This window comes from Canis lupus, chromosome 1 (genome assembly GCF_048164855.1).
Source record: "Canis lupus baileyi chromosome 1, mCanLup2.hap1, whole genome shotgun sequence".
In the NCBI taxonomy this organism is placed as follows: Eukaryota; Metazoa; Chordata; class Mammalia; order Carnivora; family Canidae; genus Canis; species Canis lupus.
The window spans coordinates 97,558,355-97,628,624 of record NC_132838.1 but is presented as its reverse complement, the minus strand read 5'-3'; the positions used below and the strand labels follow the sequence as shown (position 1 = coordinate 97,628,624).

Here is a 70,270-nt window from a genome sequence, read left to right as displayed (position 1 = left end):
TAGGCAGGGGCCGGCCATAAGACCACCTGTCCAAGGCCTGGGTCTCATACTCATGCTCTTAAGTTTACTGTAACAATTCCCTTTCCTCTTGCAGTGTCAATTTTCCCATTTCCTGAGTCATTCCCATCGGCATAGAAACATTCAGGGGTAAGTCTTCAAAGAAAACCTTTTAGCTGCTGCCTCCTTTCTCTACTCCCTTTATAGCAAAACTCCCTGAATGATTCTCTGCTTTAGCAGCTCTTCCTGTCCTCCCTTGAATCCATTCCAGTCAGATCCCTTTGTCCCCTCCAAGGTCGTTATTGACTTGGACATGGCTAAATCCATCAACCAGTCTTCTGTCCTGGCTCCAGTGACCTATAGCTGCATAACAATGCATCCCCATATTTAAACACCTTGGTGGCATCCGTTAGTTGATTGGCGTGGTTCTAGATGGGCTTTTCCTGTGGCTGCAGTCATCTGAATGTGAGACTGGGCTGTACTTCCAAGATGGCACACTCATGGGGCCAACAGCCAGGGCTGCCTGTGCTCTGGAAGCTCACGGTGGATTGTTGACCAGAGAACCTGTATGTGGCCTCTCTCTGGGGCTTGGGCTTCTCATCTTGTGGGGTTGGGCCTCATGGAACAGACAGTGTTTCAAAGGTGAGGGTTCCAGGAAATAAGCAGTAGAAGCTGCCAGGCCACTTACAGGCTCTGCCCAGAGCAGACGCAGGCTCCTTGTGCTGTATTCTCTGGGTCAGAGCAGTCATAGGACCTGTTCTGATTCAAGGGGGTGTGGGTGAGAAATGAACTCTGCCCACTGCAGAAGGAGTGGCAAGGGTACATGGCATTAGAACATTGGCCCAGTGGGTTCCTCCCTCCCCCTGGAACCTCCTTCACAGCCTTCCCAGAGGCACCGTCTGTCCCTCCCACCTGCTTCACTGGGTGCTCTTTGATCTCAGTGCTTTTCCTGGATCCTTCTACCTGTGCAAGTGCTGCTTGGTGCTGCTTCCAGAGCTCTGTTCATGCCTCCCTGAGAGAATGGTGCCTCTTGGCTCCTTGACTTTACTGTGGCCTGTGAACCCAGAGTGCAAGTGACATGTCCCTCCTGGCCCAAAAAGTGCTTATTCACAGATGCCGGCCTCTCCCTCCCCTTCTTCTGCTCCCCGGAGGCCAACGGCAGCGCGTGCTCTGGAGAGAAAAGTATTTAACGGCATTCAAAACATGTTCACAATGCAAACATCAATTGAGCGCACTGGGTAAAAATAGAGGAGAAAGTCTCACCTCTTTATAAGAGTCTCAAAAGTCACATAGTGTTATTTCATATCTTCAAATATTTAAACAGAGTTTAGAGACTTAAATGCATGTTTTCTTTTCCGTAGAGCGTCCAGGATCTGCTAGTTCCTGCTCAGTGCAGGTGGAGTTATTCTCTTGAAATGTTTTTTTCCTCCTCTGACTTCCTGAAATGGGTTTACTTAAGAAAATCTGTTTGGAGAGCTTAGCATTTATCCGTGATGAGCTTGTGAGAACCCCACTGGGGATGCGGCATATCCTGTGAGCACCTGCGCTGCAGGCTGATCCCTGACCTGGGATGCTGCCCCTCTATGTGATCCCCTGGCCCTGGGACCATGCCTGCCCAGCTCTTGGGACAGGCACCCATAGCTGCACCCAGGCCCTGTGCAAGGATGGGGCAGGCATCCAAGATCTCAGAGCAAAAGAATAATTTGAAAAGGATATATTCACCGGAGATCGGTTCCCAATTTCTGAGGCTTTGGCTCTCTGTGGCTCTCCATTTCAAATTGGATTTTTCTTTGAGGATGTGGAATTGAAGGACAAATCTTCTGCAGAGGCCCACAGGAGCCTCATGGTGAAATCAGACCAGAGAAATGAAGGAAGGAGCAGATGGGCCATTTTCTAATTTGGGCTCAAGTGGGTCTCAGGGAGATGTACAATACAGTTAGAAATCATCTAAAATGTCATCTCCAGAGTATGTGCTCAAGTGGTTTCCATGCATCCTTGGTAACGTGCCCTGTGGTGAAATGGAGCCACTGGTGGGCTGCCCTTTGCTTGACTGCATTGAGGAAAGCTAGTGAGGGCACCCCTTGTGGTGCTATGGACTGAGTACTGCTCCTCAAATTGATAAGAGGCCTGCAGCCACCATGTTCTCTGCCTTCATGGCTTTGGGGATTCATGGCTTCCTTCTGCACGAGAAGCATTTCCACTCATTCATTCCCCACTGTCTCACTTACTTATGAAGCCACACACGCCACTGGTGCATTTGCTCCAAGCCGCCATGTTGATTGTCCCAGGAGCCAGGGCCTGCTCTCAGGGAGCTCATGGTTGGCTGTTGGGTTGGCATGAGGAGTGGGCAGTGAGAAATATTTCACAGGATCAAATTCTCAAGTACTTGAGAAATAAGACAAAAAGATAACGAATATCGCCATTAGGATATGAACATGATAAGTGATACACCCAAGCAATATCTGCTACAATGGTTGCTGGTTTGCACACCCAGGAGATGGACTAAACTACCCTGTGGTGAGGCCTCACTGTTCACTAGAGTCCTTGGAACACTCTGGAAAGGGCAGGGGCAGATGGTGAGACCTTCATGTGAAGCACTCCCAGCTCCTCTTATAACAGAAGTTCCTCCTTCTTCCAGGGAAAGAGTGAGATGGGAGAGAAGGAGGGTGGCCAGGAATGCTGCCCACCACAGAGCTCCCTTTCACATGGAAGGAAACTCAGCAAGGAAACCCAGCATCCCTCTGGTTAAGGAATGAAACTGTGCAAGAGCAAACTAATCAAGGAGGCCACTGCAGCCTGGGATGAACAGCCTGAAGGGAAGTACAGCACCAGCCAAGGAGGAGTGAAGGCTGGGGAGTGTGAGCTCTTTCACTGGAGACACTTAGGTGGACACGTTGGTAGCTGTCATTGCTGACAGCCAGGGGAAATGTGTCAGGTGCAGGAAACAGTATGTGCAGGAGGCCTCAAGTGTGCAAGAGAGCAGATGTCCTGGGACCAGCGATTACAGTTTAGTGAACGGGAGGAAGGATGGAGGAGAAGAGGCAGGTGAGGCAGGGCTGAGTTAGCCCAAACAGGCTGATGGGGAGGAAACTGGCCAAGGTGGGAAGCCAGTCGGGGTCCCACAGCGTGGTCCACTGGCAATGACAATGGAGAGTAGGGGTCAAGTTTGAGATGTGGTTCGGAGGTGGAGTTGGCCAGCTTTGCTGATCCACTTTGCACCTGGTGTTAGAAAGACACACATTTGATTCTGGGTGGTTCTTCTTGGGAGCCATGTCCACCGCATTGTGAGGATGACAACCAGTGCTCAGAAAGTCACTGAAATAATGATTTCAGGGGTTTCTTTTGAGGTTCAGAGAGCCTAAGGAAACCTAAGGATTTTCCTGAAAATCCTGAAACCTAAGGATTTTCAAGTCCTTGGAATGGATGCTAACAGTGAGTGGTGGGAAGGTCAAATTAAAGGAGAAAATGGAATCTCAGTGTTGACTTCATCTTTCTGGTGCTTCTCTGTGGTTCTGTGTGGATGTCCTAGGGCTATCATAAAGTATTAATAGACACATACTTTTTTTGCCATTTTTCTTTTCTGGAAATATCACAGGGCAGGTGCCTCCAAGCAGCTGCAGAGGACGGGAGTCTCTATGGGGCCCACCAGCCGCTCATCCAGAAGGTGAGCTCTCTGTGGATACTGAATAATGGCTCCCCAAGGATAAACATATCCCAGTTCTTGGCACCTGTGAATATGCTACATTATTCAGCAAGATTTCCCTTGAAGATGGAATTAATGTAGGGATCTTGAGATGGAGAGAGTATTCTGGATTATTGGATCACCAGGGTCGTCAGCAGAGGGGGAATGGACCCAGAGCTGGGGCTGGAGAGAAAAGATGTAAGGGGAGGCAGAGGGCGAGATTGTGCTTCAGAGATGGAGGAGGAGCCAGGGGCCAAGGACCCTGCAAGAGACAAGGACACAGAAGAGGCCTCCCGAAGGTAGGCAGGCCTGATGGCATCTTGATCTTTGCTCAGTGAAATGGAGCTAGGTCTTCTGACCTCCAGAATTTGCGATAACAAATCCACAACGTTTGAAGCCACTGAGTTTGTGGTAATTTGCTCCAGAGGTGAGAGGAAATAAGACACTTAGCACATAGGGCCTATGGTGACCCAACCACGTGGATGAGCACTGGACCATGTGTACTCACAGAATGCACTGCTCTGCGCCACCCTGAATCTCCTTGCTTCATCTCAGCTAACTTCGATTCTTAATCAGGTATTATGCATTGTTGTCCTTTTCCCCCAACAGAATGAGATCATCTTGGCCGATTTCTGTTGTTTGGGATGGGTGTGAAGTTAGGATCTAAAATTGTCTTGTCATCCAGGTATATAGAGGTCATAAAGTCTGGAAATAATGGTAATACTGTTATTACCTGTGGAAACACCACTCCATGCTCCCAGCGTGTGAGATATGGGCCCCTGGGACAGCCTCCAGCAGACAATGTACACAAGCGGGAAAGACTCAGCAAATCCATTCATTGGTCACAGGAATCGACTAGACATTGGTGGCTTCTATTGCTTTTGTTAACTGATTGGATGACATTACACTAAATTCATTTATTCCTTCTCCATATATTCACTTAATACCCAGCACAGGTCAGTTATGGTGTGTGGACCCTGGAGTATGGAGAGTGAGCAAAGTAGACAAGGTGCCTGATGTTACAGGTTTTGGTCTGATGGATGCTGCTCACAGCTGGGTGGGGGACATGAAGGAGAGAGGCACAAGGTGGCCTGGAATAGGGCTCAAAGCTTCCCTGCCAGGTGGGGATGGAGCTGGGATGTGACAAGGAGGCAGAAGGAAGGCATAGGAGGAGAGGGAGAGGCTGTAAGGGAGCCCCACACAGGCCCATGAGACAAGCCAGGCACCCAGTGGAGGGGGTAGAGCTCCATTGTACAGCTCTGGCAGGTGTCTCTGCTCCATCTACAAGGCCAGCAGAGTGTTGGGCTATAGGGCCTAGACATGGGGGTGCCAGGAAAGGTGTGCTCCCGAGGAACGTGGCCCCTGGCAGCAGGCTGGATGAATGACACCAGAATTGCCCACTTTGAGTGAGGAGGGTTGGCTTCCTCTGACCACACATCAGTTGGACATTGCTATGGAGAGGCCCTGAGGAGGGCCACATAACCTTCTGGGCTTCCAAGGCCAGGTGGTGCACTTGGCCAGAGGACTCCTCTTTGGGGAAGGACCCAGATGTGGGCCCGTAGCAGCTGGGCGATGAGGGGACCTGGGGAGCGCCAGCAGTGTTTACTGTGGGAAGAGTCTGGGGTTCGGGTGGGTGGTGGACCATCTGTAATGTGAAGGAGCCCTCTGGCTGGAGTGGAAAGGCTGGAGCAGCCAGGTATGACAGGAGACTTCAGACGGGGCCTGACAGGTGCTTGCTCTGCATGGGGGAGGCCCAGGTTGGGGAGGTGGGTGGATGTCAGAGGCTTCGAGAAGATCAAATCTCTGGGCCTCATGAGACAGACTGGCTGTTGGGCTGGGGCAGAGTGAGGAAGACTCCTGGTGTCTGGACTCTGGGTGGACAGACAGAATGGACCAGGGGCAAGTCTTGGAAGACACCGCACGTATGATGGACAGCTCGGACCTCCAGGTGTTACTGTGTTGCGTTTGGAGTGTGGCTCTGTTCTAGGCAGCTGTCAGCTGTATCTTCAGGACGTGTGTAAGCTCCCAACCCACCCCCACCTGCATGCCTGCCATCCTGGGCTGAGGGACCCAGGATGAGCGTGTGTGCATGTGACTGTGAGCGTGAGTTAGTGCATATGAGTGTGATGTGTCCATGGGTATGTGGTTGTGCATTAGCGTAGGTGCATGTGAGTGTGTGCACGTGACAGTGAGTGTGAATTACTGCATGTGAGTGCGACGTGTCTGTGGGTGTGCATTAGTGCAGGTGAGCATGGTGAGTGTGTGTGCATGTGACTGGGAGTTGCCTGGTTCACCTCAGTGGAGTATTCCTTCCCTGACAGCAGGAATTCCTTGTCTCTTGGCCACAGCTGCTCCTGGACCCCAGGACCCTGGCTGGGACATCAAGGCCAGGACTCAGCACTGTAGGATGGATGACCCAGGGGACAGGAGGGGAGCCTCAGTCTCATTGTTAGTGTGACGGGTTTGCATGCTCTGCTCTTTAGGGCTGTGTTGACACCTTGTCACTGGACGGCTTCCCTCCATGCATCTGTCTGGCATCGGGGCTCCCCCTATGGCCCTGCGAGGGTCTCCTCTGGGCTCTGCACATGGTGGTCACCTGCACCTGCACCTGTCCACTCCCACTGTTCTCCCAGGGCCCAGGGGGTCCCCCAAAACCCAACCTAATTCTGGACCCCCCAGGCACTTTCACAGCAGATGGCACTCAGCCCCCTGAGGACGACCACCAGGCTGTGACATCCTCAGACCTTAGACTCTGAGTGACGAGGCCTCCCCATGGGACCAAGTGCTGCTGGAGGTTGCAGACACCATGTATTTGCTGCTGTTTCCCCAGCACACAGTGCAAGTCCCGTCCTCTTGCTTACACCCTCGAGAGGACCAAGGTTTTTACTGATGAACAAATACTTGTTGAACGAGCACACATGATAGGAGCTGAGAAATGTGGCTTTTTTCTATAGGAAGTTTTTCGAGTAGGGGGTCCATCAACGGAAGGACATCGGGGTCTGTCTGCGTACTCATACAGACGTACGTACGCTGAATGTGCCGACGGACAGTAAGCAGACGTCTGGCCGGCAGCCCCTGCGGCAGCCAGCCCCGCCCAGCAGGACGTGGTGGTTGAAGACCTCCAGGTTCCCATCCGCTCGCTGGCCTCAGGACCAACCGGAGAACACCGGCCAATGGGCTCCCCAGGCAATCCCACAGGACACCCCTTCCAGCGGCCTCCTGCACCCACAGCTCTGCTCAGCACACCCACTCCTGCCCTTGTCCCTCTTTCTGGCCTCTCTACCCTGCCCACCTGTGAGTCTCTGTCAAAGGCAAGTGATGGAGGCTGACTCTCTGGCTATGACAAGCTCCAAACAATCCCTTTGGTTGTCCTTACTTGGGGGTATGTCATTTATTCTGCACACACACATGCACACACAGTCATTTTGGGCTTCGGTTCTTGAAAATCACGGGGGATCCTTCCCAAGACCCACAGTGGATGCCTGCAACCGTGGAGAGGACTGAACCCACGTATAGTAGGTTTAACTTGTACATTAGGCACAGTAAGACATTAGCAACAGCAACTAATCATAAACTAGAGCAACTGTGACAATATACTACCATGGAAGCTACGGGACTGTGCTCTCTCTCTTTGACATGATCTCTCATTAGGCTGAATGTGCCCTTCCTGCGGCGACGGAAGGTGATGTGAGACCAAGGAGGTGAGTGGCATTGCATCAGGTCACTGTTGGCCTCCTGCCATCACCCGAAGGAAGGGTCATCTGTCTGTTTCTGGACTCTAGCTGACCATGGGTAACTGGGCCACGGAAAGCAGGACAGGGGGTTGGGAGGCACCACCGAATAAGCAGATGAGGATGACCTAGACGTCCATCATGTGCACGTGCACTGTGAAGCCTGGATCCTGCTTGCATGTTGGCTGCGGCGTTGCTCCCACTGAGGGATGGCCTGAAGGCCAAGGGGACCCGTAGTGGCTCCTCACAGGGGGCATGTGGTGCAGGCATGCTCTCAGGGGCCTGCTGTACCATGGAGGGGGGTCCATGCTGTGTCTGCTTCCGCCTCCCTGGTGCATGGTGAGGATGTGAGGGGCCGGCCCCTCGAAGTCACGCCTTGCAGGGGTTCCCCTGCCTGCCCATCACAACAATCCTGTTTGATTTTACACGAGTGCAAAGTAAACTTTAATCATAGCTTGCTGAGCCACGGGATTTGAGGGCTTTATCTGTTATAGCAGCTTGCCTTACCAAAGCTAATCCTCCAAGCAAACAAAGATGGGAAATCGTGGAGGGTGCCGGGGGCTGGGATCTGCCCCCGATCTGCCCGGAGCTCCCACCTCGGAGGCAGCTTGGAGCTGACGGAGTCTGCACGGGGACCGGGCCCGCAAGAGGCCAGGGCGTGGGGAGTCCTGAGATGCAGAGAGGAGGCCAGGGCTGTGGGGTGTCAGCCAAGGGGAGCAGAGCCCACGTGGAGGCGGTGACATGCAGAGCGGGGTGGGCAGCAGACAGGAGAGTGGATTGTGCTAGACATTCAGCGGGAGCCCTGTGCGGGGCCAGGGCACGTGGACTTTGGTTTATTGGCTCAGGAGCAGTTGGACAGCAGGGGGTGGGCAGTCCCGGGGGAGGTAGGAGACTGGTTGGCAGACGGGGTGGTGGTCCAGCCAGAGGGACAGAGGGCACATGCAATTTGGAGAGAGAGCTCTGTCACACTCACCCGGGGTTCAACAAGGCAGAGAGGAATCAAGGATGTTGCCTCGGTTGTTGACTGATGGCCTGAAAGACAAGCGGGCCTGGGCCATCCGGACACCAGACCAGGCCTTGCAGTTCCTCATCTCCTGGAACAGTGTCGCCGTGGGACAGGCGCTCCCCGCATCTGTTTTATTGAAATGAAAACCCTAAGACATGATCCATAAAACAGGGCCCGAGGCGACAGCGTCCGGCTCTCAACCCAATATTGGCAAATTAGTTTCTGCAAAACAACATTGCCTGTCACATTAACGTAATGGGACCTGTCGTATTTTATTGGGTCTGCAGTTTTTATAGTACTTGATGTGAAAATTATTTGGCTTTATAGTTACATAAAAGCCGTAAGGCACAAAACATTTATGCTTGATTTTACGTTGTCACATATTTAAGCCATATTACAATGAGAATAATTAAGTCAAGGCAGGAGATCCATGATCAATTTTCTTATCCTTTAAAGGGGATTTATATTCTTTTTTTTTTAATTAATTTATTTATTCATGACAGACATACAGAGAGAGGCAGAGACATAGGCAGAGGGAGAAGCAGGCTCCATGCAGGGAGCCCTATGCGGAACTCGATCCCAGGACCCCGGGATCATGACCTAAGCCAAAGGCAGACGCTTAACCCCTGAGCCACCCAGGCATCCTAAAGGGGATTTCTATTCTGTTTGGGTTTAGACAAATGCTGCTTTGGTGCTCTGCTGGAAAATGCTGTGTGGATCTGTTGGCCTCATGTGCATCGAGGGGATGGGATCCTGCTCAGTGATGTCCCTGTGGGGACCCAATGCACACATTTGTAGGATGGTGACTGTCACTGGGTAAGAACAGTGGCTTCTGGCCTTCTGCACGCGGTGGCCACTCGGGAAGGTACAGAAGGAATGCTAAACCCATCGACGTGGGTTTAAGTCACGTAGCATAAGGCCTGGGTTGTGGAGACTTAAAATCCTGCCCAGGAGATTGGAATGTGCAGTCAAGTTGGGACTCGGGTGAATAGAACAAAAGCACCCCGGGCTGTGAACCTGCCTGCGATGTCCGTTTCTTGGGAAGAGGTGGACAGACGAGTCACCAGGAGGCCACCTCCAGAGGGAAGCTGGACACCCTTGTGGTAACAGCCTCGTACAACAGAGACGTCTCCATCAGCTCTCCATGGCAGGTGCCTCAAAGGAGGGGAAAGCAAGAGAAATGGAATATAGGAATTCTCAAACAGACAAGAAATAGGAAATTCACCTTCGTGGCTTAAAGAAAAAAATACTTTTTTATTAAATCCCTATGTGGAACAGGCACCTTGGAGTGAAGCCTATGCACTTCTGAGAAGCCGGCAAAAGAATCAGACCCCTGCGGCCGGTGGGGACCAGGTAGGGGCTGAGCCACTGCCGGGCCGACCCCAGATGTTTCTCGAGGTGTCCGGGTGGTGCTGGACGTTGGGCTGTCCAAAGCGTCCTTTTATTTCACCTCTTTATGGAGTCAAACAGAAATTTCCTGGTCGCGTCTTGCTTCCTCCCTTCCCAGGTGATGCTCATATTCTCTGAGCATGTTTCTTACCTTGTCCCTCCCTCTCCAGGGCTTAATCCTGGTCTGGGGCCTGTAAGCAGTCGGCACCCAGCAGAAGCCTGTGAGTCACACACGATGCTGATCCAGGCTCTAGTTTGAATCCTGGGGGGCTCAGGGCCTCTGCTTCCATCTCGGTTCCTCCAGGTGAGGGCGGTGAGTGTAGGTGGAGGCTGTCGCTACCCGCCCCCCCCGGAGGACAGCAATGAGAAGTGGCTGCCATGGTGAAGGGGGCCATCAGGACGCTGGACTGTGTGCAGGGTCCTTGTCCTGCATGAGGAGACCGAGCTTTCTGGAGCTGACCATAGCCACTGCGCCCAAAACGGGAGGCGGGCGGACAGAAAGGATGTTAGGAAGCTTCCTTAACTCTCATGCCTTCCTCATTGGTGTCCGTCACACGTGTGGCCAGGGGCGGAGCATCGTCAGAGCGGGGCTGTCAAGGTGAGGTGCTAGGTCGTAGCAGCAGCCTGTGGCCACGTGGGACCTCCCGAGACACGAATCTGCCTTTTCACAAGCTCCCCGGCGGCTCCTGCTGCATCCTTGTTTGAGAACCACTGACCTAGGATATCTTCCATCGTTGCCATTCTATTATCTGCATTTACCCCTTGTTGCCTGTTTATTTGGCATCAACTGTGCGAACAGCACCCCCAGGGACTCCAGAAGATCAGGCGTGAGGCAGGATCCCCATCTTCCAAGCTCACCCGGCCTTGGGGAGGCTTATGGTGCAGGGTCAGGGCTGTGAGGGAGGAATGCGGGGACCAGTGGGGCAGATGGAGAGGGAGCCGTGTCTCCTGGAGCATCACGGATGCAGGTTCCTACGGTTCCCAGCAGGCCCCTGTCGCCCCGACTCCCCGCCTTAGTGGAGGGGCCATGAGGCCGTGTTGGGAAGAAGCAGCACCTGAGCAGAAGATTGGAGGGTGAAGAGAAGTCATCCAGGAGATTGGGGTGGGGGGTGCAGACTGGGGCTGAGGGGTGCGGGGTGGGGCCTGGCCGCTCTGGCCCAGCTGAGCCCCCAGATGAGAAACAGCTGCAGATGTTGTGAGGATGTGAAACCAGCCTCTACTGCATCTCTGCAGGCTGAGCCGGGCCTTGGGTGGTAGAGAAGTAATACCTTTACCCTGATCCATCGTGAGGTATCCATCTGTGTGGCAAGACTGGCTCTGGGAGCCCCAAGACCCCAAGCAGGTGTGGTTGGGCACCTGGGTGGGGAGGCGGGCAGGAGGCAGAAGTGGAGGCGACCCTCGGTGTGGGAGGGGAGGCTCACCCGGAGAGGCTAGAGGCAATGCAGGGCGGCCAGCAGGGTGATGTCCTTGCTCATCTCCAGAGTCTGGACTCCCCGTCTAGTCTGTTTACACTCGCACTGCAAGGTTTACAAGAAGCCACCTGAGCGGGATTTGCTGCCCACTTGCATGAGCAGCATCGTGGCATAAACAACCCCTGATGATCCATTTCCTGAACATCCCCTCCTCGCATGCCCCAGGTTCAGCAAAACTGCAGCCACCAGCCTCCCCAGGGAACAGCTTCCTGGTACCTTATTACCCCCTTTTATGGGCCCAGTGATATGGGTTCTGACCTCATGGACTGCATTCTTGTCTATCACGTGGCCTGGAAGAGTGCAGTCTGCAGGCTCTGGGCTCCGTGCTTCGATGCTCCTGGAGGCTGAGTGCAAACCCCTGCCTTGAAAAAACAAAAGCAAAAAACACAGAGTTAATAATTCTCCAAGCTGGGAGCCAGGATTTGCACCCCCGGGGAGGGTCAACTTTGTGTTGGGACGTCTGCTGTGACATCTGGCCCTTGGCAAGTTTTCTGGGACGTGCAGGCTGCGGCTTCTTTGTTTCCATTCTGGAAAAATGCTGGGATTCTGACAACCTCCGCAGCTTGGGGACGACAGCGCACTGTGTGCCGGGGTCCTCCACCCTCGGGGCTCGCTCCGGACCAGGTCTCGGGGCTGGGGTTCTGGGGCCAGGCCCACTCCGCCTCGGATCTGGCACCCCCCGACCGCGTCGGTCCCCTATGTGGGCATCTGTCAGCCTCCAGGCCCCTGGCACTGGGGTGATGGCAGATTTAACCATGTTCCCCAACAAGGCCATCTTGTCAGTGACACATCATGGCCCCACCCCCTTCTTTGCACACACTTTCCCTTAGGAGCCGTCGGGCCACCGCGAAGCAGGGAAGTGGTGTCCAATATTTGTTGAGAGGTCACAGCCCTCAGTGGGCCAGCAGGTTTGTCTTGTCCTTCACGGCTGGAAGAGGCTTTCCTCACAGCTTGCCCTTCCCGGGAGAGGGTCGGGGGTTGCCGTTGCCGCTGTACATTTGAGCGGCACAGTCTGGGCCTCGCCTGCACCCGTTTTCCTCGGGCTCCCCTTCTGAGGGAGGTTGGCACCGGTTGGAGGGCCCGCGCTGCTCCATCTCATCTATCCTGGAGCGAGCTCATGGGGGTCAGCAGGGACATGGGGCAGCCGAGGGACGGGCAGCAGGTGCCGGGGACCTGCTCACGCAGACCCCTGAGCAGGTGCACAGGCTTCTGGGCCCTTCCTCTCCATCGTCGGCAACCTTGTCAGGGCTCTGAGGTGCAGGGGAAGGGGAGAGGCCTGTGTTGGTCCAGGCTGAACCCTGGGGGAAGGGGCCCCTGGGAGAGACTCTCCCTCTAGGGCCACACACATGAAGTGGGCAAAGTGGGTACGGGTCTGGGTGCAGACAGGACACATGTCTCCTCAAGCCTGCATTTGAAGGGCTTATGGCCCTCCTGGTGTTCAAGCTCGGGTGGGATCAGAGGCAGCTGCTGGCTGGCGAAGTCAGGACATCCGAGGGCACAGGTTCTCAAGCAGAAGCAGCTTTGTCCGCTGGAGATACTTGGCAGGGTCTGGAGACACCTTTGATTGTCTTGGAGAACCACAGCCAAGAGTCCCACAGTACACAGGGCAGCACCTGCCACATCCCCGGCCCCAAATGTCCTCGGTGGTGAGTTTGAGAACCTCCGTCCTACATGGCTGCCTGGAGGGCTGGTTCCCCTCAGGCACTCAGGGCATTTCCATGTGGCCAGGCCTGCAGCCCAAGGTCCCCCAGGGGAGAGGATGAGAGCTCTTGATGTGGCACCAGGGGTCCTGGGGTTGGCTTATCGGCCAGGGCAGCTGTGCATCCCAACATCCTTAGACACAGGACCCCATGCCCCCAATCACCAGAGCTCTATGAAAGCTGATCATGTCCTGTCTCATCTGCCACACATTATTGGTTAAAGTAGACCCAGAACCACATGGATTTGGGGGGCAGGAGGACGCAGTTCAAGGCAATGGAAGCTGTCTTCAACCCCTTGAATTCCAGCTTCAGCCTGGATTGAAGGAGCAGCGAGCCAAGGGTGGGAAAGTCTGGGGGCTGGGCCAGAGGCTCTTACCCCCTCTTCTGGGGCGGCTGCATCCAGAGGAAAGTAGCACCAGGACAGACCTTTCTCATGATGGGTGGACCCACCACTCAGTACATCACACTCCCCGGGAGTGTGGTTCCCTGGCCCAAGCTGTGCCTGCCGGGTGCCCACACAGGAAGAACGGGTCCGCCCGAGCCCCCGGTGGGTGGCGTGCAGGAAGGGAGCAAGTCGAAGAACAGGCCAGCCCTGCATCTGCTTCCTTGTGGGCAGCAGGGCTGCAGAGAAGACCATGGGGACTTGGTGATGGCCCAGGGGCCAGCCAGCTGGAATGCAGAGGGGCCAGCCGGCCGGCAGTATCACGATTGTCACCGTCTCCGTGTGGATGCAGATGGGTGCCTGTTGAGCCTCCCGTGTCAAGTATGTGCAACAGAGTTAGAAGTACATTGGCGCTGGCTGCCCTTCCTGGAGCCCATGGCCCTGGGGCTTCTCCCTCACAGGGTCCAGTGACCACAGTCTCCACAATGGGGCTCTGCTCCCATCCCCTGGGGTCCATGCAGCAGCCTAGCTCCCATCCCCACACAAGCTGCACCCTAGACCTGTCTTGGGTGTAGACCCCTTCCCGGTCATTTTGATCACTACAGTTATGCCAACGTGTGCCCGGCTCACAGGGAGAGTCCGGGCAGAGGCGGCCCAGGCACACAGACGCCTGCTGAGCTGGCTGTGGCTTCGAGTTGTTTGCACGAAGGAGGTGCTGGGAGGTATGAGGATGGCAGTGGAAAACGGGCCTCCCGCTGTCAATGACCTTGAAAACCACCCTATGTCCTGTGGTGCTTGCTTGCTGCCCACAACCCACTAGTTCCTCCTCGGGTGTCGCTGATAAAGGGCTGTGGCCTGGCGGAGAACTGTGCCCGGGGCGCGGCTACGCTGAGTCCCATGGCAGGTCTCTATTTACATGAGCTGTCTCCTCCCCTCCGTGGAAGTACAGCGGAGACGGCGGGTTTATTCACATTAGGGCCCTTGGTGCAGGGAACACCTTGCATTATACAAGGTCTTGTGTACTTTGTCTGTTTCCCTGGAATACATGTTCTACCGAAAAGGAAATCTGAGAACTGGACCGTCGGAGTTGTACTGGGAAGGGGCAGCCGCATGTACCTTCCGGAGCCTGCAGGACGGGAGGGGTGCTGCTTCTGTGGAACCTGCTCCATGGGGCACCTCCCAGGGTCTGCGTGCGTGCCAGGTCTCCGCCGCCCGTGGTGGGGGGGGGGGCGCAGAGAGCCACACACACAACAGGGCAATGCATGGGGCAGTAGGACTTTCTGTCCAGCCTTGGGGGGCACCTTTGGATCCCCTTCTCCCTGCAAATGGCCTCCTGCTAAAGGCTCAATGATATAGGACAGTGGTGCAGGGGCTGAAGGGGTTAATGCAGGGCGCTCTTAGGATCCGCCAGGGCCAGAGCCAGGGGGTGAGTTGGCCATTCTAAGCCCTTAGCACACGTTGAATTCACTCCCCATCTCTGGGCTGGAGCCCAAGTACCTCCTTTTTTTAAAAATTTTATTTATTTGAGACAGAGGGAGAGGGAGAAGCAGACCCCCACTGAGCCTGGAGCCTGATGCAGGACTCGATCCCACAACCCCGGGATTACAACCTGAGCTAAAGGCAGACACTCAACCGAGTCACCCAGGCGCCTGGTTTTTAGATTTTCAGGGCCATCCCCAGGCGTCCTCCAGCTCGAGGACCAGCACCTGCTGGCTTCCAGCAGACCCAGGGGTTGCGTGTACACCCTGCCCTGTGAGACCTCAGGCCAGCCCTGCCTAGACGCCTCCTGGGGATTTGGTGAGCTGGGTTCCGATGGGCCACAGAGGGCCCCCAAGGGTGACCGGGTGGTGGGATGGTCTGTGTGCATGTTCATTGGGCTTTGTTCTCATTCAGTTCCCATGAGAAAATATAACAAAGCATAGAACAATTCAGCAAACCTGGAGAGACGGCCAGGCCTTTGTGAACCTTGGTCTCTGGAGGCTTGTGTTCCTGAGCCCCAGAACGGGCCTGCTTTAAGTTTTACCTGGTAAAGTCTGAACTCACTGTGGGGTCTGTGAATTCATCCTGAGGGAGTGGGTGAGACCCCAGACCCCTCTGCTGGGGGGCAGGCTGGAGCATTCTCTTGGGGGGGGCAGAGGTGACAGGGAGAGAGCCTGGGGCAGGGCAGGGCCTTTACAAGGGGCTCTGCAAAGGGCAGGCTTTCCTGAGGCCCAGGAGCTTGTCCTGGCTGTCCCCAAGCATGCTTGGGCAGTGGAGCGGGGTGTCCATTCACCCCGACCCCTGGAGCCAACTGGTGCTAATGTTCCCAACTGTGTAGGACTCCAGGGACTGAGCATGCCTTGGGGCAAAGCGGTTTGGTCGTGTCCAGTAAGGCTAACCGAACACCTCCTACAAAGGCTCCGTGACCCAGGCCTCCCGTTCCTTGATGCGTTCGAGAGAGATTAGCACACGTACTGACCAGAAATTCATGAACAGAAGGGTCTGCAGAACAAACCGGTTGTGCTCCACCCCAGTGGGACAGTGTTCAGCCATAAGGATGGGTGGCACGCTGGCACCTGCTACGACGTGGATGAGCCTCGAAAGTGCGGTGCACGGGGAAAGAAGCCAGAGTCAGGGCTGCATGTCCTGTGACTCCGTTCACGTGGACCCGCTAGAGCAGGTGAGGTCACAGCGCACAGACGGGTGGTTGCCGGGGCTGCAGGTGGGCGGCGGGGGCAGGGGGAGCGGGACGATAGGCCCACCTGGAGATGCTGGGTGCTTGACATCGGGAAGGTACCAAACGGCGTGGGAATCTCCACTTTAAGACGACTGGTTTTGTGTCGCGTGAATTTTACCTAAATGCATCATGCAAACGATTTTTGGAAAGAAAAAAAGACTTGCACGTAGCTGCTTTACCCAGACGAGAAATGACCCAAATGTCCAGCAGTCTCAGAACAAAGTGTGCTGTATCGGCCCGCTGGTGTCCCAGCCAGAGAGGAGGACAGCGCGTGGTGGCCTGGTCTCGGTGGGTTCTCGCAAACCTGGAGCCGGGATGTGGAGCGCTTGCACCCGCGCCCGTGAAGGTCCAGAACACGCAGGAGAGACCTATGGCAGTGAAATCAAAGTCTGGAGGGACATCTCTGTGTGTTGACATGGGGGCTGGGACGCGAGTGTATACAGTTGTCAGGACAGATCCAGCGGCGTCCTTACCATGAGGGCTCTGTGCTGTGTGTAAATGATATGTCGATCATGATAACAATCCAAAGAAGGGGAAAGATGGATTTAGGGAAACGGAAGCGTTGACCGTGGTACGTGGACTGGCTGTTTCCAGGCCGGCCAGACCCTCACCGGGCTGCTCCCCTGGTCACTCCTTCTCTGTGGGCAGCAAAACCCGCACCCAGGTCGTCCTTTGCTGCTTCCGTACAGCTTTGTCGTTACCTGCTTTGTGCATCTGTCCCCAGTAGGTTTGAAGCCCCTGGGGGCTGGGTCTCCTTCCCTGGGGGGGGGGTCCCTGGCCTGGGGGTGCAGAGGACATGGATGCTGTGGGGGTTCCCTTGTTCCATGTGACTTCGAGTGTCCCAGCCAGAAGAGACAGGCTACCACGGCACTGCTTGGCCTCAGCCCATGTACCTACTGGAGCCTGGAGGAGGTGTCTGGACCCAACCCTCAGTGTCCTCTGTCCACGAGCAGTGACTTCCTGGCCTCACTTATGCAAGTGCCACCAATTCTTGGCTACAGGAAGCGTCTTCGCCTACAGCAGCCCCGTGTGCTGAGACCTTGACCCCAGGAGGACTCCTGTGGGACCCTTGGCCCCATCCCAGGCATTGGGGCAGGTCTCTGGAAGCCCAGACAAGCGCTTCCCAGGCTTTCCTGGACACCCGGCCCTGGGAGCATGCAGACTGTGACTCAGAGGGCCTGGGGGCGGCGGTAGTGCTGATGCTCTGCACTCTGGGTTTGAGCCTCTGGAAGGTCTGGCAGGAAATGACACATCTCGGTAACAAAATGAGGAACATGCATGTTACATATGTGGCGAGCCAGCTCCTGCACCCAGGAGGTACTGAAACCCAGCAAACAGGGTCTCTGGGGGACATAAACGAGGTGGCTCTCATCTTCTGGGCTCTGAGCACTCTCCCCATCAAACCCCCTGCCCCCCCGCTCTACTCCTGCATCTCACTGAGCCCGCAGGGGGTCCACGCAGCTTCCCCCACCCCCAGCTGGAGACAGCATGGGAAGCAGCCAGCCCAGAGGGCCCGGAACGTTCCCACCACTCCACCCCATAGCTTCCGGTGGGCTATTCTTAGAATCCTATTCTGGCCCCGTTTGAAGCTCACGCTGACCTAACGACCTAGTTGGAAAGGGCACCTCCCTGGGCCTGGCTGCCTGTCCGTGCTCCACCCTGCGAACTGCACAGCACAGAGGAGAGTAAACGTCTCCAGTCTCCAGCCGGGGCCTCATGCTGGCCTCTGTCCCCTGCAGGCCCTGGCAGGTGTCCGCCGAACCCAGCCCCAGGCCAGGTCTGCTGTGGGCGGAGGCTGGGTTTTCTCTTTCACCTGCCACAGGTGTGCCAGCCTGCTGGGGCCTGCAGTGGACCCAGGGCCCCCTGCATCCTGTCTGTACCCACGTGAGCCTCAGGAAGGGGTCTGTGCAGGGCTGCATGGATGCTCCACAGGCTGACTCTCCCTCCCGGTTCCTGCCCTTCTTGCCTGGGGCGGGGTGGGGGGTGGGCAGGGGTGTCACAGCCTCTGGAGGGCTTGTGGCCATACAGACTGCTGGGCATTGCCCTGGGGTCTCAGGATTCAGTAAGTTTGGGGTTGAGCATGGGATTTACCCATCTCTCCTCGTGCTGTAGGCCTGGGCCATGCACTCTGAGAACCACTGGTTTGTGCCAAAAGGTCTCAGAATCTGTTGGGGGAAATGCCAGGTCTCCTGGCAGCATGTAGGCCACAGCCAAGACCTGCAGAGGGTGGGCTGTGCTCCCTCCCCGAGAGGCCTGGGCACCAGTTTCTTGTCCATTGTTTCCTGAAAGATGACAGCAGGCTGCTCACCCACCAAACCTCAGTCTCCCAATCTGCAAAATGTGTTAACATTTCCACCTCTAGGCAGGTGACTGTGTAGAGACCACGGGGCTCTTTTTTTTTTTTTTTTAAGATTTTATTTATTTATTCATGAGAGACATAGAGAGAGGCAGACACACAGGCAGAGGGAGAAGGAGGCTCCACGCAGGGACCCCGATGTGAGACTCAATCCTGGGACTCCATGATCATGCCCTGAGCCAAAGGCAGACACTGAATGGCTGAGCCAATAAGTTCCTGAGGCTTGGCCCTGACCCCAGTGTCAGCCGACAGCAGCTTGTCCGGGAAGAGGTATTATGGGCACCACGTGTAAGCCCTCTGGCAGTGTGCCCCCAGCTTTGCCCGGACTCCCTGGGCTTCAGTTTGGTGTTTCTCCTGCTGCTCTGAGGCCCCTTGAGCAGGTAAATTGGGAGATCGCCAGGGTGCACAGAGTTGCCTGGGACCCCAGGACTCCCCTGGGCTCATGAGGTCCGAAGCCTCCTTCCAAGGCCTGAACTGGGTGAGCTCAGGGCACCCCGGCTCTTCGTGGGAGCTGTGAGACCTCTGGGAGTGAATTCTGCAGAATTCCTTGGCAAGAGGGCTGAGCGGGAGGTGCCGGTTTGTTTTGGCATGCGAGCCAGCTCGGTTTGTTTTCCCCGCCCCGAGTCCGACTCCCCACGGTCGGCTGACACCCTGTTTCTTGGGAACAAGGCATCTCCGGCCGGGCTCCCTCCCCTCCCACAGCCAGGACTGCTGCGACTCCCATGCTCCATCCCGCAGGGTCTGACGGCCTCGTCCACACTGTCCATAATTCAGCTAGTGCAGGAGGCACAGCGGCCGTTGCAGGGCCGGGTCCCGGGGCTCAGCAGCCCCATGTCCTGCAGAGGGCTCCCCGGGAGGCCTCCCCTCCCTGCGCCCCGTGTCCTGCAGAGGGCTCCCCGGGAGGCCTCCCCGCCAGGCGCCGGCTCAGGAGGGTTGGGCGGCGAGGCGCCTGGGACAGCCTACCTTGAGTCATGCAGATGTCGGGGAGCAGAGGCCAGAGGGCAGGAGGCCGGTGGCTCACGGTGGGGAAGCGAGATGAAGGAAGTGAAGCCAGGAAGGGGATGGTCTCTTGCCTCAGAGCTGGCGCCCCGGGAGGGAGGGGGTGGGCTTTGGGCCTTCTGGGCTGAGGCCTGACTTCCACAAATGGAAACACTCCTCCACGAAGGGACGCAGCAGCCAGCTTGGGGCCCTTGCCCCGTTCCTGTGGTGTGAGCGCCTGGCGCCCAGACTTCTGGATGCCAAGGCTCTATCAGGACTTACACGTGACCCCTCAACCCCAGGCATGTTTGGGTTTGCTTTGTGGTTGGAGTCCAGGGCCCTTGGTGACGGGGCCCCCCTGGCGCCCCCTGTGTCTGGAAAGACGTGAGCAGCTCTGCGTCCACCCCCAGCTGTGTGAGGCAGAGACACAGGCAGAGGGAGAAGTAGGCTCCCTGCAGGGAGCCCAATGTGGGACTCGATCCCAGGACCCGGGGATCATGACCTGAGCCGAAGGCAAATGCTTAACCACTGAGCCACCCAGGCATCCCTTGAAATCCCGTTTCTAACAGAAGCTCTTTCCTCTTTACCTTCTGCAAATGGAGAAAAAGCACCCAGTGGCTTCTGCACCTGGTCTGTCCTCTCTTCTGCTTTCTCTCTGTGAGGCACTGACAGCAGCCACGAGAGTCATGCCACCTGCAAGGCCCTCCCTACGTCCCCAGATGCTCAGGCTCTGTTTGGGAAGCTCTGTCACCTGTAGGTCCCATCCACGTTGGCCACACGCATGGCCCACCAGGAGATCAGTCCCGGGGCCCCGATGTGGAAGCAGCCACTGCCCCCATGCAGGAAAGCCAAGGCCCTTCAGGCTTATGTTCTGTGGTCCCTGGGGGGCGGCAATCGGGTCACGGGACTTCCCAGCAGCAAACATCCCTGGGGGGGGGCGCGTCTCCCTCTGGTGTCATCGAGTACGGAAGGTGTGTTTGGTTGGAGAAACAGGCCTTTAGAGGTCCAGGCCCAGCTGCCGGGTGACAGTGCTGCGCTGACAGGTTTGGTGGGACAGCAGAGCTGTGGCCAAGGCTGGGCCAGAGGGGGACAGGGGGACGAAGTGACCAAGGAGCCAGTGGGGGCACACATGTTCTGATGGCAGCTGCCGGTCATGTGGGGGAGGAGGTCCTCCCTACCTGGCTGCAGTCACAGGATCCACCACTACCCTCTTCTGCCTCAGTCTCCCCCACCTTTAAAATGGAGACCATCGGGGGTCCCCAGGGGCACCAGATGACCCCTCTGAGTGTCTAGCACATCTTGGTGCCCAGCTATTGACACCTGACTATGGGTGGGCAGGGGATGATCCCTCCAGGGTCCCACTGGGGGACTCACAGGCTGTCTGCCCCCCGTCTTCTCCTGCCAGCGAGCGCCAAGTGGGACTGCCCTCCCTCGTGGGCCTCGTCATGTAAGAGGATGAACTTTACCCTCAAAATTGAGTCGCAAGCACCTCCTAGGCACATGAGGCCGATCTAAACTCAGAGGGAACTAGATGGCTTTTAGTGTGGTTTTGTCACCACATATGAACCTCCTCCCTGCAGCCGGCATGGGGTCTGCATGTGTGACACCTGCCATAGGCTCCACAGGACATCCAGGGGGAGCTGGCAGGGGAGGGGGTGTCCACGTTGGCCCTCATGCCTCCAGCAGGTACCAATGAGGAGACGGGAGTCGTGGGGTCCCGAGAACGGAAGGGCTCGGGCACCTCGGGGTTTACTCTGGAGAGGAGGTCAGGGCGACATACAGTGAAGGTGGGGCTTAAGAAGAATTGATGCCAGGTGACGCCAGGGCCGGAGCCGGGGCCCAGCTGCTCCCTGCAGCCTCACAGGGCCTGTCCCCAGCAGCGCGATGGACTGGAGCACACACCCAGGAGCGGAGCAGCCAAGTGTGCTGCACTCCTGCAGGGAGCGCGGGGAGGGCCCGCAACGGGGCATTGACACAGCCCACGACGTCGGATTGAGAAAACCCCACGGCGAGCCAGAGAAGCAGACACCAAGGGACAAATGTCAAATGATTCTACTTGTGGGCAATGTCCACAGCAGGCAGATGCGCAGAGACGGGAGGGAGGGGCTGGGAACATGGAGCTTTGCTCTGGGATGATGAAAATGGTCCAAAATTCGATAGCAGTGAAGGTTTCGCTTCTCCGTGAATACACTGCCAACCACGGCGTTGTATGCTTCAAAAAGGTAAATTGCACGGTCCCTGAGGTAGATCTCAATAAAGTTGCCTTCCAGAAGCGAGGAGACTGAGAGGAGACAGATCGTGCGGGGCCGGGGGCCCGGGGACGCTCACCCCGCTGGCTGGTGCTCCGTACAAAAGGCTCCAGGCAGCCCAGGGCAGCCCAGCACACTGGGGCCTCAGCCTTCTGAGATTCGGGGCCGTGCACAAACTGGTTTCTTTGCTTCAACCCGAGTCCTCAAACTTCAAAGACCTTCATTAGGGTGATACCTGGACACACCAGACTGAGGCCTGCAGGCCCATGCCACCTGCCCTGGGGCTCTAGGGACACTCAACTTCTTGCCCAGCTGCCCTGGTACCTGACCAGTGCCACCCGTCTGCAGCTGGGGGGTCAGGGGTGGTTGGCAGGGAGTCGGTGGGCGATACTGGGAGGGACCCAAGACCCCTTCTGAGATCCGAGGGTCCTTCTCTGCTCTATCCCTGTGTCTTCCCACCTGCATGGTCCCCCTCTGAGCTCCTTGGTGGCAGGAATGGTGCTTGGGCAGCCATGCACCATTCCCCAGGAGAGAAGCAGAGGTCTTCAAGGCTCAGAAACCAGCATGGTGGGTGTCATGGGAGGCCTCCGAAGCCCACCCCAGTCCAGGCAGGGGCCTCACTCAGTGGGACAGGCAGGTGCACACACACCCTTGCCTGCCCAACCTGCCCATGTGATCTGTGGTCCAGCGGCCCAGCTGTTGGGTGGGAGGGGGACAGAGCGCTGAGTCAGGGCCGACTGTAAGGCTGGGCAGGGGGTCTGTCCTCCCGCCCACGTGTGGGGAAACCCCAGACCTTCCAGGGCTTCTTCCCTATGAGCCTCCTTTGCTTTCCTTTCTGACACTCTGGTCACCGGGTGTGGCGGTCTCTCTCCACACCAAGCAGTCCTCGGATGCCAGTGGGCTGTCCTGCAGCTCAGCTCAGCTCTGCCACCAGCTACCTGGAGACAGTGTCAGATCCTGCAGGCCGAGGGCTCAGCCCCAGGAGACCCCCTCCCTGACCCCAGAGGCCAGCGCGAGTCCAGGATGTCACCTGAGCTTCTGACCCACAGATTCCAGATCAGAGTTTCCCAAGACCTCCTCTGTGGGTTCACAGGGGGGCTGGGGGGGCTCACAGAGCTCAGGGAAACCTCTCACTCACTAGATCAGCAGCTGATTATTAAAGGATGTACCTCAGGACAGATGTAAGACTGCACAGAGGCCAGTCTGCAGAAGGGGTTCAGGGCTGCCCGGCCTCCTCGGCCCCCTGTATAGAGATCCTCTGGTCCTACCACTCAACTCCCTTTGCTTTTCCCTCTCTTCCTTCCTCAGTTGCCAGGAACACGGGCATTTCTCACACTTCTCAACACTTTGCTTTAAGTCAAAAACAGGGTTTGCCCAGGGCAGCAGGAGCTGGGCTTCTGCCCCCCCATGCATCACCTGGGGAGGAGCTTCTGCATCTCCCCAGAACCACCTGTGGGTCTCACATGTGGACACATAGCGAGCTGGCACATAGGTAGACAAGTCACCCTCAAATTGCAGGTTGTGGATGGTGTTACGGGCTGTGTTGTGTCCCCTCTAAATTCATAGGTTAGGGTTCTAACCCCCCACACCTCAGAATGCAACTGTGTTTGGCAACAGGATCACTGCAGATGTAATGAGTTGAGCTCAGTAGGCTGGAGCCTCATGCAATTCCATTGTTCTTATGAGAGGAGATGAGGACACAGATGGGCAGAGGGAGGGACGACTGGTGAGGACACAGGGGAGGACAGCGTCTGCACGCCCAGGGGAGGGCATGGGGGAAACCAGCCCTGCTCAGGCCGACCTCGGACTTCCCACCTCCAGGCCTGGGAGACGATGAAGGCCCCACGTCTGTGCTGCTTGGTACGGATGGACCGGTTCCCTCCGCGGGAGGGTGCTGAGAAGCTGGAGAAGGAGCAGGGAGTCCCTCCCAGCATGAGCCTCCCATGCAGAGGCCCCGATGTGGCGGCTGGGACCCCAGCGAGCTGGCTCTGACCGGAGGTGGGCCTCCTCACGGTTCCTGCTGAGACTCGGGTCACGTGCTCTGTGTCTTCACATCACCTTTCCGTGGGCATGTCTGCCTCTGAGCCCAACTCTTGCCTTCTGGTCAGGACACCAATCATATTGGGTCAGGGCCCTGTCTTGAAATAAGGCTGCAATTTGGGTCCCTGGGGGTTAGGACATATCTTTTTAGGGGAGACATAGGTCAACCCAAAAGAGTTCCCTTGGGTCCTGCCCCCACTGGAGGCCGGGCCTGGGCGTGGTCCCCTGCAGACGCCACAATGGGGTGTCCTCCAGCCCTCACTCCTCGGAGGATGGGGACAACTGGGTGTCTCACACTGTTTCTGGTGCCTCGGCAGCAGGCGCACCTCCCTGAGCAGAGGCCGGGCTCTGGAAGACTACAGCAGGACCCTGCTGGGGTTGTCCACAAACATGCAAACGAGAGGTGCTACCGCACCGCTCAGCCATCTAGGAAGCCATGGTGGAGACATTGCAGAGCACTCGGGGAGTTGCTGGGCTGCGAATGGCGGGGCGGGGGGCCTGCAGATGGCCACCTTCTCACTGTGTCCTCATGCAGCGGAGAGAGCTCTGATGGCCCCTCCTCCTCTAGGGACACTCATCCCATCATGGGGCCCCACTCTCATGACCTCTTCTGAGGCCACTAACCTCCCAAAGGTCCTCTGGTTGGTTGCCCTCCACGTATCACATGAGGAGCTAAGGCTCCACTGTGCAAATTTGGGAGGAGGCATAAACGTGGCCTTCACCGTGGCCTGGACGCCAAGATGCTTCTGGGCTCCTCAGATCCCTTGGTCATCCTGCTGGACAATGACACCATTGTCTAGATCCTTGCCTTGGGTCTGACCTCTGCCCTTTCACCTCAGCTTGGTCCCTTATCGTGGGGGACCTTAGGGGCCTGTCCAAACTCTGGAAACACCCCTGGAAACAGCTGCCTCTTGACCCCCAAGCGGGTCTCCAGTCATGCACACCAAGGCACCTGTGAATGGGCCAGGAGGCAGCCCAGGAGTGTTGATGTGGGGAATGATGTGCCATCCTGGAAGGGTGGGCCCCAGAGTGGGGCCCCCCTAGGCACGTGGCCCAGGCAAAGTTTTCTCTCACTCAGGTTTGAGGCAAGCGAGAAACAGCACTGGCCCTCATGTCTGTGATTCCATCAGCTTCCCAGGGGATGATTCTGACCTTTGCCTCTGGGTCCAGAATGGGACTCTGTGCTCGGGCGGTGTCACCAAGAATCGCTAAGAGTCTCTGTGAGCTCAGACTCAGGGCCCAGCCCACTGGGATTCTGGTTTGGAGTGGGGCGGAGGGCTGCTGGGGCAGCAGCTCGGGTCAGAGGGCTTCCATGGGGGTGCAAGGGTGCAAAATCTTGCAGGCTTTGACTTCACTACATTACACAGGGGATCAGAGATGTGTCTAGAAAGGTCAACTCCATGATGGTCTGATCATTTGGGGTGCTCAGAAAGGAGGCCTCGTGGTTCACTGACCAGCACAGCCACATGACACCCTCCTCGGGGCTCACAGGAGGTCTGCCTGGGACAGGCCTTGGGACCCAGGGGCCAGAGCACACTATCTCTCCTGCCTTGCACGTGTGTGAGTGCAGGGAGCTGTCATAGATGCACGCTGAGTGGCTATCCTGGCCTGTTGTGTTTGCACACATGTGCATGATATACTCACACACAGACACTGCAAACCCCATCCATACCACTTGTGTGAGACGTGGACATTTTGAAATTTGACTGAGAAACTCCTGCGGGCTGACTAACCAAAAACCTGCTAAATAAGCAGGAAGAAAATCTGAAAACTCAAGTATTCTTAGAAAAGAACCTGGTGAGCCCTGACCCACATCACCATAGGAAAGTGGAAGGAAGGCCCCGCAGAGGAACAGGGGTGCCTGAGCCCCCAAGGGGACCCGCCTCTTGCCCCAATCCCTCTGCTGTGACAAGTGGGCCACGTGGCTGCACTCCTTGCTCAGAGCCTTGGCTGCTGACCTGTCCCTCCTCACATTGCCATCCAGGTGTCAGGAAGCTGCCGTGGGGCTGCAGATAGAACATGGCGAGGACAGAAGCTGGCCCCAGGGAGCACCCCACAACTGCCCGGCAGCAGCTCGCAACCCAGGGGCCCTCGAGGGGCACAGGCCAGATTGTCACAGGGAGTCCAGTGGCAGGAGCGTGGATGCATGGAGTGTTCTGGTTGCTGGCTGGCCAAGGAGGTGATCTGAGTGCACAGAGGGGCTGATGGGGTGGGGGGCAAAGGAAGCCCAGGTGTATGCGGGTGATTCCTGATGAAAGTTGGGGCCAGGTGGGGCACCCAGGGCACCCAGGTGGACGAGCTGTTCCCAGGCTGTGCTGAGGCCGGCAGGCCCCCCAGCCCGATGTAGGGATAGCTCAAGAACCCGGAGAAGAGATTGTCCTGCCAGTAGCCTGCCCCCCTGGCTTTCCCCCAGCACTGTCACCCCCAGGGCAAGGGTGGGCGCTGATGACAATTTGAAAGTGACATTGAAGACTCCAGGCTCCGAGGAGGACCTGCCGTGGGCACCTGCCAGCTCGGCGTGCGCCTTGGGGCTGGACTCTGTGGGTCTCTGCGGCCTGCCTGGAAGCCCTCCGTGTTGCTGGTGAGGGGGAACGAGAGGCGTGATTTTTTTCTGGAAGGGGAAGAGAGGCGGCTGGTGACTGGCAGATTTTCAAAAGTGGGAATGCATCCGGTGGGAAGTAGCTGAACCAGCTTGTGTTCCTAGAAAGGATCTTATGATAGTGTGGGAGACACCAGACGGGGGTCTCGATGGGGGCTGCGTGCTCCTGTCCGGTGACCTGCGTCTGCATGTGCCTGTCATGGGGAGTTTACGTGTGATCCCGATTAACAGCCTGGGGACCTGGGATGTGACTTCTCACGTTCTTTTAATACCCTGGAATTCTGGGATTAGAAGGCACACATAAGGATGCCAACTTGAGATAAGAGCCGCCGCAAACCCAACCAGAATTGGAGATGTCCAACGCCAGGAAGCCCTCCTCCCTGTGACAGCAGCTGTAGATCCGAATGCTTCTGCCCTGCTCTTGCGGGCTGGTGCCAACAGATGCCCGGTGTGGCCGATGTGGTGCTGACAGGGGCACTGGAGCCCGCAGTCAGCTGCCTTCCGGGGACGGGCTGGGTGGATCTGACAGCCGACCGCCTAGTGAGGAATCTGGCAGCCCCATGCTGCCACCGTGGGCCAAGTTTGGGCCACACAGACCTCCCTACTTGCAAGAGAACACACATGAGAGGTACAGAGGGGTTGCTATTTGGCTCCATTGGCAACACTCGCTTTGCAGCGAATTCTTATTTATTTATCTAAAATATTTTATTTATTTATTCCTGAGAGACACACAGAGAGAGGCAGAGACAAAGCAGAGGGAGAAGCAGGCTCCCCACAGGGAGACTCGATCCCGGGACCCCAGAGTCATGACCTGAGCTGAAGGCAGACACTCAACCGCTGAGCCACCCAGGCGTCCCTGCAGTGAATTCTTCTGACCGTGTGCATCAGACTTGCCAGGGTTCTTTTCTAACATCTATATCATGCTGTGGATAATTAAGAAGCCAGGCTTTCTCCCCAGAGAACTGTGTTAAGGCTGGGAAGTCAACGTCACGTGATTAATGGTTGCTTAAAAAGTGAACTAGGATGGAGGTGGGTGAGTGGATGGGGTCACTGGGCGACGGGCACAAAGAGGGTCATGGGATTGAATCAGCACTGGGTGTTGTAGGCAACTGATGAATTACTAAATTCTATCCCAAAATTAATAGCACACTCTGTGTTAACTACCTTGAATTTAAATAAAACAAACAAAAAGCGTGAAATAGGATGAGAGAGAGGATACCAGGTTGCAGTAACGCCTCTTTCCTACTCCCCACCCCCCCAGGCCTGCCCCTGGCCAACATAAAACCCCGAAACGCTGTGATGCTCAGGCCCTGCCCGCCTCTGATGGGAGAGGGACGCCCTGCCCTTCACTCCCTACCCCCGGCCCAGCTCCTTGCTCCATCTCCTGGGCAGAGGGCTTACCTCACATTGCAAGTGGCCACCCTCTTCACTTACAAGTTCCCAGATGTCACCTTTTCCTAGAGTCGCTCCTGACCCTGCTCCCTTCATCTGGACCCTTAACCTGACTTCATTTTTGAGATTCTCATCTCCACCTTGTGTGTTGTTACAGCTCTCACTTTTGCTGTGGTCTGTCTCCATCCTTAGGTTATCAGCTCAGCCTGGGAAGGGACGTCGTCTTCTCTGCTATTTTCCCAGCAGTCAGAACAGCATTTGGCACAGAGTAGATGCTTAACAAATATTTGTTTTTATGGAAAGATGACATTGGTAGCCATCCTTACATCACCAGGTTGTGGGTTAGATCAAATAAAATAAATAAAATAATAAAATAAAATAAATCAAATAAAATATTCCAAGCCCAATGCCCAGAACATAGCACTTAGGAACGACCAGTGCACTATAAATGTTTTAGCTTCTCTGAATTTCCAGGGTGTTCATTACTTTAAAAAATTTCAAATATGTCTTCCTGGGAAAGAAATACATCCCACGTTCTCCAGTGAGCTAGAGTTTTGGGGATGGAGTCAGGGTACTTTGAAAAGCTGAAACTGAAACTGAGAGCACCCAGAGAAGATGCAGACTGATCGGAGGCTCCAATGCAGTTTCCAAATGCTCCCACCACGGGAGTCTGGCGGGGATGTCAGTGCGGTCATGCTTCTGCACTTTCTGTGGTCAGGAGAGCTTCATATTTCTAAGGCAGAAGGTATTTCCAGTATGCATTGAATATTTTCAAATCCACAAATTCCTTGGGGTCTCCTTGGCTCATTTCTAAAGTGCTGCAAATTCCCTATTTGGAAGGATTTGGGGGGAAAGGAGTCCTAGATGCCAGGAGCTGCTACACATCACCAGAGAAATATTCATCTCTCTCATGTCCACTTAATAATAGAAGCACTTCACATTCACACATTCACAGCAAACTTGACTACACAGCCATGGCTTGGTGTTGGAAAGTGCATTTTACCCAGGAAGGAGCCAGGGCAGAAACTAAAGTACCCAGAGAATGTGCTAGAGGTGCCCCAGCACACTCATGGAGGGAAACTGGTTTCACACATTGCCCCGTCAAAACTTGCCTTAAAATAAGTGTACCTGTGGCACTCCTAACTCCGGTTGGCCTCTTTGGCATGTGGGATGGTTAGCGCTCACATCGGAGTACCAGAGTCGAACGCATCCCAACAGGAGCATGTCTGCACCCTGCTGCGGGGAGCAGCATCCAACTACCTGGGTCTCTGCATATTTATGTGTGTGTGCATGCAAGTGTCCGCCTGGGGGACACCATGCAGCTTCTGCTTCCACTCTGTCCTGCTAAAATTTTGTGGAAAAAAAAATTCCTCAGACATTTAGAAAAACACACCTCCTTTTCCTTCCTGTAATGCTTCCCTATTTTGTTGATGTTTTTTGCCTCCTGCTCTCATTCCCGGGGCTTCACAGATGCTTGGCATTGACTGCCTCCTGCATGCCAGGCACCTGTGCTCTGTACTTAGATTTGTTATTGCTATAAATTCCCTCAGAGGTTCTGGGAGGTCGGTGTTATTAAGTTCATTTCACAGATGTGGACAGCGAGGCTGTCCCACGGCTCCATGCCGGGAAGAATGAGGTCCCTGGCACTGGTAGGCACAGCCGCCCGCAGCCTGGCTCCCACAGGACCCTTTAGGAAAGCAGGTGGGAGTTCCTGTGAGGACCTGGAGAGCTCATCTGGGCCACACGTGCATCCCACTTCCAGGAAGCTGAATGTTGACACCACCTGGGAGATGGCTCTTTCCCTCCTTCCGCCCCCTCTTGTCTTTTGTGTTGGAGAGCATGTCCAGAGGCTCCTGGAACCACAGCATGGAGAGGTGATCTTGCAATTGCACCTCGGGGCATTATGGAATGCTGGAGGTTCTTCCTGGGAATTGATTTGCATCTGTCCATCGGTGCCAGTGTGCAGACCCATGGGGAAGACTTGGTACTGCTGTGAGGTGCTCAGACTCCAAGAAGTCAAGGGACATTCCTGGGAACTCTGAGCCCACCGGGGACCACTCAGACCTAACATAGCCGCGGTGCAGGGGGGGAGGAGCACTGTGTCTCCCAGGCCCTGGGTTTCTTTGGGGGTAGTGACAGGTCCTAAGGACAATGAGAGACAGGGGTTTTAGAGAGAATGAAGGGGATTTCAAGTCTCGATAGAAGGAAGTTCAGTCAGGCCTTTTGTTGCTAGTGTTCAGTCTGGCCGATGACACTCTGATTTGGGTTTGAAACAGTGTCTAAGAATATATCAACTATAGTCCACATGACTGTGTTTCAGAGGCAGGGAAGGAGTTAGTGTGTTCATGGTCCGGGGGTACCAGGTCTTCCATCCTTAGTGGGACCAGGAGTCCCAGCAACAGATCCTATAGGAAGAGGCCCCCGAAGGTCACCTTGGGCATTTGGGGGAAGCTGTCTCTAACAGAAAGGGTGGCTTGTGCTGGCTGTGGTCTTCCTGGCACAGGATGACAGCCTGATGCATGTGGGAGCCACCTCCAGGGCAGAAGACTTTCATTGGCTGGGTGGCTCAGGGGTGCGTCCGGCTGAGGTCATGATCCTGGGGTCCTGGGATCGAGTCTCGCATCGGGCTCCCTGCAGGGAGCCTGCTTCTCCCTCTGCCTGTGTCTCTGCCTCTCTCTCCATGTCTCTCATGAATAAGTAAAATGATCCAATGATCATTTAAAAAAATGAGTTAAAAATTCATTAAAATTTTTTTAAATTAAAAAAAATGATCATTGAATAATTCAGGGAGTTTCTTGGGCTTGACCTCACCACACCTGCAGGTCCACTTACAGGCTCACCTGTTCCCCTACAACATACCACTGGAGACCCTACTGTGAGCCACGCAAAGCTGTGAGTGCTGAGCATCCAGCTGTGAGTAGATGACAAATGTCCTTGCCACACGGGTGGGCCTTCAGTCGAGGGCTGGTGCGCATTTCCTACAGACATTTTAGGCTTTGGAGTCCATGTGGTTCCAGCCGCTCAGCTCCACAAAAGCTGCCACAGACACGACATGCACGCCAGAGGTGGCCATGCCCCAGGACTGCTTCCTCTGAAAGACGGGAGGCCAGCCTGTCATTGGGATTTGGCTCAGGCCGTGGTTCGTGGAACCTGCTCTAGTGAACAAGATGGGAAAAGACTTTCTACCATCAAGTTCTACCAAGTTTATATTTCTAACGTCTTTGTGGCACATCTCCATCCTTGCTGCTGGTTTTAGAGCCTCCGCCCCCAGCCCTCGACTTCTTGTCACCACAAAGGAGAGGTCAGGACGGCAGTGGGTGTTGCTGGAAGACACCCTCTGTTATGGGCTGAGGGGTCGTGTCTCCATGTCCGCATGTGGAGCCCCTGACCCCCCGCACATTGGAATGTGACATGGCTCTTAAGGAAGTGATTAAGGTACGTGAAGTCACCAGGGTGGGTCTTCAACCAACACGACTGGAGTCTGTATAAGTACAGGAGATCAGGGCACAGATACACAGAGGGAGGACCACGTGAGGACGTGGGAAGGTCAGTGTCTACACAGCAGGAGAGAGGCCTTGGGGGAAACCAATCCTGCCCATGCCTGGACCTCAGGCTGCATGCCTGGACTTTGGGCTGCCCCCCTCCTGGCCTGGGAGAGATTAGATCTGGGTGCTTTAGGCACCCCCTCTGTTAGGGCCACCAAGCAAGCTAGGAGACCTGCCCTGTCCCAAGCACGGGAGACTCCAAACAGGGCAGAGGAAGGGATGAGCCTCCTCCCCCAGCTGACCCTACAAGTGCTGGGGAGGCATCCACAATCCTTCCTTCTTTCTCCTGCAGAACCCCCACATGGGCAGCGGCCCTAGGGGCTGGCTTCTAGCTCCTTGGGGAAGGTACCGATCTAGATGGAGAGAGAGAGACAGCGTGTGTGGAACTGGGGCTGAGAGCCCTTCCCAGCCTCCACAAGGTGGAAAAAGCAGTTGCAGGGGGCACCGACGTGCCCCCCAGCAGTGCCTGTCCCCAGGAAGGCCCCGGCCTCTGGCGGCAGACGTCCGCGGCAGAAACACTAGAGCCGGGGCCTGGCGTCAGAGAAGCCGAGGGCCCCAGCTCCAGAGTCATTAGAAAAGCAAACAGCCGGCCACGGGGCTCTGGGCTGTGCGGGCTTCCCGCCCAGGCGGTCCTGAGAGCCGCAGGGCTGCCCAAGAATAAATAATCTCCTCGGTGCTTCCAGCAGTTATGAAGTTTGAGAATCAAACTTACAGGCTCTTGGGTTTGTTTTGTTTTGTTTTGTTTGTAACTTTCAAATTTCATCTCCAACTGCTGCAAGTAACAAAATACGAGTGGGTTCTGCGGGGAATATAGCAACCTTTTCAGAAAACAAGGTCCCGGGCTGGAGTCCCCAGGCTGGCTGGGCCTGTGAGGCTCTGATAGGAGGGGACTCGCACAGTCCAGACATAGAAGCTGTTTTATAAGCTGAGAGTCCAGAGCACCCAAAGGCCCTGTTTCAATGCCTGGGAGCCCCTTGGGGGGTCTGCCCCTCGGGCCACAGGGCATTGGCTGCAGCGTGGCACCTCCCAATGGCCTAAGCCCAGCACAACTGTCACACATCCGATGTCCCGGAGGCCGAGAGGCTTCAGGGTCTGTCCCTCAGCCTGGGGCATCCGGGGCTGTGGGTGCCTGGCCCCTGGAGCCCTGGAGCAGTGAACGTGGCACGTGTCAGGGGTCCTAGGGAGTGCCGCCCACGACACCCGAGGTCTCTTCTAGGCTTGACCCCCTCAGTGGGGAGAGGCCTGGGTGGTTGTGAGGGAAGGGGGTGGCGGGCAGTTGCCTTGGCCCTTTAAAAACAGTCAGACTAGCCCCTTCCAAATTGAAATGTCGTTTTTCCTGACCTAAAATATAGCATTTTCAGTAAGAATTAAGAGTGGAACCCAACCAGAGTGTCATGTATTTGGCTCGCCAGCGTGGCCAGGGTGTTTCAGCAGGGATGGCTCACAGAGCTCTGCTCTGCCCTGGCCTGCAAGGCAAAGGGGGTGCTGTGGAGGTTTGCAGCCAGGCTGGCCAGGAGGGAGGCGGGCATGGCTTTGGGAGGCTGGGTTGAGGCCGAGCTCTGTTCCATCAGCTCGAGGGAGGGCTGGGGACCAGGGGTTGCATGGGGTTTTGAGGGTCACCGTGATCTTTGCAGGAGGACTGAGGTTGTGGACGGCATGCCCAGGACCCGCTCACCCAACATTTTGATAATGATCTTCTTCTTGGGGAAAAGTAAACTCAGGAGTCAGTGGGCTGCCAGGGCTTTGAACAAACCTGTAGCAAATCAGGCCTGAGTCCTGGAGCCCAGGAGGGCCAGGAGGCCAGGGGCCGGCTGTGCACGCCGTGTCCCGCTGTCCCTCCCTTTGGCCGTGATGCTAAGCATGCCTCACACTACTTGGCTAAGAAATGTGCACGGGAGACCGAAGCCAGAGCACTTTTTTTTTTTTTTTTTTTCAGGCTTTTCCTTCAGGCTTCTGCAGAAATAACTTTCTACAGACAGGCCTGGCCAGGGACAGAGGAGGGTTTTGTGTGGAAACAATGGTTGCATTTTTCCCGGGAAACAACGTCGTGTTACCAGGCAGCTTGGCTTGGCAGAGCCTCCCATGCCCAGCCTCGGCTCCAGGGCTGCCTCTCCTGCAGGAAGGGAGCAGTCCCAGCGACAGGAGGCAGGCCAGGTGGCTCCTACAGTCCTACAGGTTCCCAGCTTGCCTGTGCCCCAGGCCCGGAGCCCCTGATCCCGGCCACGTGGAGGAGGCCCTTTGAGCCCAGAGCTGCAGCAGCAGCAGGAGGAGGGAGCCCAGAGGCAGAGCTGGGAGCACAGGGGGAGCCAGGCTGAGCTGGGCCCCTCTCTGCCTGATGGAAGCCCTGAGGACCCACCTGAAGCTCCCAAAGGAAGAAGCAGGTGCAGGTGGAGCAGAAGTTGGTCTCCCTTCTGGCTGATGGGGAGAGGGGCTTGAGATCTGACGGGAAATCGAGGTAGCAGCAGGCCCTGAGCCCCTTACCAGCTCTTGGGTTGTTTGCACTCACCAGAGTCCCTGTTCCTTCTGTTTTTCTACTATTACTGAGTGGTAGTGGTCCCTGCAGCAGGTCCCTGCCCACTGACCCTCCCACCATGGCTCTGCCCAGATGCCCCCTCTGAGGAAATGTCTGCCCTGTGTCCTCCCACAGCCCAGCTCCACAGAGCGGCCTTGTGCTCTTTCCCCCTTATTTGCAGTTTAAGGCTCTGTCTTCCTCTTGCAGCAATTATGCAGAGGCTTCTTCTGCTTTTATTTTTTCACCCCATTTCTTCCTAAAGCCCCAACTCCCATGTCAACCCCATCTCCTAGAGGTTCTTGTATGCCATGCACCTCAATGGCTTAGGTGGCCCAGTTCCATGTTACTGTGTGTCCTTCTGTGTCTAGCCCAGGTGGAATGCAGGCGAAGACCTTTGTTCTCTTTCTCTGCAGGCAACCGGAGTCCGGGCAAGTCCCCTCCTCTGCTGCTCTGCACACAAAGCTTGCTGCTCCTAACTGTCCATCCACGTGGCACGGTGCACAGGTCACAGACAAAAAGCCTTCAGCACATCCATCCCTGTGTGGACTTGCTGGTGACACACATTTACTCCCAGAAGTCAAATTTCTGGCTTTCCCAAGCAGCGCCTGGTTGCTTTAGGCATCTTGTGCAAACACACGTGTGGGCCTCGCACATGAGTGTGACGGCCCCCGTGTCCCCAGATCTTTCACTGTGTGCTAGCTCCCCAGCTTCTGCCCGCCTGAGGTACACGCAGATTGAGAGTGACATCTCACTGCTGTTGCAGCTTGCATGCCTCTGACCAGGAGCGGTTTATATTCGTTTAACTCAAAGGCCACATACGTTTGAAGTGATGTCATTGCATGCTCACATGCTCATTTCTTTAATAGTTTATTTTTAGATGATTGTAGAGTGATGTGCAGTTGTGACAACAGATCCCATAGACTCCACTCCCATCAACCTATGCCTTCCTCTCCTTCTGGAATGCCTTTGAATTTTTCTTCTCTGGAGGGGAGCTTCTCTCCCAAGTCAGGACAGAAGGGCCCAGAGAAAGCAAAGTGTTCCCTCTGTTCCCCGATCTACCCCAAGGCAGCTGATCGCTTCCCCAGTGCACACCACTGGCACCAGGTGTCCTTGGCTGCTGGGCGCCTGGGCTCTCCAGGGCTAAGGGCCCACGACACCTGAGCACGCGGTCACCAGGGCCTGTCATGTTTTCACATCTCTCACTCCCACAGCGGCGGCCGGTTGGTGTCTAGCAAGTGGGCAAGGTGGCCCACCTCTCTGTAGCTGCTCTAGGTTGGAACTAGGAAATCTAAGACCATGGTGGGGGCTTCGTCTCACAGAGACGAGGGTGAGCATTAGGGTTAGTGAGACACACTAATGTAAAAACCATAAGAAAGTCCTGGAGATTCATTCATTTAACCCGTTCGACCAAAGTTTAATCATCACAGGCCCCGTGTTGGAGCCTGGGGAACACAGAGAGAGAAACAGAAAATGAGGTTTACTTTCCAGTGATGGGGGGACACGGGTGAAGGTGGTGGATTCAGGCAGCGCTGTGAGAACAGGAGGAAACATGAGTAGATGATGTGTTTCAGGGGGATGCCCAGCTCGGGGTGGGTTACCTGTCTCCCAAGGGAGCCAGAAAAACCTCTTCTAGAGACTCATTTACACTCTGAGCTTTTCAAGGTGAGGAGGGACAGGTCATTACAAAAAGGAAGGGGGAAACACTTCTGGCGATGGATGAAGCCAGCCCAAGCCCCTGACCCTAGGTCGGGATCAGCCTTGGTCTGTCCGAGGAATAGAAAGGGATCGTTGCACTGGGGCCCCAGGGAGCGAAAAGGGGAGCAAGAGGTAGAATCTAAGAAGTGGCAGAAAAAGCTGTGCCAGAGGAAGACCCTTCCCCCTGCGCCCCTGCCAGCTTTTCCTTTCTTTCCATGGGGAGGATGTGACATTTTTGTGCTACTTTTCTTTGAAGGTTTCTCAGGGTTCTGTGCAGATGCAGAGTGCATGGAGGTGAATGGAACTGGGGAGACCAGTCGGGAGCATGTTGGGGCATCATAGACAGGAGATGATGTTGGCTGGAGCTCTGGCGGTAGTGATACAGGTGGAATAGAAATGATGGGTGTGGGGCATATCCTAGAGCTGGGGTTGAGATGAGGAGACTTTCCACCCATACATGAACTGACGCCTCCAGGGCTCAGGGATGAGCGAATCGAACAATGCTATTATTTCCTGAGATGGTGAAAGCCAGGGAGATCACAGACTTGGTGGGTGGAAATCTGGAGTTTAATTCTGCAGCAGTTGGCACATCTAGGAGGCCTGAGCTGGAGGACGGTGTTCAGGAGAGAACTGCCATTGGTACTGGCATCAGTGTGGGGTGTGGGGTCGTTCAGGGGTGAAGAAGACCACAGAGTGGTGGAGAGAGCGGATCTGAAGCCCGGATGTGGCCCTGGGACAGAGGAATGGTATGCGGTTGGACTTGGGTTGGGGCGTGGAGGTCAGGAGAGGAGGGGACGGAGCCCAGGGACATTTTAGGATGTCAGCTTTGAGGATTTTGTTGTGTTGGGGGAGAGACAGTAGAGAGAATGAGGTGGAAGGATAATCGCTCGAAGGGGAAGGATTGAGAAAGGCTAAGTTTGGGAGTTGGACTTGGAACAAGGTAGGTATGAGGTATGCCTGCTGGCACTTCCGGGAATTGTCCAGTATTGTGCCTCCAAGGCCCAACTCAGGATGAGGTCTTCTTTCTACCAACTTAACTATGTCTCTACCTCTTGTACCACATGGCAGTTATTATTGTTTTGGTTATAGAAGCAATACGTATTTATGATGAAACACCTGAAACATGAAAAAATAGTAAGTCAAAATCTGACTACGCAGAAACAATTAAATAGTAAAGTAAATAGTAAATAGTAAAGTTGGTGTCTTATAAACATGGGCACATTGTGTGAGATATTTGTAATTTTTATTATATAATGCTTTGTCATGTTGTCATGGTTTTTCACCCTAATATATGGAATATATTTTCCCACATCAATAAACACCCTTCCAGAAAATACCATTCGATGGTGTCAGCACCTTTCTTAGAGTTTAGGAAGCAGGAACTCAGAGCTGCCTCTGCTCCTACTTCTGGGGCTGCTCCATGTTGCTCCTGAGCTCTCGATGCTGTACATATTTTAGGAGCTGTGGTGACACTTCCCACCTGAGAAAGATGCGGTCCTACTCAAGCTTCAAAGTCACACGACCAAAGTCTCAATTCAAGGGGACCAACGGCCTGAGAAAATTTTCTTGGAGGTAGACAAGGACCGTGGGGGAGTCACATTGACGATCAGCGTGGTTGTCCCTCCCAGCTCACCCTTACTTCCTCACTAAACATCTATAGCCTTCAAGATAAATGGGAGAAACAAAAGTGAACAAAGAGTAAAACTCAGGGGCACCCGGGGAAGAATCAGGCTGGGCTAGAGGCACTTGGGTGGAATCCTTGGTGAAGCAAGGCTGACTTTTATGTTTTTCCTGTCCACCTGCGGCCCAGGAGCTCAGCTCGGGTTCCAGGCGAGGCAGAGGAGGCTGAGAGGAGCCAAAGCGGGGGAGGATGCTGGTCCGGAAAGGGTGGTGGAGGCCCAGGACGGTGGCTCAGCCCTCCCACATCCTGATGCATTTGCTCTGGGACACATCAGGTGGACCCTGTGAAGTGTGAAGTCTGCTGACTTCGCGGCCCAGTGGTGAAGGAAATTGGTGTTTCTATGGCTGTTGTATACATGAGTGTGTCCCCTGCACACGAGGTGAGCGAGCTGACACTCTATGGGAGATGATGGACAGCACCTCGTGATTTATGGGATGCATTCTGTGATTGATAATACATGATTTTATTAGATAGGGTTGGCCAGGGAAACAGAACTGGTTGTTAATGATATAGAATAAGATGTGTGTGTGTGTGTGTGTGTGTGAACAGCTGTACACACAATGGAGACAAGACACAGTGGAGCCCCTGGGGACCCCGGGGGCCCCAAAGCACAAGCTGGGACCCAGAGGTTGTGGACATCCACGCTCACCTAGCTCAGCACTCTGACACACATAGGGGCAAATTGGTAAAATACAGGTTACTCATTCATAATGTAATCTGGGAGGCAAAAGGGAGCATTGGATATTTATGAGAAAAGGAGAGGTGCGATCAGGGCCATTTAAGAGGACGATTTTGCTTCATTCTGCAGGATTGATTCATCGGTAGGGTTCAGACTGGTTGATATTCTTGGAATAAAGGAAGAACCGAGCCCTTCTAACGATGCAGCTGTGGAACTGTCGGCGCCCGGACCGTCCAGTGAGCTGAGGCTTGTCCGTGTGAAGGCTGAGGAGGGATCCATTGGCATCCAGACAGAAAAACCGAGTCATGTCCAAGGGAAAAGTGAGTGATTGCAGATTTCTAGAGAGTATACAGGAAAACATGTGCAGCGGGCTTCAGCGCAAGGCCAGTAGGTGTGGGAATGAGGGCGCCATGGGGCCTTCCAACCAACCGGTATGTGGGGAAGAGCATCCACAAGGTTTTCTAGAAAACACTACCTGAACAGACAGTCTAGTCAGGAGCTCAATCCAAGTAACAAGGCCGCAGCGAGCAGTTGCAGGAGGGATGGCGGGGAGGCCAGCACAGGCCTCGGACTGCGGGCTCAGATTTCCCACCCGTCACGCGGTCAAGGCCACGCAGGTGGGTGGTGCAAAACCGTGCAATGGCCCGAATTGGGGAGATTAGGGATGCAGGGGAGGGGCGTGGGCTCAGACAGGAACTGGTGAGCTCAACCCTTGCTGAGGAAAGACAATAGGTATTGTCTACATCTTACAAAGCAAGGCAGGGTTTTCAGTAGACTGCTGAAAGTTATAAATGGGCCCACAGGCAAGAATAAAACCACCCCCCGAAACTTGAGGAAGCACACACAGACGTCGGACAATGTCGAATTATGTCGCACCCACATTTTCCTCTGGGGCGCCAAACTTTGTTGAAAAAGAAATGCGTGCAGCCGTTGAAGGTTGGAAGAGACTCGGAGCCACATTTGCATTTAAGCAGCTGGAAGTCAGACACGTGATCTGGTGGTGGGATACAGCGCGGGGGCATTCCTCGGTAGCTCTCAAACATAAGAATGCACACTTCCCTAATTCCACGGATTCCGTGAGTCAAGACACCCTGGGAGTATATCTGACTTGTGCAGATCCTCCGCCTCCTGAAATCATGTTCCACTGTGATAATGTTCCCTCCTTAATTATTTGAAAAACTAAAATTCTGGAACCATAAAAGTGTCCATCTCTATGGGAGCAGTTAAACAAACTGTTGTAAGCATGAGATGAATTTGAGGCCACTTTTAAAATAAAAGAAAGGTGTAGATCTGTGTGTACTGATATTGATGATGCATTATTAATTATAATGGCGAGTCGAGTATGGATCCTACATAAACGTCGCTATTAAATTGCGTGAAGGATGTGCATACATAAGATTTTGCACCAGCATGTATTTTACAAAAAGACACAAGAAAATGTTAATGCTTTGTTTACTTAAAAGGACAGGACAATTTAGTATTTCAGGTTATAATATTCTGTGCCTTCTGAATTTTTGAAAATTGGAGTGTACTACTTTTGTTTTTGTTTTTTATTTAATCTCTCCCACCTTTTTAAATTGAAGTATAGTTGACATGCGATGTTGTGTCAGTGTCAGATGTGCAGCACAGTGATTCGGCAAGTCTATGCATTCCTTATGTGGTACTCCCTGCAAGTGTGGCCACCACCTGTCACTGTACAACCCATGACAATACCACCGACTGTACTCCCCACTGCATGCCTTTCATTCCATTTCACTCTGCAACTGGGAGCCTAGACCTCCTGCTCCCCTTCCCCCACTTTGCCCATCCACTCACCCATTGCCCTCTAGCAACCGCCAGTTTGTTCTCTGTATTTATAAGACTGATTCTGCTTTGTTTATTCATTTGTTATGTTTTTTAAATTTTTTAAAAAAAATTACTCTTTTTTTTTTTAAAGATTTCATTTATTTATTCATGAGAGACACACAGAGAGAGGCAGAGACACAGGCAGAGGGAGAAGCAGGCTCCATGTGGGGATCCCAATGCGGGACTTGATCCCAGGACCCCGGGATCACGCCCTAAGTTGAAGGCAGATGCTCAACCACTAGCCACCCAGGTGCTCCGTAAGTGAAATCACATGGTATTTGTCTTTTTCTATCTGACCTACTTTGCTTAGCATTATATCCTCTGTGTCCATCCATGTTGTTGCAAATGGCAAGATTTCAATTTTTTTTTATGGCTGAGCAGTATTTCATATCTCTATTGTCTCTCTCTCAATCAATCATCTTGTCTGCCCCCGCATGACAGACTGCCCATGCAGTTCTATAAATCTCTTCTGCCAAAGAGCACTAACTCTGAGTATCCTTCAAGAACATCCATCTCATCCATTTCAATGCTTGCCTGGGAATTCCAATATGGTGGTAGGAAGATAAATTCTTGGAAAATCAGAAATCCTTCCTGAAAGATTGGTGAACAGTGATTTTGAAATGGCTTCCCAGGGCAGAGTGGAGCCAGGTGCTGGCACCAGGTGAGGTTCTTCACATGGAGAGCTGGTCAGAGCCAAGCTGAAACCCTGCTACGTGTGGTGTCCCGCTGCCAGGTGTGGACTCCAGAGAAGCCCCCTTCCTGCTGCTCTCCTGGCGTTTCTCTTCTTTGTGTCCACTAACTGCTAACCCACGGGTAGGAAATCCTTTCTCTGAGCCTGCCTGCCCCTGGGTGACTGGACAAGGAGGAGACCAACTCTGAAGGCACCGATGTTACTGCTTTGAGAACAAACCTGAGCTGCCCTGTCACCTCTGTTGGCTGTGACATAACTGACCATGTAGCCCACAGTGTAGGACGTGTGGCCATTCCTTCTGTCAGCCTGAGATGGTCAGAGGACTGACCCCACCTCAGGGCTGAGGTGTCCGAGAGGAACCTGACAGGTCCCACTTCTAGCAAGCCTGCCCTGCATGAGTACGTGTCACAGCCGGGGGCCCTGGCCACAAGCCTGCTCTTCCCCACAAATGTGGTCCTATCTCCTCTCAGGGACCTGAGGGGTCAGCAGTGGGCCAGGTCACAGTTCAGCAGGTCATAGCAGGTCACGGTTCCTACTGGGTCACCCAGCCACTCTTACTAGTTCCTGTTTTTATTTATTTATTTATTTTTTATCTTTGTGGCATCTAGCTCTGGAAATAAGGGCTCTTCTCAGGTCACTGACTCTCGCTTCACATTCTGCTGGGCAGGAAGACTGAGGGTTATGACTGGGAGTCAGGAGGACCCTGGGGCCTGAGAGAAGAGGCGTAGATTCCTCCCTCCCGGAGCCCTGCATCCCGATGGAGAGAAGGCGAGGGAAGAATGGGGCTCCACATCCTCGCTGGAGACTTCTAGGGCCACCCCAGCTCCCTGAGCTCACTTCCTGCACCCCCCCACTGAGGACTTGCAGACATGGATGGGGGGCCCCAGGGTAACCGTTTTCTTCAGTTGTTTCTTTATCACTTGTGCTCATGCTGATCTGTGTGTGTTTTCTCTTGCTCTGTTTCCTGGTTCCCCTGAAGGTCCCTTCTGTATAATTGTTTCCGAATGTTGGTCTGGCCTCTCTTGCCACCGTAAACCTTCACGGTGCCGATGTCAGTGAGGATGTGACTGCCAAGGGGCCTGGGGTCGCCCCTCAACCCAGAGAGGCCGAGTTCGCCTTCGGTTCCATAGCCACTTGAGACCCTGCTGCCTGCCCACTTTTCCCTGGCTGCAAGGGATCATGTGGGAAGTGTGGGTCTGAATAAAGTGGGAGGACACTGACAGCAATCTCATAAATTCCTCAAAGAAAACACTAGATTGGACGGGACATGGTGTATTCTGGGGTGGAGGAGGGATTTGCTGCTGGCTCAATGGGTTCACTGCTGAGGAATGCCCCGGGATCAGTGGGGGCCCTGAAAGATTATTTCTCTCTGGGGCACCTGGGGGCTCTGTCGGTTAAGCATCTGACTCTTGATTTCAGCTCAGATCATGATCTCAGGGTCATGGAATCAAGCCAGTGTCAGGTTCAGCATGGAGTCAGCTTGAGATTCTCTCTCTGCCTCCCTCTCTCTGATCTCTCTCTCTAAAAAAATTAAAGTTTGTTTGTCTCTGTGTGAAGCTATATGCTCCGTCGTCTTGAGCACCTGCCTCCAAGGGCCTGCGATGAGTAGAGTGGGGTCCTGAAAGCACCCTGCTCACGTTCCAGAATGCAGGGGAGGCTGGGACGTGGTCTGGCTATGTGCACAAAGAAGGAAATGAGCCCAATATGGATCAGAAGCCATGGACATAAAGTCTGGCTCTGCTGGTCACTTCACGTCCACAGGTGTGATTTCTAGGGCTGCCGAGTGTGGAGGGCTGGGCAGGAGAGCCCGGGGGTCCCTCCTGGCTCCTATGGCCTCAAGCATGCATTCCTGTGGGGTAGGACTGTTCTTCAAAAGTCTGCTAATTTTCCGTGCCCAGAAGAGGCTCCCCGATCCAGCCTGGCGTTCAGGCAGAGCCCACATGTGCTCCAGCAGGTGGGGACCATTTCAGAACAGCACCTTGTCCCTCGTGATGAAACATCTGGAAAGGGCTGCTTGTCAGGTCGGCTGCACAGCACCTGCCGACCTGCGTGCCCCCTTTGCAGCCCTGGGGGTGACAGGGTGGGGTTAGCAGAGAGCGCATGCCTGCACAAAGGTGGGCAAAGGAGGGAAGGCACCCTCCTGCCACCACTCTCAGCACCCTTCAAACTGGCCCGTGTCTGCAGGTAGCAGCTGGTCATGTGACAGTGTGTCCCCTCAATGGCCTCTGCTCACCAGCACCACAAGGGCCAGTGGACACCCTCCCAACACGAACATGATTCTCCAGTTGGGGCTCATGAACACGTGCTCTCTTTCCCCAGCACGTCATGTATTTTCAGTGTAGAAATGGTTACAAGCACATGGAAAGAAAGAGAAGAAGAAAACAATGATCATAATCCAACCCTCTGACCTTCTATGCATATGTATCAGTGGCTTTGTCCAGGACAGAGCCTCTTTCATAGTTTAAACAATAAAATAGCATAAACGGCAGAGGCATAGAAGGGAACATTCATGACTTTTAATCATCTCTCCCCTGCTCTGTTGTAAACAGCTAGGGATCCGAGGTCGACAGGTTGCTGTGAACCTCCTGTAAATTTTCCCTCCTTATCCCAGAGAAAGCCCTTCTACCTGTCTGCATCCACTGTACAGAGACTTGGGGAGGGAGCCTGAAACCAGAGCCATGTGATAGAGTTTGTTCTGGGATTTTTTTTTCACTAAAAGTACATTGTGGGGATGCCCGGGTGGCTCAGTGGTTGGGCATCTGCCTTTGGCTCAAGGCATGATCCCTGGGTCCTGAGATCGAGTCCTGCATCAGGCTTCCTGCATGGAGCCTGCTTCTCCCCCTGCCTGTGTCTCTGCCTCTCTCTGTGTCTTTCATGAATAAATAAATAAAAAATCTTAAAAAAGATTTTAAAAATATTTTTAAAAAGTATGATGTGAAACTTTCCAGCTCGATGCATAGAAGCCTTCCTTTCTCCTTTTACTGATCAAATAATGTCACAACATAGGTGGTCACGACTGACTCATTCACCGTCCCGTCGATGGGCGTGCGGGGGCTGCCGGGGTCTTCCTTCTGCCAGCGTTGGTGCGGAGACCAGGCTCACCGGGGTCTGGTAAGCAGCCTCGTGTGTTTTACGAGTAGGTGTGCAGGGTCCGAGGCGTTTAGCACCATCTTTGGAAGTTGCCGTGACCCACCTTCCCGCTCGTGGCACATGAGCTCTCTTCCTACATTCTGACCAACACAGGTGGCTACAATATTGATGAAATTTTGCCGATCTGATGGGTGAAAAATGACACCTCATCGATTTAAGCAGACCTTCCGTGGAACTGGCGAGGTGAACCACCCGGCGCCTGACGACCCGCGTGGCCGTCGGATCCTTTGTGAATCTGCAAGCCTCTCGCCTTTGCCGGCTCCTTCTTATACGTTTGTAGGAGTGTGTGGACTGTGCCGCCAACTTTGTCTCTGTTTAGCGCATAAGGAGGATAGCTTCCGGTCCAGCTTTAAAAAAAAAAAATTTTTTTTATTGCATTTTCAGTGTCAGAACTATTAACATTTTAGGTTATTTTACTTATTTAAATCTGTGGACATTTAAGCCAGAAAGATGGTGCGTTTGTTTAGCGCGTGGCTTCTGGGTGTCCCCCTCTGTGCAGGAAGGCTCTCTTCCTGTTTATTTCTTGAACGTTGCTTCGTTAGCTTTCCGTTGCACTGTCCCGTCTCTCGGTGATGCCTGTGTGGCCAACACAAGGACAGTTCGCTGCCGGGGATGGGGGGTGGGGATGCATGCACCCTCAGGGTTGCTCTGCTGCAAAGCCGCACCCCACCCGCCCCAGGCGGGGAGGGGGCCCAGTTAGGGTGTGTGTGACCTCACTCTTTTTGAATTTTCTTTCCACCAAGCCCTGTCCCTGGGTGTGGTGGCTCCCCGCCCTGCTATGATCCTCCAGGCTCTGCAGAAGTAAAAGAATTCATGCACCAGATTCCTGTATGAAGGCACTTTGGAAACTCCATGGGCTGTGTTTTGGGAAAGTGTTTCTGCTTTTTTTCCTATGTAAGGGGAGAAAAGCCAAGATGATTAATCCGGGCGAGGCCTCACATAATCTGGAGATTAATTCTTCCAAATTTCTCTTCTGTTCGGCGGGAGTGTGGCCCTGGTGAAGGCATGACTGCAAGCCTGACCCGTGCAGCACCCAGCCGCGCGGGTGGCCAGCCTCAGAGAAGGGCCCTCCCCAGAGCACTCGCCCGCCTGGGCCGCCCCCTGCCCCACCAGGGGCTCTACTCCCACCCGCAGAGATGATTTTGCCAGATTTCATCAGTGCTTACCTTTTAGGGTCAAATGCAATGGAGGTAGGAAAACTTCATTATTATGCATTATTTTCGGCTTGGAAAACAATGAGAAGGTCAATATTGTAGATTTTTAAAATGAGAATATCCTGTGACATTGCTAAAACATGCTGGCCCTTGAGGTGACCCTACAGCAGGCCCGCAGGGTGGCTCCCACACACCCCGAGCAGTATCGCTTACACCCAGCGTGATCTGTGCAGAGCACTCGCTACGTCAAGGTTTCCTTATGGGCTCTTCCCCACCAGACACTGTACTTCGAGGTAGGCTTGGAGGAGTAAGTCAGCGTAGGTCGTCTAATGCGGGGAGCCCAGCGCTGGCAGGTCCCCTGCCCATCCCTCCACCCCAAGCAGGGGGAGTGAGGGCCTGGCCTGCCACCCCTAGTTAGCCCCGCTCCCCACGCCTGTTGGCCTCCTCCTGTTCCGTGGGCTCTCCAAGACCGCAGCCGCTCGGCCTGCAGAACCTTCCAGGCAGGGGTGTGCTTCCCACGTGTCTGCAGGGCAGGCTTCTCTCTGCAGTGCTGCTTCTCAGAGACCTTTCCTGGGAGGTAATCCCACAGGGCCTCGGGCCTCCCTCACGCCCATGATGCCCACATGCCTCCCGGTCGCCTTGTGGCCCCTTCTGCACCCACCCTGCACCCTGGTCCCGGCGCTGGGTGCACGGTCCCCACATCTCAGGGAACGAGAGGATGGGGGGAAGCCTGCCTTCAGTCCCCTTCACTGGGGACTGTACTCCCCAGTGATGCCGTGGAGATTCGGATGGTAGCAGGAGGGGGCACGGGGCCCTCACCTCCACACTCCTCTCTGGAATCCCACAGCTAGTTCTACAACTGTCCCTCTAGACACTTGGCTGGCGAGGTCCTTCAGTCTCCTGGGTCCCTTGTCTTACTCTTTGATGGCCCTCCCCCTGGCAGATGCCTCCCATGCCAGCCTGAGGCCCTCCCTTTGCCCATGCCAGTCCCCCGGGGTCACACCCACCTACCCCATCCCTGTGCCCGTCCCTGGAGGGCCGAGTTCACCAGCAGAAGGAAGCATACTTCCACAGTGATCCCAGCTCCAGCACTGACCTGCTGTGGGTGCGCGAGCAGGGGAGCACTCGGCCTCCACTCTCAGTTCTCTTGGCACCGAGCCTGACTGGTGAGCAGCTGGAGAAAACTGGACCATACTCTTTGTGCATATAACAAGCCTTTAACATGAAATCAAATTCCATTTTACCAAGAGTTTTACATTCCATTTTACAAGCTCGACACGTGTATGCACTGAGATAGAATAACGAAGTGTATGAATGGGGTGGTCAGCATCACAGAAGGATGCTGTGATGATGAGGATGCTCATCATTCAGAGGCTGGACTCCAACTCACCTTAGGTTTTCAAGCTCATAAGTGTGCGTAAGTAATCTGTCCATTCATTATTCACAGATGTGTACGTGTGTAATAAAGGTCAGCAAAGAAAAGCAAGAGGATGACGACAACCCTGAACATTTGGGAAATAAAATGGAGAGAGACACGGCCAGGGGGTTTGGGCAGGTGGCCGTGAGTGGACGGGTGGGGCCAGATGTTCGCTGGATACGTCCTGGGGCACAAGACGTCTCCCCGACCCAGGAGCCCGCACTGGCTGCAGGTTAGACAGCAGCGGGTCTGAGGTCCACATTGCGGTTGGTCTGGCTCCCAAGCTCATGGTCTCCTCCCTCTGGGCACCAGGGACAAGCTGTCAGCAGAGCCACGCATAGGGATGAGCTGGGAAGGCAGAGTGAAGAGTGAGAGGAGATGGGGTGGAGAAGGTAGGAGGGATGGGCACCACAGGAGGAGGCAGAGGAGACGCAGGAGGAGACCCGGGGGTGCCATCCAAGAGGCCCCCGTGGGGCTGTGGGGAATGGTGTCACTTGGAGCAGAGAGCACAGGAGCTCTGTATGGCCTGAATTGTGTCCCTCTAGAAACTGTAACCCCGATGTGACTGTATGTGGAGACAGGACCTTATAAAATGATTGGGGTCCTCAACATTATATGGATGGGGCCCCGACCCACTAGGATAGGTGTCTTGCAAGAGGCGGAGTGGGGGCCGGAGCTCCCTCCACCCCCAGTGGGAGCACACGGTCACAAGCCGACCGTCTTCCAGTCCAGAGGGGCCCTCGCCAGACCCAGAGCACACTGGCTCCCAGATCGGGGACCCCCCCACCTCCAGGACCAACAGGAATAAGTGCCTGCTGTTTAAGCTGCCCGGCCTGTGGCGCCTGTGGCGCCTGTGGCAGCTGAGCTGATTCCAGAAACGGGGAAGTCTCACTGGGGCGGAGGCCGAAGACAGCCTGTGATCTGACTTCCCACTGCCTGCCCTCCGTGGACTGATGAGGGGCAGCAGCAAGAAGGGAACCCGCCGGCGGCCACGGAAGCTGCCCCGCTGGTGGCCAGGCCGAGTGGCACCTTCACGGCCTCCTGGGTGCAGTGTCCCAGAAACAGCTCTCCCCAGCCGCAGTCTGCCCTATTTAGGGACGACTGCTATTCCACCATTTATTCTTCCGAGCATTTTCAGTACTTCCCGAGTGAAGAGAAATGAGGGGCCCGCCTGCCCCCCACCTCAGCCGACCTCGGTTCTGTGAGTCGTGGGTATTTGAGGACAGTGTCTTGAGAAGGCAGGGCAGGTGCGTAGGGTGGCCTTGGTGGGGAGGATGCTGGGGGAACAGATGTGTGTTTGCTTTCCTCCTGGAACAGCCTCGCTCAGAGTGGCCAAAGCAGAGGACCATGCAGTCGTGTCGATCTCATTCTCCGACCGTGTCCGTGGGCTTTACGTGCCCACAGGAAGGCCTCCGCGAGAGCAGAGCCTCAGGAAGCGGCCCCTCGCTGCCGGTCACGGGTACCGCCAGGCGGGTCGGTCGGCGGGTGTGCAGACCCAGGCAGCTCGGCCACGGGGCCAGGCGGGGAGGTGGCATCATTCAGAGGCTGGACGTATTTGCATCCTTTGCATTCTTACGTGAAAATGGTGTTTCGGGTGAGGTGGACAGTAACGTACATTTATTTCTGATTGGATCAGAAATCTTGCGAGCGTGGGGGACGGATGGAAGCCCCACATACTTTCACCTGGAATTCCGCTTTTAGAACTGAAAAGCGAATCTTTCCCTGCAAATTCGTGTTTCTGTTTTGGAAGGGCAATAGCAGAGTAGTAATATTTTATCTGCAAATAGTGAGCTTTACTTTGTTAGCTTGCTTTGCAAACACACTGCTGTTTTGAGGATGTTTGAACTGTTGTGCCCCTCCCCGCTTTACCTAGGATGTTTGCTAGTCCCTGAGTGTGATGTTCATGATCATGCACTTTGGGCCTTACAGGTGTAGGCACATTCTTAAAATGTAAAAAAATTTGAATGATCGTCAACAGGTTATTCAGGCTAATGACATTCTAGTCCGCTAATGCAGAATTCCTGGGGTTACATCCAAACCCATATGGTGACTAGGAAATGTCATTCACAGCATCCTTGGTGGGGTTATTTCATCCATAACACTGTTGACAATCTCGAGAAAGATGTCTGCCCTGACCAGACAGAACTAGAGAGACTTATAACTAGCAGCTATGGAGCATTTAGCTCTACAAACGCCAAGGGGACCTATGGTTAGGGGGAATGGACCTTCTCCATGTTCACGTCCTCCTTTCTTTCTCTGGCACCATGAAAGGAGGAAACTCTTACTGACTCATAGACACAAAGAGAGCAGGTGATCACCAGGTTCCCAGCTGAGAGTCCCTTGGTCCATCCTTCTAGAAGGCTCCATTAGAGGGACAGAGAGACAAAGGGCCAGCAGCAGGGTTGATTGAGCATCTGTATGGAGCCTCTGGCATGGCAGTCTCTTCTCTGACTCTCTGTGGCCAGTGACTGCATGGGGGCCACCACCCTCTGGAGGCAAGTATTCATTTCCTGAGGCTGTCGTGATGCGCCACCACAGAGTAGGTGGCTGGCAATAGCAGATGCATATGGTCGCTGGGGTTGGAAGCTGGAAGCCCGTGATCAGGGTGGTGGCAGGACCTGGTCCCTCTGCAGATGTTAAGTAAGGGTCTATCCCAGACCTCCCTCCAGCTTCTGGGAGCTCCTCCACTGGTGAGAAGATAACTCCAGTCTTCCCAGGGCATTGTCCCTATGTAGGTATTTGCACCCAATTTGTATAAGGTCACCAGTAACAACAGCGAGTGAGGGCCCTCCCTAGTACTCTCATCTTAGCTAATTACATCCTTAATGACCCTACCACCAAGTAGTTTCACCTTCTGAGGTACTAGGGTTTGAGTCTTCAACATATGAATTTTTTTGGAGGGTAGACACAGTTCAACCTATAACAAGGTAGAGAACATGCCTGCCGAAGAGCAGAGAATCCCCACCCACTTCAGGAAAAGCAGACCCAGCAAGGGTTGAAAAGACAGCATTAAGAGAACGTCCACCACTTTGGACCCTCAGCTCCTCCCCACTCTGACTACCCAGGGACAGCAGCCAGGCCTGTCCACCCTCCCCAGGGAGAAAGCCAGCCATCCCCAGAGGGATCACCACCAGGTGCTGGGGTCAGGAGGTTTCTGGGTCGAGCTTGGTTCATGCAATCCTTGCATCAGTCCATAAGCCCTCACCCACCCTGCCTGCCCAAATTCCAGCCAGCACTTGAATGTCTCACTTAGAAATACAGACATCCAGGATCACAGACACTGGAGAGAAAGGCTCTACATAGAAGACAGACTTGAAGGAGCAAAAATAGAAAACAGGTATGCAGAAGAAACAATAACCAGGGAGCTAAAAAGAACAGAAAAACAAAAGTTTATATTCACAGAGATCAAACATGATTCTATGGGCAGAGGATTACAGATATTGGCCAAGAAGGAAGGTGGAATATAGATAGTTTCAGACATGAAAGCAATATCTATCTATTTATCCATCCATTAATTCATTATCTGTTGATCAATTAATTGATTGATCAGTCTGTCCATTCATCCATTATCTATCCATATCTATTAATTAATCTAATCTCTATCTATCCTTCACCTACCATCTACCTGTCTATCCATCAATCAATCCATTCACCTGCCTATCTATCCATCCGTCTCTCTATTTATCCAGCTGTTACTGATCCTCCATTTACCTATCTACTTCTCCCTGAGCTCTGTCTTTGAAAACTACTGGGTAAGACACTTCAATAAAACAAGACAGAAAGCTAGGTAAGATGGAAATCTGGAAAAGGGCGCCCAAAACAGGGGAGAGAAGAGAAATAAAAAAGAGCTTTTTTGAATGCTTAAAAAAGTTCTGAGGTATTTAACAGATGTGTTAAAACTTTTGGAAATGCTACTAAGAAGTACATGGACCATGAAGCAAATAAAAACACAAGGCAATTTTTAACTTCTGGAAAAACCCATAAAGGCTATGTGAGAATGGAGGCTGTCCATCCATGTAGCGGAGAGCAATATATGCCCCGTGTGGATAATGTACACTCTGGCCTGTTGAGAGAAGGAGAGGTGGGCTCTAGGGTGCAGGTGTGAGGGAAGAGAACTGACGTCTCTCCTCCTTTAACAGAAAGTCAGTAAGATACGCTAAAATTTCAATTAATCAAGAGATAGGATGGTGTATTACACAAACATACAGAAATAAATGTCAGGCAAAAATCTTTATAGAGATTGAAAATATGTTCCTCTAAGAAGTAGGGAAGGTTTGGGAATGGAGCCCAAGACTTTTTAAATATAAGCTACTTAGAACTCTTTGATTTCACTATGTGGGTGTACTCTGCTAAAAATAGAAACAATTCTATAGTAGAAAGGCGAGTAGAAGAATGAGTACACACAGCACCCAGAGGCCTAGAAAAACTGAAAACTTTGCCAACAGGATTACTAGACAGCCTAGTAAGATGGGGTTTATGTTTATGCTGTTGGAGCTGGGAGGAAGCCCTTCTTGTCCTTGGGGCTGTCCCACCTGTCACCCTCTTTTGGAAATGCTTCCATGACTGGATGCTTACGATGCTAATGCCTTGCCCTGCTCATCCCTCAGGTAGGGGTAGGTACACTGCTCCCTGTGGGAGTGGGGGGTCAGAAGGGTCTGAAGCCCTGTCAATTGTGGGAAGGAAACACTAGTCCTTTGTTTTTTGGATAAAGCTGCCATTCACCACCCAGGAGAATCATGCATAGTGGGCTGTTATAGCATCCTTTTCTGTACCTCTTGAGAGCCTCTCCAACCTCCCTCATCACTACTCCCCCATTTGCTGGCCTATACCTCATCCTACACTTGCTGCTCTGATCTGTGGGATGGCTGTCTTCTCCCTCAGTATCCTCACTCACAGCATCCTCTGACTGTTCTCCCCATGGAGGAGATACAATGCGGGGTCAGGGAGAGGGATCACAGCTCTCACCCACTGTCCCCTCCCAAGTTTGCCTTAGGAAGTAGGGTGACCAGTGACACACAAAGGGGCAAAAGAGCAAATGGAACATGAATGCCAGTGCTGGTTTATCAGAGTGGCAGGACCAGAGATACAGGCCCAGGATGGAGACCAGGCAGGGTACGAGCAGCGTTTGTGGCTGACCAGGGGGGCAGCCAGGAGGGGATCCTGACTCCTCTTCTACCCACAATGAGTGCATTTCATGCGATTTCTGTGTTCTGACTCCTTCGGGGTTTGGGAGTTCTGGAACCTGGCCACTTCCCCTCACTCTCCGAGATGACTAACAGGGACACACTGTTCTTACCCGGATACAGCAGCAGCTGAGGGAGGGAAGGGAAATGGCAGGCCCTTGGAATGACAGAAAATAAGTGACATTTAGATGCTTGTGCAAAGATCACATCATATCAATGAAGTAAAATCCCAGGCCTTTGCTACAGTCAACATTTTTTTAAAAAAAATCCAAGCCCATTTTGAAGTATTAATACAGCAAAACATTTTTTGAGGCCCACAGGAGACTAAGGAGGCTGGTTGCTCCAGCGAGTTCATGCAAAGTGCATTAGGGCATGTGTCCCAGGACGGGAACTGGTGGAGGGCATGGGCAGGCCCCTGACCACACAGTCCCAGAGCCTCCCTGGGGAATAGTGTTGTGGGCAGCTCTGTGTTGATGCTCACCCCCCCAGACCTCTGGCTTGGGTGAAGTGGGGACAGCTCTGGGCCAACTCCAGTCAGCCGAGTTTGAACAGAGACTCAGTGACATGCAAGTACTGGCCACAGAGAACCAGATCGAGAGAGAGGAGCCAGACATCAGGAAGCCACCACCTCAAACAGCCTGAGGTTGAAGAAGCTGGCTTTGGGAATGAGTGGAACAGAGTGAGCATGGAAAATGTGGAGTATGCCTACCATGGAGGGCAGTTTCCAGATAATCCAAATGATCCCCAGTGTCCCCTCTTGTTCCCTCCAATGACAGGTGAAAGTCTGTGCCAGGAGGATACAATGTAAAAAGCCAAGCCCCAGGCATCCCATGCATGAAGAGCACTCATACCTTGGAAATCAAACTGGGGAAGAGGGGGCCATGCAGGAAGGGTGCTCAGAGACCTGGAGCTCACATTGGGAAGATCGGGGAACCAGAGATTCAAGAGATCACCAATCACACCTCTCAAACGCTGGCCTAGGTGGTCACGGAAGACCTCACAGGAACTGTGGGCAGGTGTACAAGGGGGCTGTCAGGTAGGAGACTGCAGCTTCCTCTACGAAGCTTCCATGGCTGGACAGTAGATGCTTGTGGTTGCTGGCTGCACAGCAAAAGAAGGCAAGAACCCGTGCATCTGTCCTCAGGAGACACTGGCTGCCTCCAGCTCCCCAGACTCAGGCCAAGGCACACTGTTAGCCAGCTCAGTCCCCAAGCCATATGGACAAAGGGGTGTGGGACCCAGACTTGAGCTTAATCAAGCTGAGCATGGAGCAGTGTAGCATCAAGGTGCTCAGTGAAGAGCTGGGACTGTACCCACCTTTTTTTATGAGCCATCTGGTCTTCCTGCCTCATGCTACCATCCCAGACTGGGGGCTCACCAGAGGTTTCAGCTTGCACAATGGGCAAGGCTAAGTTTGAATGATGGCTTCCCTCTTCTTGTCCTTGATCACTGTGCCAGGTAGCCTGTCATTCTTGATTATCCCTCTGGGCTGCCCTCAAGAGAGTGAAGTGAAGGCGACAGGTGCTCTTCTCCCTTGGTGTCCTCTGCTAGAGAGCACCAGGGCTGTGTAGATGCTTCTGAAGAGGCGTTAAAGTGACCGTTGCATCGGAGGGTCACCAGAGCAAAACCCAAAGGCTCTGAAAAATGCCCTCCAAACGCAAACTCAACCAAAGAAGAAAGCTGCCTCAGTGCCAGATCCTGCCCTGCAGGGACATTTGCCAACCCTATTCACTCATGGGTGAGGGTCCCAGCTTGACAGGGCCAGCTGCGGAGTGTGCAAGGCTGGGGCAGGGCTGGATCCTTGCTGGCTAGGGGGGATGGTCTGGGAAAGAGAAGCAGAGGTTGCTGTGCACTCCAGCCTTACAGTTAGGGGTAATTTGTTATACTGGCGAGGTCAATAGGTGAGCTTTGATCACAGGCAAAGGCTCCGAGATTGTTGTCTACAAAAGCGATTGATTCATTACATCCAGGTCTCAGATGCTAGCAGGGGTCAACCTGAGCAGGGGCGGCAAAGGCAGGAGGTTTGCTTTAGCACCTAAGTCCCTGCTCAGCCTTCCTTTGCTTTTTTGTGCACATGTGTGACTCCTATGATGCTCCCTCCGAGACATGCCCTCTCTGAGTTCCCATGAATTTGCAATGTTTACTTGAGTCATGATGATGTTAATTCATTTGCCAGCACAGTATGTGGTTTTATGTCATCCTTGGGGACGAAAGAGCTGGAGGGGCCCCTGTGGGGCTCAGTGATTGAGCATCTGCTTTTGGCTCAATGCGTGATCCTGGGGTCCTGGGATCAAGTCCTGCATCGGGCTCCCTGCAGGGAGCTTGCTTCTCCCTCTGCCTATATGTCTCTCATTAATAAAGAAATAAAATCTTAAAAAAGAAAAAAGAAAAAAGAGCCAGTGGATTGGAACATGTGCTCAGGTGATACCACCTCTGGCCACAAATCCTAGTTCCTGGAACTGAAACCCTATAGGAGGATGATGGGGGTATCCTATCGTTAGTCATACACATGCAGCTGTGGAAATGCCTGTTGTCCCCTCGCTGCCCTAATGCCTTTCGGGGGTCACCCTCTACTTGCTGCACAGTGCAGAGCAGTTGGTCCATGAAGGCTGGTTTGATACTCACTTCCCATCCCTGAAGTCATTGTGTGAGATCTCCTTTCTGTCTGTGTTTGTGGCACTGTTGCCCGTGAGGGGTGTTCATGGATCCTGGGTCGCTGGTCATCTTTGGAAGTCATGAAACAAACCTGATGCCTTGGTCTGTTCCCCTCTTCCTCTACGGCCACCTTGGATTGACAGTCACCCTTCACCCAGCTCTCTGTTTTTACTTCCCTCTGTATCCCGATTAGAGTCCATGGGTTCTCTTTTTAGTAACATATTTGCTAATACCCTGAGCTCCCTTGACCTGCTTTTTATCAAACCTGACAGGCAGGTCACCTCAATCCTGGATAAACCCAAATATTGACTTGCTCTGTTTGTGCAGCCAAGAAATGAAGACAGTTGCAGAAAACCAATAACAAAGTAGGTTGCTTTCACCGTAGACTAGGAATCAACAACCCCAAAGAACATCTTGATTGTACCCTGCCGTAAATTCAACAAAGAATCATATCCAGGACAGACAGGGAACTTCAACTTCTCAACAATTGAAAAAAAAGATCCAATTATACAATGGAAAAGACTCCGTTATCCACCAAGGAAGATAATCACATAAACAGGTGCTCAGCATCATTATCTCAGGAAAAGGCACAGGAAGCCACAGTGGCCACCTTTATGCTTATGGCTGAAATGTGAAAGGCTGTAGTACCAAGTGCTGGGGAGGATATAAAACAACTGGTTCTCCCATTCTAGGACAGTGATAATACTAGACCCACTTTGAAAAACTCTTTGGCTGTTTCCGATAAAATTAAACAATTGACTCCCGTGTATACTTAAGATAAAAGAAAGTTTATTTCCACAACAACTGGTTCACCAATATTCACCAAAACTGTGTTCATTGTAACTAAAAAATGAAAAACTTATGTAACCAGCAACAGGAAAATAGATAATCTCCATTCATTCAACAGACCGCAACACAAAAGTAAGAAGAAAAAAAGAACAAATAACTGAAAACACACAACAGCAGCACTGTGAGTGTCAGAAGCAGATGTTAAGAAAAGAGGCCAAATATAAAAAAGCAGATGTTGGGTGATGATTCCATCATGTGAAGGTTAAGAACCAGTCAGCTTGGAGCTCCTGGGTGGCTCAGTCGGTGCCTGACTCTTGGTTTCAGCTCAGGTCATGCCCCCAGAGTTGTGACATTGAGCCCCTCATCAGGCTTCATTCTGGGTGTGGAACCTGCTTAAGAGTCTTTCTCCTGGGGATCCCTGGGTGGCTCAGCAGTTTGGCGCCTGCCTTTGGCCAGGGGCATGATCCTGGAGTCCTGGGATCGAGTCCTGCATTGGGCTCCCACTGTGGAGCCTGCTTCTCCCTCTGCCTGTGTCTTTGCCTCTCTCTCTCTCTCTATGTCTATCATGAATGAATGAATGAATAAATAAATAAATAAATAAATAAATAAATAAATAAATCTTTAAAAAAAAAGTCTTTCTCCTGCCGCAGTTCTCTTTCAAACAAACAAACAAAAAAACAAAAAACAACACAAAACAAAACAAAAAACCCCCAGCAAACTCATCAATGTGTAGAGAACTCAAAACGACGGTGACCACTGGAGGGGGTGGATGAATGTTGACTGGGGAAAGAGGTAAGAGAACTTTCTGGGGGGAAGGAAACAGTCTGCCACTTGATCTGGGTAGTAGTTCTGTGGGTGTACACAATCATCAAAATTCATGAAACTGTATTCCTAAGTTTTGTTTTTGTGCATTTATCCCATATAGATTATATCTCAATAAAAAATCAACCTTGCCCAGCAATGCCATGCTTCTCAGGTTACCTTCTACCAGCAGTGAATGAGAGTTGTGCTGTTCAACATCTTCACTGGTATATACTTTTTTAGGGTTTAAAAAAAATTTTATTTAAAGCATTCTAATAGGTACGGCAGCTGGCTTCCCTCCCAGGGCAATCTACCGAAGAGGTCAAGGCAGGCGTTGCAATGTCCTTTAGGACCTAACTCAGAAGTCACTAACCATCACTTGGTCCCATGGGTCATCCCTGACTCATTCTGGGAAGGAACCATGTCCGTGTGTATGAAGAACAGAAGTCAGGATAGGTGAAGTTCATCTGGAGGCTGGTTCCACACTCACGCAGATTAATTTTTCCAGATATAGAAATGCTCTGTGCCAAAACTAACTGCTATGAGATTTCTCCCAATTTCACCTGAGTTCATAGGGTGTGCCTATCGAGCTGCTGGCATCGCTTGACTGTCTTCCTGGAGAGGTGAGAACCAAGTTTACCTGGGACTCACTTATTCAGGTGATGCCAAGTCGGATAAGACTAAATGCAGGCTTTTGGGACATGCACAATTGTTGCAGAGATGGAGGTTATTGCTCTGGGGGCTGGTTGCTGGTTGACTTGCTAAAGCTGGTGGATATGGGGCCAGGGCCTTGATCATCCTTTGTGTCCCCTACACCCTTGGCCTCTTTAACAAGGAGCCACGTCTGGGAAGTCTGGGTGGCTCAGTGGTTGCGCATCTGCCTTTGGCTCAGGTCGTGATCCTGGTGTCCTGGGATCAAGTCCTGCATCGGGCTCCCCGCAGGGGGCCTGCTTCTCCCTCTGCCTGTGTCTCTGCCTCTATCTGTGTGTCTCTCATGAATAAATAAATAAAATCTTAAAAGAAAAAAGGAGCCACGTCACACGTCTGGCACCAGGGAACTCAAATTCTGGGGTCTTCAGAGTTCTACATCGATTCCAAAGAAAGAACCCAGGCATCACACACGTGAACACCATCCACACCCCCAGAGCCATGGTGCTGATACCAAGCAGAATAGGAAACGAGGGCCACTTTAATTTCTTTGAACTTTTTGACTCACAAGGACAAGATAATTGGGTTTTGGTCTTTATTCCCTTTGGTATTTGGACCTGAAGTTACCAGAGAATTTAATCTCTCCCTCAGAACTTGACAATGGGAGAAAGTGTTTCCTTAAATTTGGGCCATTTCTATGTTTTTGCAAATTTTTTTGGGGGGAGGAGAATGTTAAACATTCTTTTTCATATTATTGAGGACTGTTGGTGAAGGTGGGCATAGTTGGTGTAATGGATTAAAGAATGAATGTTCCATTTTGGGTACACAGTGCTCTTGGATTTAATCTAGTTAATATATCCTGAATTATTTCAGAGCTTTGGGATCCAGTTTCCCTGTTTCTGGCCTTTACTGAGGACTTTCTGTCTGCTCTGATGACTGTAGGCCACCTTGCTCTCCTTGACTGTCTTGTGTGAGCACCTCCTGCCTGCACGGCACTGCTTCCCTAAGTCAACTAATTTCTGGGTTGAGAATCAGCCCACTGATGTGACTGCAGCTACATATCCCATTCTCAAAGTCAGCTTTACCCATAAAGCATATGATGTCACAGCTTGCAAATGCTGATTCCTCTGACGTATTATCAGATGGCTCAGGAATCATGGCGAGAAATGGGGGTGACAGCCCTTGGGAGCCTGGGAAACAGATCACCTGTGTGGAGTTGCTTCTGGTTTCCTCATATTCCTTCCTTTAGAGAAAGATAAAAGTCACTGGAGAGTAAATCCTTTATCCCCTAATCATCTAGTGCACATCACCTCGTACATGTTCACACAACCTGCCCCCCTCCCTCCTCCTGTAGAGCCCATCACTGGCCCCTCCACTGGGTACCACTCAATACAGCGGGGTTCTTGCAGGGAAACATGAAACAGGCTCAAGAGGCACAGAAGGAAAACAGGAGCCAAATCTCAAAAGTCTACATCTACCGCCTATTCCCATTTCCTAGTTATAAGAGTTTCTCACAAGACTTGCCTGTATCTTCCATCCCCTGTGTTTACCCCCCAAACACTGGGCAGCCTTCCCAATCTGGGTGTCTGCACTCACCACGCCCCCAGAACCTGTGGCTCGGCTCACCCACCATCCTGTGCTGCTGCCTGACCTGCCAGCCGCATTCTGCACAAAGGGGCTCGGCCTCCTCGGTGGGGTCTGGTCTGCCCTCAGCTCCAGGAGCATCTTCCCTGGGTTCACGCCTCCATCTCCATCCCCTCCATGTCCAACCTCGAAACACAGGCATTTCTTCAGACCGTTTCCACTCGCTCCACACGTTCTCCCAAGGTGGCGCGCGCTCTTAGGTTTTCCCCCAACACCCTATTCCTTATTCTTTGTTGTGGGTGCTGGAGCTCCAACCCGGCCCAGCCCCTCACGTGAGTCCAAGGTCCATTCCAATCCCATTCCAACTCCTGGCAGGAGATGGGATCCTACACACTGGGAGGTAGTGATGCCTCTGCGGGGTGGCTGTCGGGGACTGTTTCACTTGTAACTTGAGGTTCCGGGAGCGGGGGGTGACCTCTTCTCTTTTGGCTGTTGGCCTGAGATAGGAGGCTTGCTCTATTCTTGCTGTCCTGCCGTCTTTGCATCCTATAAACCCAGTCAGAGTGCTGAGAATGCAGATACAAAAAAAAAAAAAAAAAAAAAAATCAGAAAAATACAAAACTGGGTTATTGATGTCAGGGTGACTGACCAACCCTCTAACTGCTCTCTCTTCCCTCCTGTGTGAGGTAATGGACACCTTCATTGTCAACATCACTTTACATTGAGGTTTCAATTACTTGCAAATATTTCTGTGCCCTCTTGGCTTCGATGACCAGTAACTTACAGGCCATGCGCACCTTGACCTCACCGTGCTGGACTCACCCTCAGAGTTTGGAATCCATAAAGCATTAGCACAGAGTCATATCTAAGACGCCTTAACTCAGGGTGCCTATAGGCCAGGAAAAGACGCATCCCTGCAGACCTGTCACACTACCCAGGCCCGTGGAGCTCTGTGAGGTCAGACCTGGATGCCTTCCATGGTACCTCCCTCTCCCCAACCCTTCCTGGCCAGGCCTTCATCCAAGGAGCTCTCTCATGCAGCTTCTTCTCTCTTCCTTATGGCCCGTCCCCCATGATGCGCCATCACACCCTGTCTTCCACATTGGACTCCCCAATGGCACGTCTGCTACCAGGGCTCACCTGTCTCCCTGGGTGGTCAGAACGTGATCCCCAGACCAGGCCTGCTTTCGTTCACCCTCATGTTTCCCGAGCCCAATGCTGTGCTGTCACCTAGCCCATGCCAGTAAAGACTTGGTCATCACAGAACTGTTCCCTCCCGGACTGTGTAACCCCTCGGGGGAGAAGCCTCACAGGATGTTACAATGCCTGAGGGTGGCCTGGTTTCGCAGGCCTCTTTGTTTCGCAGCAGGGAAGACTGACTTGCTTACGTACGCAGTGTCTTGTCTAGTTACTTCCTTGTTGGGCACCTGCCAGGTGTCAGGCCATCTGGGCACAGAGAGGACAGGCTCCTTTGTGCCTGCTGGCATTGGGGGTGGAAAGACTGAGCCCACATGGTGGAGGCACACAGACGGAAGCTGTGGGAAGGCAGGGGGATGCTTACACCTGAATGGGAGACGGTGGGCAGGGTCAGCAGGGAGAGGGTCTGTGGGAAGACCTGGGGCATCTGGGGCACAGACGGGCTGAGGGGTCTGGTTGCAGGTACATGTAAATGGCAGGTGGAGGCCAGAGCACAGAGAGTCACATTGGCCATCCCGTGGCAAATGAAGAGTCCGGGCACAGCTTTGGGTTTCAGAAGCAGGTGGTGGCCCACATGAGTGGCCCAGTACCCACACGAGGTGGCTTCATGTGCCGTCCTGGCAGTGCTGCCGACGTCCTCGGGCACGAGGCCAGCCGTGGCTGTTCCTTACCACCAGCATCCCATCCTACCTGTGTCTTGGATTGTGGATCATGCTGCTCAGACCCCAGGGAACCCGTGGGTCAGAGTGTCTTCTCTCTGAACGGACACAGCTTAAGGCGCCAGCGAGTGACCTGTCCTCATGATGTCCATAGAGTCTTGCCTGCACTGTGGGTATGGAAGTCACAACGCCTCACGTGGACTGGCCCCCCTCGGCAGGTGCACTTGGGAGCCCACCTGTGCTGTGAGCCTGGCCTTAGTGGGCAGGGGGGCAGAGGGAGCATGGGCATCACGGGCCTGCCCGGGGGCCACGCAGGCTGGCTCCGCATCCACAGGCAGTGGCCAAGCACCTGCCGGGAAAGCCTCAGCCCCCGGGGTCTGGGGTAAGAACAGGACAGAGAGGATTCACAGCCGCACCCGGAGGTGGGCTGGGGGGGGGGTGGTGTCCTCAGGGAACAGCCTGCTGTGGGAGAAGCACCTGAGGCCGGGGGGCAGCGAGAGTCGTTTGCCGGAGGTGGGGCAGGAACCCGCGGAAGGCGCTTGCACCCGGAGCGAGGGCATTTCTTCCCCTGCCAGGCTTTGCAGAGCTACGGCATCCTTGGTTTCAGGCCAGGGTGCGTTTCTCGGGAAGCGGCGGGGCTTTGTTCTCCAACCAGAGTGTCTGCAAAACAAGAGAGTGGACCGAGCTGACCTCCCCATGGGCTGGGACAAACTGTTTCTGTTTTACTCATGTCTGTAAACCACAAATGCTCAGAAACGTGCTGCCTGAGGTGCAATCTGCTCCTTCTGTGATTAGGGTCCCTGTCCCCGCTCCCTCTTTTTTTTTTTTTTTTAAAACTGTCAAAATATAAAAAAAACTTTGGTACCCACAGAGTCTTCCTTCTGAGACTGAGGCATTTCCTGGTTGCTGGTGGGTGTCCAAGCGCCGAGAAACGCTTCTAAAAGGGGTGTCACCTTAGGGAAAAGGGATGGGTCCTTTCCCTGGGAAGCCTGTGGTGAGTGATGCAGTCTTGCTTAGCAGGGTGTGCTTCTCTAATCTCGGAGCTCTACCTTACACACACACACACACACACACACACACACACACACACAAGCACACACAGATGCAGAATTTATGATCCCTGGAAGACAGGGAATCCTGAGAAATTCGGGAGAATGCTATGACTTTTCAAGGAACCGACCCGGAGGAGAAGCACTGCAGCCCCACACCCTCCACGAGGGTTCATCTCCTGCTGGCTCTGCATTAGCTGCTGAACCCCACCCTCCACCTGGCTCCTGGGCTCCAGGCTGTTTTCACCCTGAATTTTCAGATGCCTCTGGATCTTTTGCTCCACATTGGAGGGGCGCCCTAATCCCCAAGTGTGCGAGGGACAGGCAGCAAGTGCAGAGAGGGAAGGGAGGGAGAGGGAGAGGAAGAGCCATGCCAACACAAGGTAGGCCCCCGAGGCACATTTCCAGCAGGAGGAGTGAGAATGTCACCTGTCAAATCCCAGATTCGAGATTATGTCACCAAGTCAGCTGTAGCCGGGACCAGGACTCACAGACCGGAACTTGGAAGTCACGAGCCTGCGTTTCTTGGAGCCGCCCCCCACCCAGCCCAGCCAGGTCACAGCCCACCCCGGCTCCCCACTGCCCTTTGGACCCCGCTGGACCCCGGGGTCCTCACGGCATGGCGAGGCCCTCACTTCCCTTCTGGTGCTGGTGCTGGTCACACTGGCTGGTTTGAAGGTGATGTTTTTCCTTCCATCCCACATGAAGGTGAATGTGAACTGTACGTGACCCCCCGAGGTGGGTGGCCACATGCTTTGACAAGTGGCAGCTGTCTGATAGCAGCAGAGGGTGAGAGACCGGGTCCCAGTGGTGTGTATCAGCAAGGAGGTCTGGTCGGACAACGACCAGCTTTCCAAGTCTGTTCCCACCCCAAGTGACTGGTTACAAACCATAGGAACAGCTCTTTAAACGGAACCTCGTTGGCCAATGCTTCCCTCTCCTTCCTTTGTGAAGATGGTCAAGGATGCTGAAGACCCAAGCAGCTGCCCCTCAGGTGTGCTTCACCTTGTTAGGGCAGGCCCCCTCCAGTCACACTTCACCTTGTTAGGGCAGGCCCTCTCAGGCCTCTCTGAGCACCACTTGTGTGAAGCTTGTCCCTGGGACACAGGGAATGGGTCAGAGCTGAGGGCCAGAGCCGGGAGCAGCAGTTGCCCACCATGGGGACCAGTGTGGCAGCCACTGTGCAGCCAGGAGGACCTCACACGGATGGGCCTGGAGGCCTGGACATCCAACCTGATGGCCCAGGATCTCACGATGGGAAGATCCTGGACAAAGCCCAATTCCTGGGAAGCCCGGGGTGGGGTTCCCCATGGCCCACCCAAGGGGTACACAGGTATTCTTGCCCTGGTTACAGTGTCCTGTGCTCCCAGCTCCTGGGTCTTCCCTTTCCTTGCCTTTGGGGTGGCTGAGGTACTGAGAAGGGTCTCCAGTTCACACCAGAGACCAGACAACACAGGACAGGTCCCAGCAGATGGGAGTCTCTGTTTTCTTCACTCCAGCCTCCTGGGGGCCAGCGCTTCAGACCGTCCTGCTGGACGCGTGATGCCCAGAGCAATGTGCAACCTGGAAATGGGCATTCTCTCTCTTGTGGGTGCTCGCTGTCCTCCAGAGCAGGGCCCACCGCAGGCACCTGGAGGCCCCCCAGCAGAAGTCAGCCATCGGTGGCCAAGTGGTGGCTCCCCACCGACCTCCCGTCACCCAGAAGGCAGCTTTTGTTCTTAGATTTTGTGGATGTAGCTTGTTGGACAAAGGGCAACGCTGAGTTTCCATCAGCTAGAGGCTGGGATGACCTCAGGTTGCAGGGATGGAGGAAGGCAGGTACTCGGAGAAAAAGAGGAAACGGAAATTGAGCATAATTTATCATGAAATAGGCAAGTCTGCAGAAAGATGCGTCCAGGCTCTGAGGGAAGCACGCGCGACCTGGATCCAGCGGCATGAGGTGCAGGGGAGACAGGAGGGGAGCCGGGAGGCACCTGCTGGGCGCAGGGAGCACTGGGGGGCTGGCCCGCCTGCCATCCTCCTCTGCTGCTCCTGCACCAGGCACCAGGGCCGCCCTCCAGCCCGGAGGAGAAACTGAGACCGCGGGGAACTATGTGCAATCCAGGGTGACCTGTCTGCGGGGACGGAGGCTCATGGTCACTCCCGGGCGGGGGGTGATGGTCCTGCTACCACATACACAGATTGAGAATGCTTGAGCAGCTCGTCCTCCACGGCAGACGTTCCAGAAGCGTGGAGCTTCCTGGGGCCCGCAGGTGGAGGGAAGACGTCCCGGGTGCATGTCCGCTAGTTCTAATGACACGTGAGTGTAGGAGGTCAGGGGAGTCAATGTCCTGCCCTCCGTGCCCTAGCTCTTCCTTCTGAGGGCAGAGGGCAGAGGCTGGAGGACAGAGGGACCCGGGCCAGGGACAGGGATGGTGGGGAAGCACCATCTCCATCAGCCCTCGTGTCCCTCTAGGTGCTCTTGCCACACGGGCCCGGTTGTGGAATATTCCTGGAAAAGAGGGGGTGGACGGCTGTCCGCAGCCAGGCGCTCGCTGTTCCCTCTTGGGACCATGTGGTGGGCATCAGGGTGAGCGGGAGAGGTGAGCACAGGCCCTGGTCCTGCTGCGTGAGGGAACGTGTTCCTGTCTCCCGTCTTCTCCAGAGCCAAACGTGCTAGAACATCCCCGGAGGAGCTCCTTGTCCTCAGCTCACGTTCATAACAGCAAATTCTATTCCAAGAGTCAAGGATGGGGTCCTCAGGCTGCAAATCCTCCCCCACAACGGCCTCTCCCGGCAGAGGGGCTGCTGGTGGGAGCTCCCACAGCTGAGCGCTGGCCACATTTTCGGTTCAGTAAACCACCCGCCCCAGCCTGGGGGAGCAGCCGCGAGTTTGGGAGGACTTGGTTACACAGCTGTAGTGGAACACGATGCAAGCTGGAAATACAGATGGAAGAGCGTGTTCTCTGGTCTCAGCTTAATGACAAAAGCCATGGAAAGAAAGGATTACAGCTTTCTGGAAACCACATGCCAAGATCTCAGGAGTAAAGGAGCATAGGCCCAGAGAGAAAGGCCACACTTGGCATTTGAGCTGAGGTTTGAGGAGCGACTGAAGCTCGCAACGCTCCCAAGGCACGGGCAGGGGTCCGGGAGCAGCAGCCGTGAGCCCGGAGGCCCACAAGCTGCTCGGCAGGAGTACAGCGTTCCAGGCAGGGGCGAGGGCCTCCCGGAGCTGGAGAGTGGTCTGTCACAGATGAAGGGGACACCACACGGGGACCTATTGTACTAGAGGAAAGAACGCCGCTTTTATCCTGGTGCCAGTGGGTGAGCCACCGGAGATTTGGGAGCAGGCTTATCTGGGTGGTGTAAACGTCCATGTGGTGGTGGAAAAAAAAAAAAAAAGCAGTTAAGTGCTTGCCAATCAACTCAGTGGAAACAGAACTAAGTTTGCAACCCTAGCAGCTTCTATTTCAGTCGTGTGACTCACCCCATCATGGTGCCGAGACGACGAGGGCCGGTGCTCTCCTGTAAACACCTGTTCCACCCCTGGCGTGCAGAAACGCTGGGGTTGGTGAGCTCACGCACACGGAATGTGGGGAGAGCTCCTCAGAGAAGGGAACCAGAGACATTCCAGATATGACTATCGCCCCCCCTGGCCGTCTGGAAGTCCGCTTTCTAGCAAACCCAAGGGTTCAGAAGCCAGAAACTTCAAAATCAGGAAGAAGAAAGAAAGATGTTTGGCTGGGGAGAGGGCAGGAAGCAGATAGGGAAGTGGCTGTACGGTTGGAGATAACGCAAAGCAGGATACGCCTGGCCCGGGGGAAAGTTTGTGCTCCTCCGACGAATGACAGGCAGGGCCGCGCCACCCGGCTGGGACCCGCATAGGACGGGCGCGATGCCGGGGGCGGGATGAGCAGGAGAGACGGGAAGGAAGGCAGCAGATGGGCAGGGAGCCTCAGAGCCCAGAGCGTCCAGGAGAGCGGTGAGCAGCTGGGCCACCGGGGACATGGAAGGCCAGGAGGACGGTTTGCAGGAAGTCCTGCCGATCAGGGAGTGGGATCATCCTCTCGGGCACCGGGGACGCGGCCGATGTTTCTCAGCGGTGGTGTGAACACGACAGATGCTCCAGGAGGACCTCCCGGTCTGGCTGCAGGGGCGCAGAGCAGTGCACGTGTGTGAGGGCCCTGGGGGGTTGGGAGCTGTGAGGGGATGGCGGGGGGGACCCATGAGACGGCACCCACCAGACGGGTCCTCCACACGCTCTCGCCACTTCACAGTTGCAACCACCTGCTGGAGGCAGGTCCCGAAGGCCTCCTGAGCCAGTCGACCCTCCGTCAGAGAGCTCACACCTCGGAGGAATCCCCAAATGCTCTCATGAGCCTTCACAGCCAGCTGAAGGCACCGCGTCTGGAGTCACAAGGGACGGGAGGGACGCAGGCAGTGGGGACTGTCCTTGGAGGGTCCACCCCTGCACGCATCTCAGCATGAGAACCCAGCTCTGGGATATGTGGGATTGCACACGCACAGGCACACGCACTCGCACTCGGGACTCCAGAGGACTCCCACGGTCTTAAGCAAGCGCTCTGACACCCCTGCCCTCCCGCGGCTGCAGCTTGGCGGGAGCTGGGGCAGCAGGTGGCCGCGGGCATGCCTCAGTCACCCCCCGACCCTGGGTCCCCACACAGCCCCCTCCCACTCCTGGCTCCCATCCTCTCTGGAACTCCACACTTCTTTGCATCAGTTACTTGACGGGTTGACATTTCCCCCATTTCTCCGATGGGCCATGACCGTGGGGCGGGTTTTCAGCAGTGCGGTGTCCTGGCGTCCGCGCTTGGCCGACCCACGGGTGCAGGGTGAACAAGCGGGAGAATGAGGAAATCCTCCCTCCCTGTAATACCGTCTCCTCCCGCAGACGTCCTCGTGCACCTCTCCCTTCCAGCCTCGCCGTCACGGGCACAGACAGGTGGGCTGGGATCCTTGCTGCCGTTTCTTCTGGAGAAGCAGGATCTAGGTCTTTCCTTGTCGGCTAGTTTTCAGGGGTGCTCGCTACAGAAGGAAGGCTGCGAGGACGACAGGGGTCCTTGCCCACCCACCCTCCACTGTCAGTGTGACTCGGTTTCCTTGCCATGTCTGGTGTCCGAGAAGGTGTTCCTCCCTGGATGGTGGAGGGGAGCATGCAAAGCTCCCTGCAAAAACTGCAAAGCATGCACGTGGGCTCATTTCCCTCCCTGTGCCCTGGGGAGATGGTGCCTGCCATCAAGAAGCGTCCCTGCGGCGATCTCCAGGGGGTCATACTCTGGCCGGCCCTCCCTGCTGCCTCAGACCCATGGGGCAGTGGGCCTTCCTCTGTGCCCCCCACGACCTGCCTGCCTCCTCTCGGAAGAACTGAATGCAGATCGCCTTGTCTGTTTTCTGGAGTGTTCCTTGTGATCTTTTGGGGATGTGACATTTGCAGCCTCAGTAAAGCGTTTTAGAAATTGTTTTATTTATTTATTTATTTATTTATTTATTTATTTATTTATTTATTTATTTAAACTCCTTACCTGTATTTAATATTTGGCTTCTGACACCAATTGATACTCATTTTATTTGCAATACTTTTTACCCATGTATCAGTCTCACAATCAGCAAAAGATCGAAATATTGCAAATGCGCTTTATTTCTTACATTTTTAAACTGGGTTGCACATGAGTCTCCCTCTGATCCCCTCCTTCTCTGTGAACCACCATCACATGATGTGTGGGGGACATAGAGCTCGAGCCCCGGCTTTTCCAAGCCCTGGTCAGGAGCTGCCAGGACGTGGTGCTTCTTCTGTTCCCGGGAGAGAAGGCCCACACCCCACCCTGGGAGCCCCTCTGCCACCCCTGAGCTCGGCATGTCCTACGTGGTGGCCCTGTGTGTGGCTGCCACCCTGGAGCGTGCACGCAGAGGGCACTCACTGGGGGCAGTGTAGGAGCCTTGCAGGACAGTGAAGCCTGCGCGACTTGAACGATCGGTGGCAGAAGTGGGAACATCGGCGCCTGATCCTGGGTGGGACGGCCACTTGGCATGGCCTCGTTCTGCGGCACGTGGCTGGGCCATCTCCCGCTCTTCTTTACCGGCAGAGCTGGTGTCTGGTGGCACTCCTGCGAGCACAGGGTGACACGGTAGGCAGCCATCGCCCTGGGTGTGCACAGCAGGCCTTCCCCTAGAGGCAGCCCCGGGGATCACGCCGGACATGCACTCCCTGAGCTCATGGGCGCACGCGTTAGTGGAAAACCTTCCCCCACACAAAGCAAGGGAACAGGAAGCCAGATCGGAGTCTGCTGCGCTCCCATCTTTTTCCTAACAAACAGGTCCAGCCGCCTCCTCAAGGAACTCCCCACCCTTACTTCGCTTGCATGGACGTGCCACCCCAGGCCCAGAGCCTATTTCTACTGTCATTTGAAAAAGTAGACCAGTCCCAGGAGGCATATAGAGGACATTTCTCAAGTGGAGAATCGGGCCGAGAAGCTAAAACACAGCATCCGTGTCCTGGGAGAGAGCAGGTGTGGGGGCCGACCCCCGAGACACAGAGGGGACGTGTCCTTGTCTCCTGCAAAAACAAATCGGATGCTAAAGGGGGCAGCACTCCCTGCCTTTGTTGGAATTCGACATGTGGGTGAGAAGCTTCCACACAGAGGGTGGTATCGGCTGGGACACCACCGAGGAGGGAACGAAAGGAAATGATTCCAAGCTGCTGCCGTGTGACGATGAGCGTTCGGTTTGGGGAGAAAAAGACAAGCCTCAGCTGTACACGCTCCAGAGCACCGCGAGCCTGGCGAGGGTTTGCTGGCGAGGCGGCCAGGATGCTCTTGCTGGAGGCTCACGGAGGCTGTGGGCGGACAGGGCAGGGACACAGGCACGCAGCCCTCCTGGCGCCCTGGCTGGAGCCCAGCCCCGAGGCTCCTCCCGGCGGCCTCCCCGTTACTTCCAGGGGAAAGCTGCGGACGCTCACCCGCTCACCCCAACCTGGGCTATGACTAGCTGCTGTTCCGGTCTTCCTTCCAAAAGTTCCCTGGCGACGGGCAGGTGCAGAGGTCGCCAAGTGGGGCTCACATCTGCCCACTGGGTTCAAAAGCCTCACCACCCAGACACCGAGGCCCTGCTTCTCTCTCTTGCCCCATGAACTCTGACTTTTATCTGACACTGTTGCAAACATCTGAGCAGGAAAGAGAGGGTGAAGATCACCAGCTCCAGAGGGTAACCAAGTGTGAACTTCCCCGACCAGCACACCGGCCCCCGTTCCCAAACACCTGCATCGTGTTTTCAAAGCGCAAGAGCAAACGGGGATTGAGTACACAAGGGCAGAGCTGTCTGTGTTCTGTGCAATCTTCACTCTGCACACGTCATAAAGCCTTTTTATGATAATTCAAAACACTTTTCAGAAAGAGTTTAATGTGAAGCAGATTTCTTTGTGTAACAAAGATGGGAAGGATGTTGCTTGACAGTTGTTCTTGCATCGGAGGATGATGGAGGGGCTGGGGTGGGGCACGCGTAACTGGGTTCTCACTGTGCGTGGTCGGTCCTCCATGGGAGGCCTTACGGTGATACATCCGTTCTTCCGTGTTCTGGGGTCTGACGAATTCTGACTCATGATGCGCAAGTACTTTTCCACTCATTCTTGGATGTGAGGTCAAAAAAAAAAAAAAAAGGTAAAAGCTCATCCTCAAAGAAGCTGTTCTTGAAGAAATTCCACATGGGATAAAGCTGTCATCCCTTGAAATAATGCATGAGGGGCAGCAGCCCATTAGGCTTTGCAGCACCCTCATGGCATCTGCAGTGGAGGCCAGCCTGCCTTCTGCACCGTAAGGGCAGGTGGAATGCAGATGCCTCCCCAGGTCTGGGTGTCTGAGGCGGGGACCATCTGCAGGAAAAAGGAACAGCAGTGCACATTATCACCGAGGTCGCTAGCTTTCCACATGTGCTTGTAAGTACTTTGGATCTGGGTGTTCTGATTTAATACACACCTGAAACCTCTGGGTAGCTCGTTAAATTTCAGAGTCTCATCCTTGGGGTCTGGGGCACGGCCTGAAATCTGCTTTTCTAATGAGCTCCCGGGATCCGTGGACTGTGCTGAGCTCGGGTAATCCTCATAACAGACCTGAGGATTAAATGTGATTTACGCTCCTTACAGGTGTAGCTCACAGGGCTGTCTTCCAAAGCAGGTGGTCTCTTGGCGGGAGTGACCCTCTCTGTTCGCTCAGCACAGATGAGCCAGAGCAAGCTGCGGGGAGGTGGGTCTGCGCAGCATCCTGTTCCCTTTCATGCACTCTGTTTGCTCCCCACTTTCTCAGGAAGGGCGTCAGTGGGTCAAGGAGGGAGCCGAATCCCTCCCTAACCAGCTGAATCCCTCCCTAACTGCATACAAGGAGGAGGCCCGGGTGGGGGGCGCCATAAATACTGCACCCCGACAGGGACTTCCTCCTAAAGAGAGAAGGCCGGAGAAGATCCAGTCTCTTGCCTGGGATACAGTGGAAAATCACTCATCACCCCAAGAACAAGGAAAGCCACAACATGAATGAGAAGCGACAGTCGGCAGACACCAGCACCAAGATGACGCGGATGCTGGAATCATCGGATGAGGACCTTATGGCAGCCAGCAACCAGGAACGCTCTTGAAGTGAGTTGAAAAATTCTCTGCGTCTGCAGAGAAATAAATAATATAAAAATTAATCATAAAAATCACAGAACTATATCACAATCACAAGAGAAAAAAAAAAAACCCAAGCTGGCTGGATGGGCCTGATGGGACGTGGGAGGAGGGAGGTTCGGTCCCTGAAAGGCAGACAGATGTCCGGAGGAGAAAGATAGAAACGCTGCAGGAACCCTGCCCCTGGGGGCGTCCTTCCTACCTTCAAGTTAGGTGCTGGGCTGTAAGAACAGATGGGGACAGTCCTTGCCCGGGGAGGTCACCGGCTAGTGGGGGAGGTAGACGTGTCCGCAACCTGCCATGGTGAGCCCACGATGATTGTCCCACTCCCCATTGCTCCCAGGGGGCCTGCCTTGACCTTGAGAAAGTCCTCCTTCCACTCTCCGCATCTGTAAAATGGGTGTACAAACTCCTGTGGGACAAAATCAAAGCATAGAAAAACAATTATATAAAACACTCTTTTTTTAGAAAAAATTATTTTATTTATTTGACATAGAGAGAGCACAGGAAGGGGGAGCAGCAGAGGGGGAGGCAGAAGCAGACTCCCCACTGAGCAGGGAGCCCGACACAGGACTCTGTCCCAGGACCCCAGGATCATGATCTGAGCTGAAGGCAGACGCTTCACCAATGGAGCCACCCAGGGCCCCCTAAAACACCCTTTTAAAAAAAATAAAAACAATATTTTAAGGAATTGGAGCCAATCCCTATGTTTGTGAAGTGCTGGCCTGCTGACTGCTGACTACGACAATGATTGCGAGCTCTGTGGTCCCCTCTCTCCTGGTACCGGTGCTCCGTGCTGCAGATGCATGACGTGGCCCAAGAAAACGATCCTCCATTTCCACAGCTTGATGCAAGGAAGGAGGCCAGGTCCGTCATGCGTGGTCGGAGTCCCTCGGCACGTCTGTGACAGCGTTTAGGAATTTTGTGAGATTACCCACTGCAGGTGAGTGTCTTTTTCCTCTAAGAACTCTGGACTAAGGCCTTGACAAACTCGGAA

At 54.1% G+C, this 70,270-nt stretch overlaps 3 long non-coding RNA genes across 7 annotated transcripts in view; 1 reads left to right on the top strand and 2 right to left on the bottom strand.

The window, feature by feature from the left end:
- Window positions 1-56,715: 56,715 nt before the first annotated feature.
- LOC140622736 (uncharacterized) lies at window positions 56,716-60,291 on the bottom strand. 3 transcript variants are annotated; one of them, XR_012022450.1, is made up of 3 exons: window positions 60,052-60,291; window positions 57,761-58,284; window positions 56,716-57,377 (listed from the first exon to the last, which is right to left on the bottom strand). It is a non-coding gene; the product is annotated as an uncharacterized lncRNA (long non-coding RNA). The 3 variants fall into 3 exon arrangements; XR_012022468.1 differs by having other exon boundaries at window positions 57,765-58,284; window positions 60,052-60,290; XR_012022441.1 differs by having other exon boundaries at window positions 57,786-58,284; window positions 60,052-60,289.
- Window positions 60,292-63,507: 3,216 nt separating this feature from the next.
- On the top strand, window positions 63,508-66,087 carry LOC140641436 (uncharacterized). Of its 2 annotated transcripts, none has more exons than XR_012037933.1 (2): window positions 63,508-64,773; window positions 64,880-66,087. It is a non-coding gene; the product is annotated as an uncharacterized lncRNA (long non-coding RNA). The 2 variants fall into 2 exon arrangements; XR_012037935.1 differs by having other exon boundaries at window positions 63,508-64,777.
- A 1,939-nt stretch (window positions 66,088-68,026) lies between these two features.
- The window catches only part of LOC140622685 (uncharacterized), a 5,244-nt gene continuing 3,000 nt past the window's right edge, over window positions 68,027-70,270 (bottom strand). For both annotated transcript variants that reach the window (XR_012022414.1, XR_012022402.1), the window contains exons 2-4: window positions 69,476-69,685; window positions 68,591-69,266; window positions 68,027-68,487 (exon numbers count right to left, since the gene is read on the bottom strand). This is a non-coding gene — a long non-coding RNA (uncharacterized lncRNA). The remainder of the gene's footprint in view (window positions 68,488-68,590; window positions 69,267-69,475; window positions 69,686-70,270) is intronic.